The 71,394-nt window shown below is 33.5% G+C and overlaps 8 protein-coding genes, 1 non-coding gene and 2 pseudogenes across 9 annotated transcripts in view; 7 read left to right on the top strand and 4 right to left on the bottom strand.

Moving 5' to 3' along the window:
* The window catches only part of LOC145632351 (uncharacterized), a 5,784-nt gene extending 3,732 nt beyond the window's left edge, over positions 1 to 2,052 (top strand). The window contains exons 4-5 of the mRNA XM_081684705.1: positions 1 to 672; positions 1,371 to 2,052. The exon at positions 1 to 672 is cut by the window's left edge and continues 127 nt beyond it. Coding sequence (XP_081540831.1) covers positions 1 to 672; positions 1,371 to 1,447 — 749 coding nt within the window. The 3' untranslated portion in view covers positions 1,448 to 2,052. The remainder of the gene's footprint in view (positions 673 to 1,370) is intronic.
* Positions 2,053 to 5,006: 2,954 nt separating this feature from the next.
* LOC145632350 (4-alpha-glucanotransferase DPE2-like) lies at positions 5,007 to 14,491 on the top strand. The gene is made up of 23 exons (XM_081684704.1): positions 5,007 to 5,210; positions 5,959 to 6,353; positions 7,113 to 7,230; positions 7,326 to 7,381; positions 7,516 to 7,646; positions 7,798 to 7,921; positions 8,008 to 8,204; positions 8,465 to 8,543; positions 8,662 to 8,700; positions 9,317 to 9,436; positions 9,526 to 9,627; positions 9,806 to 9,889; positions 9,975 to 10,217; positions 10,319 to 10,444; positions 10,557 to 10,631; positions 10,735 to 10,806; positions 11,763 to 11,882; positions 11,966 to 12,063; positions 12,742 to 12,901; positions 12,986 to 13,084; positions 13,581 to 13,778; positions 13,869 to 13,962; positions 14,124 to 14,491. Exons 2-23 carry the CDS (start codon positions 6,000 to 6,002, stop codon positions 14,330 to 14,332), a joined length of 2,898 nt encoding a protein of 965 aa, XP_081540830.1. The 5' UTR covers positions 5,007 to 5,210; positions 5,959 to 5,999; the 3' UTR covers positions 14,333 to 14,491.
* A 2,551-nt stretch (positions 14,492 to 17,042) lies between these two features.
* LOC145631150 (phosphatidylinositol 4-kinase gamma 8 pseudogene) lies at positions 17,043 to 18,807 on the top strand (annotated as a pseudogene).
* A 4,755-nt stretch (positions 18,808 to 23,562) lies between these two features.
* On the top strand, positions 23,563 to 27,211 carry LOC145631149 (uncharacterized). The gene is made up of 5 exons (XM_081683242.1): positions 23,563 to 23,792; positions 24,840 to 25,145; positions 25,724 to 25,962; positions 26,435 to 26,583; positions 26,768 to 27,211. Exons 2-5 carry the CDS (start codon positions 24,967 to 24,969, stop codon positions 27,002 to 27,004), a joined length of 804 nt encoding a protein of 267 aa, XP_081539368.1. The 5' UTR covers positions 23,563 to 23,792; positions 24,840 to 24,966; the 3' UTR covers positions 27,005 to 27,211.
* An 885-nt stretch (positions 27,212 to 28,096) lies between these two features.
* Positions 28,097 to 28,735, bottom strand: LOC145633208 (3'-5' exonuclease-like). Its single transcript, XM_081685480.1, has one exon. It carries the CDS (start codon positions 28,733 to 28,735, stop codon positions 28,097 to 28,099), a length of 639 nt encoding a protein of 212 aa, XP_081541606.1.
* Positions 28,736 to 31,536: 2,801 nt separating this feature from the next.
* On the top strand, positions 31,537 to 31,616 carry TRNAL-UAG (transfer RNA leucine (anticodon UAG)). Its single transcript has one exon. It is a non-coding gene; the product is annotated as a tRNA-Leu (tRNA).
* A 7,321-nt stretch (positions 31,617 to 38,937) lies between these two features.
* LOC145633206 (acetylajmalan esterase 2-like) lies at positions 38,938 to 41,395 on the bottom strand. The gene is made up of 5 exons (XM_081685479.1): positions 41,134 to 41,395; positions 40,355 to 40,567; positions 40,081 to 40,226; positions 39,386 to 39,659; positions 38,938 to 39,204 (listed from the first exon to the last, which is right to left on the bottom strand). Exons 1-5 carry the CDS (start codon positions 41,393 to 41,395, stop codon positions 38,987 to 38,989), a joined length of 1,113 nt encoding a protein of 370 aa, XP_081541605.1. The 3' UTR covers positions 38,938 to 38,986.
* A 1,548-nt stretch (positions 41,396 to 42,943) lies between these two features.
* On the bottom strand, positions 42,944 to 44,030 carry LOC145632349 (3'-5' exonuclease-like). The gene has a single exon (XM_081684703.1). The coding sequence runs from the start codon at positions 43,831 to 43,833 to the stop codon at positions 43,108 to 43,110; it is 726 nt and encodes a 241-aa protein (XP_081540829.1). The 5' UTR covers positions 43,834 to 44,030; the 3' UTR covers positions 42,944 to 43,107.
* A 15,514-nt stretch (positions 44,031 to 59,544) lies between these two features.
* LOC145631148 (uncharacterized) lies at positions 59,545 to 62,789 on the bottom strand. The gene is made up of 8 exons (XM_081683241.1): positions 62,740 to 62,789; positions 61,773 to 62,061; positions 61,503 to 61,595; positions 61,179 to 61,323; positions 60,964 to 61,074; positions 60,598 to 60,680; positions 60,455 to 60,512; positions 59,545 to 59,821 (listed from the first exon to the last, which is right to left on the bottom strand). Exons 2-8 carry the CDS (start codon positions 62,058 to 62,060, stop codon positions 59,742 to 59,744), a joined length of 858 nt encoding a protein of 285 aa, XP_081539367.1. The 5' UTR covers position 62,061; positions 62,740 to 62,789; the 3' UTR covers positions 59,545 to 59,741.
* Positions 62,790 to 64,042: 1,253 nt separating this feature from the next.
* Positions 64,043 to 65,503, top strand: LOC145633205 (3'-5' exonuclease-like). The gene is made up of 2 exons (XM_081685478.1): positions 64,043 to 64,434; positions 65,302 to 65,503. Exons 1-2 carry the CDS (start codon positions 64,043 to 64,045, stop codon positions 65,501 to 65,503), a joined length of 594 nt encoding a protein of 197 aa, XP_081541604.1.
* A 2,095-nt stretch (positions 65,504 to 67,598) lies between these two features.
* On the top strand, positions 67,599 to 69,034 carry LOC145633204 (zinc transporter 7 pseudogene; annotated as a pseudogene).
* The last annotated feature ends 2,360 nt before the right edge of the window (positions 69,035 to 71,394 follow it).

Below are 71,394 nucleotides of genomic sequence, written 5' to 3'. Positions count from 1 at the left end.
TAAGAGATTCTCCTGCTAGAAATCTCGGTCTTAATAACACTGTCTTTGGTAAAGTCAAACAAGTTAGCCTTTCTTCAGTACTTCAACATTCTTTAAGCGGTGATGCTCCTAGCCCAACACCTGCTCCTACTCCTGCTCCTCTTCCTCACCATCACCACCACCATCACCACCACCATCACTATCACCACCACCATCATAATGACCATGATTATTTACCTCCTACTAGTGCGCCCTCCTATTCACCTGTGGAAGCTCCTCAACCTGTAAAGAGTGCTCCTCCACCACATAGAAGTGCTCCCTCACCCGTGAGACATCGCCGTGCTTTTCCATCTTTTGCCCCTGCACCTGCTAGAAGCTATCAGGCAAGCCCTCCAGGTGCCCATCCACCTTTCAGAAGCTATCCAGCAGACCCCCCAGGCTGCAGGTTTAGATTCAGGAGTAGGCATTTCCCAAAAAGCCCTCAACAATCTCCTAGGGCACCTAGAATGCCTCCTCGCAGTTATGTTGCTTCCACACCTCATCCACAAGCTAAGCCACCAACTCCCGTTGCGCATCAGATTTCACCATCTAGTCCTTTGCCAAATGTTATATATGCTCGTGTTCATCCCCCATCAGCAAGTGAAATGGACCCAGGGCCTCCAGACAAGATGCCATCAGTCGCACCTTCTCCATGTAAGTAATACAATTTGAAGTTTTGTTCTTTGCTTCATCTTTACAATTTCACCTTCATGGTGCAGTGAAGATAAATTTTGATATAATGCTTCAGTACTGAAAAGTAATTTGGCTTCTGTTCTGCTTACTATGATCTTGATGCAAATTTTAACTATCAGTGGAACTTTTCAATATAGGCAGGATGTCTAAATTTATATATATGAAAAAATCATCAATTTCATGGAAAGAAGTCACCTGGAATTCCATTGTTTTAGGGTTATTCTTCAAGAACTGTCCAGGGCTCTGTTCTGACTTAGCTTATTTTTGCTGAAACTTTGCTCAACCGAACTTTGCTTGTTTTACAATTGACTTATACTTATTTTTCAACTGACTTTTAGCTTATTTTTGCTGAACCTGACTGTTTTACTACAGAGTACAACTTATTTATATAGGCTGGGGTGAGCACTCTGAGCAGAGCCTAAGCTGTTTACTAATTATGTGACACCCAATTGGGATTAGTGATAACTTGTTGCGTGCTCCAATTTAGAGTTGGGCATTGCCCATTAGTTTCATCTTCTGTGAACAGGCAACAGAGACCTATTTGATATCTTTTGCATACAAGCGGAGTCTATTTTTTGTTATTGTCTCTATCTATTTCACATGTAAAGTTTTCCTGTCCGATTAACTGGTTGATTTTGGTGATCCTGGTGTATTTGCAGCTTCTGGAGATCATATTACAGCTATTTCTTGGGTAATCTCACTGTTAGTAGCTCTTTTACTGCATAACTGTTGGTAGAATGTGCTATCCTCTCGTCTAGGTGAGTTCCACTCCATGGCATCTAATGGACTTGTTTGTATCATCCAAAATTGAAGAAAGAAAACATCCTAAGCTGGCGGAAACTTGTAAAGTGGGAGCAATGCAAAAGATGGCATTCTCCACGGTTGCTTGAGTGAATATACGGTGTTGTTTTTGTACATGTAAATATACAATTGAAACAAAATTCGAGTGGCGGGATGCATTCTCAGGTCAAAGTCCACAAAAGTGGCAGGCCACCTTAATGAGAATGCCATAGCCACTTGTTTGTGTAATGAACTCTCTTCTGCAGAAGTGTAAGGCCAAAGTCAAGAATTTATCATCCAATACATTTTTGCCCTTAAAGTCTCAGGCATCAAAGGCATGCCATGAGTCTTTTTTATTATATCCGTTGCATTAGGAAATAGGAAGCAATACATTACGCGTTACTATGTTATTACCATATTCGACATCTCAACAACTTTGATCTTCCAGAATTCTACTGGACCCTTAATGGTAGGCTGTCTACTGTCTAGATTTGGTATGTGAAGTTGATTAGTACATTTCCCGAAAGCGACACGATATAATTGCCTTATTATTGTATATTATGTATTGAAAATCTAGATTTGCTCTGGATTATGATGTATGTTTGTAATAGTTTCGCCGTGTTGATGGGAAGTAGCTGTTTGCTTGTTGATTGAGTTTTAGGTTGAGCAGGAATGACTCGTCCAATTTGAGCATCTTTCAGCTTTCACATGTTGGTGACCAACTGGCTTTGCGTATACTTGGAAACCTTAAATAAATAAATTGGTTGTTCTGACAATCTGACACTACCAATATTATATTTTTTACAATTTATCAAAAAAATATATTTATATATATATATATATTCTATTTTTGCAAACAATAATAATAATAATAATAGTATTATAAAGATTTCTATATTTACAAGTTTCCATCTTTTTCTAACGGTAAAACAATGCTTTTTATCTTTCAATGTGAAATGAGGATAGATTATTTTTAGAAGCGCTTTTGAACATTTGGAGAGAGTTTGTTTCCTTAATTGTAATTGCCAATATTAGTTAGTCAAAATATGTTTTGTTTTTAGTAACTTTGTAAAAATTTATTCCACGTGTCTTAATCAACCATTTTTTAGATAAATTTATTGTACTTAGACTTGACTACTTGTATTAGACACATATCATCATGTTTAAGTATTCAACTTGACTATTTTGTAAATAATTTGGGTGATTTTGGTCCAAAATAAAGTGTAAGAAGTGTATGTTAACCGTGTAATAATAAGCTTCAGGTCTAATAAGGTTAAGGACTTAAGGTGTACATATATCATAGAAATCATGTCTATTTAGGTCTAATCGGGCCAAATGTATTAAGTTGAATAAAATTTAGGTGAAGAGAACGCATTCTTATGTCCATACTCATACCGAGAATATGACATGAGTACTTGAGGTGAAATGAATAGTTTGGTTGATATAGCTTTTGAGACATTGGTTTGTTATGTTAATAGTATTTATGAGATGGCGATTGTATTAAGGGAATCAAATATTAGAAGAAAAAAAATTACTTCAGCATATTAAAACTAGGGTAGCAATTTCAGCTATATGTTCTCAAATAGATCATACTCAATTAAATAACTAGCACAAGAATATTGATAATTTCAATATAATTCATGTTACAAATTTATAAAGTATTGCATCTAGGTAATTAGGATTACTTTTCATAGTTTCTTATTTTTTAATACATGCAACAAGTTGAATTTAATAATACATTAAAAGTCAACTTGTTACATGCAATGTATCGAGAAATTATAAATATCTAAGAGAAAAAAAGTCTATGTCGTATGCCTCAAATATTTGAGACCAGCTAATGAAAAAATAGATTATTGTAAAAAATTAAAAAAAAAATAATATTGTTCACGTGTAATTTGGATTTGATTAAGATCACACATTAATCATAATATCTTGTGGGTTGACCGTAATTTAGTGAAATTTGGATCATACAATTGGACTAAAAGTATACGTCAATCTGTTATATCACGGGCCTTGGCCTTATTTTGCAAATTGGCTTCTTCTTCATCACATGAAATGCTTGACCTAATATAGTAATATGGGCCTAACACCCCTCTAAAAGGAAAAAAGTCATAGAAATAGGCTTGTGGAGGGGTGGCACTGTGGCGGTGGAGGTGCCGATATGCCGTGGTGGTCATGGAGGTGGTGGATGCGGCGAGGGTTAGGCATTTGGGCTAAGGCATGAGGGGTCTAAGGAAGATAGTTCTTATAGATTGAAGTAAGTTGATTACCTTGTCTCTTCAACTAATGAGAAATTTCTTACGATTAATTTAACAAATAATGACATTTTCTAGTTGTTAGACTATAAAATGTCATGGACATTGTAAATTTTATAACCTTTACGATAGTAAATATAGTAATACTCTCTACGTATAATATAATAATCACAAAAGGTCATATGCAATGTGTCCGTAGGTTGAATAAATGTGGTGATTGAGGCCAAGTATGATAGATGATCCAATTTCTTGTATCTATGGTTGATTGATTAGTCATATTGATGAGCTAAATGCTACTCTTTGGATCTAGTCTTTGCACCAAAACATAGCATTGTACCATGTACCCTTATAAGTCTATGAATGTTATAAGTCTATAAGTCTATGAATGTTATAAAGCCCAATGTAATTATGGAGTTTACAAAGTGTACTGAAAGTCAAAATGTTGTAAGAAGCAACCGCTTAAGATCTCTAGAGGAAGGGGCTCAAAACTTAATGTCCTGCTATTATATTTAGAAGTAAACATACAAATAATGCTATTGTATGTTTTTTCTTTGCCTTCTTGACTTGATTAACTTGTTTTGTGGGTGAAATTATTATTAATTGGTAGAACATTTTAATAATTTCAAAAAATATTTAATTTTTTCTTTCTAGTTTAGTGTTTTATTTTAATTTTTTTTTTTACGGTGTCTATTAATAAATCTCTACTTGAACACTATTTTCTCTTCACCTGAATGTTGCTAAACTCAAATCACTTTTACAATATTTAAAACTTATTTTTATGGACCCTTGTATAAAGTTTGCCACGAACTTATAATTTAATAGTTTATCAGGAACAATCTTGTTTAATACGTAGTACTCGGTATTGAGTACTGAGTAGCTTCTAATGAAGAGCTATTTGGCCTATTTCTTAATTAATTTAAAGCCATATCATATTAATACATCATGGTTTAATAGCTTTCGTGTAGATCTTCCCCCTAATTAAATTAATGCCATATTAATACATCAGCTAATTACAGTTTAATAGTTGACTAAAGTGACGAATTCAAGATTAAGACTCCATAATCAGAGGAACAAAGAATTATCTCACTCACTCTCACACTCCCACTACACTACACCTGTCACCTTCATTTCACGTTTTTTTCATCAAAAAAATCACTTTCTTTTTATTTTTCGTTTGTTTTTGCTTTCAACCGTTCATTTATTCAATTATTTTAATTAATTAATTAATTAATTAATTTTTCTGAATTCGAGATTCTGAAATTTTGGAGTCATTCTCTCTTTCTCTCTCCTCCCCATTCGCTAATTATTGATAGCCCCAACGTACGAGATATTTCAATAATTTTCATAACTTTTTATTTTATTTTTAATTTGCAAGAACACAATTTTAATTTATGATACCCTCAAAATATTGGAATTTTAGCTCAGAAAAGATATAATAACTTCAGTCATTGTACCACAATAAAGGTAACATCTTGTTGAATTCCCAGATTTTCTTTATTTTGCATTTTATTTATAATTATATGATAATTTGTTATGAATCCTGCATTTTTTCACACCCTCAAAAGTTGAGAACTTTACTGGGTTCAGTTCTAAAGAAAGGTGATTAAGTAAGCATCACTTTTTTTTCTTTTTTTTTTATTTTTATTTTTTATATGTATAATTTTTTCCTGCATTATTTGGTTTTTATTTTATTAGATTAGATTTTAATCTTGTTCATCACTTTTTTGTGCTCAATTTTAGTGAATATTCAGCAATCATTATGAGAATCTGATCCTCTTTTTCTGGGTTTTATTGGGTTTTGTCTAGGCTACTACAATATGGGTAAAAATCAATTCATTTTTCTCATAATGTAGTTTGTCAATTACTTGTATAATGGAATTTTAATATTTTTTTTAAATTTTATTTTACTGGTGATTTTGGTGGGAAATGATCAATTCTTTATTCATTTCTCCAATGTATATGTTCCAACATTTTTCTAATGTATATGTTCCAATTTCCAATTATTGCCAAAAATTGTGAAATTATTGCTATTTATATTCAATTTGGGCTTCTTTTAGACTTTTCCCATGTCATCTTTTGTGTGATTTCAGGTGATTAAGTGTGCGTTGTATATAATACACCAGTTTTTTCTTTTCTGAATGCCACTTTGAAATCTGAATTCGGAGTTAGTTCAAAAATTATTTATTGACAATCTTCATTTGGTTCATGCTAGATTATTGGTGGTAAAGCTGAAGATTTCTGGTTTTAGGAGAAATGGTGAATTTAGGAATATTATCCAGTGAAAATGCAATCAAATCAGTGAGTGTCAGTTTCAGAATACCATATTTTACTCACTGGGGTCAGAGCTTACTTGTTTGTGGGTCAGTTCCATCACTTGGTTCATGGAATGTGAGAAGGGGTCTGTTGTTGAGTCCTATAAGTCAAGGTAGTGAGCTCATATGGGGTGGGAGCATTGAAGTTCCGAGTGGGTTCGAGTGCGAATACTCTTACTATGTAGTGGATGATGATAAGAATGTTCTGAGGTGGGAAATGGGGAAGAAGAGGAAGCTTTTGTTGCCATCAAGCATACAGGATGGAGAAATTGTTGAGTTTCATGATCTTTGGCAGGTATATATAGTTTCTATATACTTGGTTCTACCCTCTCAATATTTACTTGTATGCAAATACCACTTAATATTATTATATGAGCTTGGCCTTTAAACTTTTAAAGGCCAAAAGATTTATTTTTATTTTTTTTAATCATTATTGTTTTTGTGAATATATATGTCTTATTGTTTTTTTTCCCTAGTGCAAGATGTTAATATGTTATCCTAAGTAGTTGTGCTTTACTGATTAATATTATGCTTAGTTTATTATAATAAAGGAATATAAGTATATTACTGGAGTTCAAAACTGATATACCGAGCAATAACCCTCTTATGTACTTATAGATTATTTTACTGTCAATATCATTATTGAATGACGGTTAATTAATCTTCATGATAATGCTATTTGGCCCCTTTTCAAGGTTGAAGTCTTTCATATCAAAAAGGAAAAAAAAAGAAAAGAAAAGAAAAGAGTATACTAGAGAATTTGGACTCTAGGACATGAAGGATTCTTTCACTAAAGTAATCGAGGGAAATTCACAGATATATCTAAAAAAAGTTTCTTGGTTCATTACTTAAAAATATAATTACTGGTAATTTCATTCATATACCGTAACTTTAGTAACTATTCTTACCATCAGCTCTGAGTTCACCTGCCTTGCTATTTGGTCAATCTTGTCAGCTGACTAATGCTGTATCTAGAAGGTGATTTGGCATTTTCTTAAATATTTTTTATCCCCCCTAAAGTGTTTGCTAATTATATTTGGTATTGGACATCCAGACTGGTTCAGATACTCTACCTTTCAGTAGTGCATTCAAGGATGTCATCTTTCATAATAGCTTAAGCTTGACCATTGAGAGGCCCCTTGGTGTCCTACAGAATGAATTAAGTCTTGAAGGTATTTTTCTTGCTTCTGAACTTTTTCTCTGTCTATTGTCTGCATTAATTTTGCCCCCGTTTCTGATCAATTGGTTGTTCGATTGTCTTGAACAGATTCAGTCCTCGTACATTTCAAAATTTGCTGTCCTAACATAGATGAAGGGACATCTGTAAGTCCTATTTCCCCCCTTTTGCAGTTGGTTATTGCTTTTTGTCTGCACATTGTAATCTAGACTTTTTTTTTTCTTTCTGTTTGAGTCGCAAGATGTATCAAAACTTGATTGTCTTTTGGTTATATTTGCAGGTTTATGTGATAGGCAGTCCTCAAAAGCTGGGGCAGTGGAAGACCGAGGGTGCTCTTAAGCTCAGTTATGCTGGTGAATCTATTTGGCAGGCAGACTGTTTGATGGGAAAAGAGGATTTTCCTATAAAATATCCTTTTGAAGGTTTTTAGAACGGCCTCCTTAGGGTTTTGTCAATAAGGGTCTGGCTACCGCATTCTTACATAGTGTTTTCTGTTATAAAGATTGGTTGCTACTAACCCAATTTTCTATCCTCTTCAATTCCTTAGCTATTATCTCACATACAGATATGGAAAATATGATAAGGCTGGAAAGTTTGCGATTGAGATAGGGTCAAATAGAGAGCTTTCAGTGGAAGCATTGAGTAATAAAGCAAGATATATCTTCCTCTCAGATGGGATGATAAGGGTAAGCTCTTAATTAGTACACTGGAATCTTTTAGATGTCATATCAGTCTAGAGAATTTATACAGCATTTGTGGCTTGTAATGTCAGGAGATGCCATGGCGAGGATCTGGCATGGCAATCCCTATGTTCTCAATTCGATCAGAAGATGATCTTGGAGTTGGGGAGTTTCTTGACCTGAAGTTACTTGTTGACTGGGCTGTTGCCTCAGGCTTCCATTTAGTTCAACTTTTGCCGATCAATGACACCTCTGTACATGGAATGTGGTGGGATTCATATCCTTACAGGTTAGGCTTGATTCTTGATGGTTCAACTACTTATCCAGGTCTTTATTTTTGTGCCTGCGCGTGAAATGTTTGATTTTGCAACATCATGTTTTCGTTTGGCATTATGATATTTCTGCTATTCTGTGTATTAGCCATGCTGGCCAATAAGCTTCCTGGGACTGGTTTCTTTGTTTCTTTTTTACCTGCATTCATTAGTTTTAAGGAAGCACCTGGTTTTCTTAGTAATATAAAAATGTTTCTTTTCTCTCTATGTTTTGCAGCTCTCTGTCTGTATTTGCATTGCATCCCTTGTATCTGAGAGTTCAAGAACTTTCTAAGAAAATTCCTGAAGAAATTAAGGTGCTTCAAATCTGTAAACTATATAATTCACTACAACTTCTACCTTGAATCCAGGCATCCAGCGATTATTTTGTCATTCTGTTCTGTTAACAAAAAGCGATTGTTCTTATTCTTGCAGCTTGAGATTGAGAAGGAAAAAGAAAGACTGGATTTAAAGGTACTCTCTTAATTAGACTGATGGGAAGTAGCTGAAAAATTTAAGTGTTCCCTGATTAGAACTTCAGAAGTACATAGTATATGATTATAATTTTTTAGACTTTATTTTAGTGGATTCGTCAAAAGCCCTGAAACTACATTTCAATGTTAGCTTCACTTGCTGGATTTATCTGTCAAACTTAATATTTGGACTGGCCTGGCAACCATGTTTCACAACTCTTTGGCACATAATTAGTGTTTTTTTCTTGATAATAACCCTGTTTATGCTGTGGCATATGCTTTCTGAAGTTAATCCATCCGCTCCTTTTTGTTTGTCCCAATTGGCTTTTGCAATGCACACAAAGTTATGCTTAATTAAGAAACAAATGTCCTAAATTTCAATTAATTTGGGTCAGGCTTTTATCCCTAAAACCCAAAGCTGTGCAATGTAGTATCTTGTTGGGACATTATGTATGCTCTTTTTCTCTCATATGTTCCCTATGATATTTGAGTATATGGTGTTAGATTGGTGTGAACTTTTCACATGTTGCAACTGGATACATTTGTGCGGTAATATTGTCAGTTACTAATCTCAAAGAAAATGAGTGCATAATGGTTGGTCTCTTCAATGACTGCAGCAAGTTGATTATGATGCTACAATGGCTACCAAGCTTTCCATTGCTAAGAAGATTTTCACCCTGGAAAAGGACCTGATACTCAAGTCTAGTTCTTTTCAGAAGTTCTTTTCTGAGAACGAGGTTTATATTTATCAATCTGAGAATTTCTTATCCGTTGTTTATTTCATTTCCTGCTATCAACGGCCTAACCCCTTATTTTTGATGAACAGGAGTGGCTGAAACCTTATGCAGCCTTCTGTTTTTTGCGGGATTTCTTTGAAACCTCAGATCATAGTCAGTGGGGCCGTTTTTCCGAATTTTCGAAAGAGAAGGTAACCCTACTTTTGCTTAGTAATTGGTTGTTTCCATTTGCTTATAAATTAGAAGGTGCTTTTTCGGGCTAGTATGAAGTGTGATGGAAATTTGAGAGGCTTAGTTGATGTATTTTGTCCATAAAAGCTACTATCTGATTGTTACCAAAAAATTAACAGAGGTTTTCTGATTCTGCAGCTTGAGAAACTTGTCTCAGAAGACAGTCCCCACTACAACATTATTTGTTTTCACTATTACATACAATTTCATTTGCACTTACAGGCGAGTAATAAATTTTTGTTCCCAAATTATGCTATATTAACAAGAAATCTGAATCTGGCTTTCTCATGAGATAATGTTATTGCAGCTGTCAGAATCTGCTCAATATGCAAGGAAAAAAGGAGTAGTGCTGAAAGGAGATCTTCCAATTGGTGTGGACAGAAATAGTGTCGACACCTGGGTCTACCCAAATTTGTTTAGGATGAACACATCAACTGGTGCACCACCTGATTATTTTGATAAAAATGGGCAGAATTGGGGTTTTCCAACTTATAATTGGGAAGAGATGTCAAAAGACAACTATGGATGGTGGCGTGCTCGTTTGACTCAGGTTTTAAGGCTTAAGTGTACTACTTTACTGACTAGCACTTTCCAACTCCGCGTGGGTTTTTAATGATGTTAACTTTCTCTTTTTTCTGTCCTTTATCTTAGATGGCGAAGTACTTTACAGCTTATAGAATTGATCATATATTGGGTTTCTTTAGAATTTGGGAAATGCCAGACCATGCTATGACTGGACTAGTTGGAAAGTTCAGACCATCAATTCCCTTGAGCCAGGTAACAGAAAACTTTCTCCATAGATATCTTCTAATATACCATCAACATGCCTTATTTAGCATATTGCAGCATTCTTGTGGCTGTCCAATGAGTGAATATTGTCTGTTTACAGGAAGAGCTTGAAAAAGAGGGGATATGGGACTTTGACCGGTTGAGTCGTCCATACATTCGACAAGAGTTTTTGGAGGTTAGAATTTCTGGTTACTTATCTCTTGCCTTCTTCATGTAGTTCTTATCCATGCATTATTATATATGTAGTTCCTAATATTATTATCAATTTCTTCTTTCAGGAGAAATTTGGTTCTTCTTGGTCAGTTGTTGCAGCTCTTTTCCTAAACGAATGTCATAAGGGGCATTTTGAGGTATTCCATAGTTAGAATCTTTTCAGTTCTAGCTTTCCTTATCCCTCTGGCCGTCCAGGTGACAGTTGTAATTGATCAAACATTTCAAAATTACTTGGGCATGCTCTGTTGCAAATTTGCAATTGAGTAAACACAATAGTAAATAAAAAATTGGACAAAGCATCAAAAGACTTGTCGTGCTGATTAAAAAGAGACACCCGTATCATTGAAAAAGTTTGTCTTCCTGCAGTAGCTGAAGTTATTACGTAGTTTCTCTTGTCTTCCATATATGCTTTTGGAGGTGGCACTGGGTGACTAAGAGCTATATTCAATTGGCTGGGTAGCAAATTGCTTACTGGCAAGCTGAATAGGATGTTATTTCAAATCTGTTGTGGCTTGTAGTTTGATATAGCAGAACCTGGAAAAAAAGTTATCAATTTTGTTCAGCAAAATTTTGATGACCCTAATTGCAGATACTGTCCACTTTCCTGATGTTGCCTTCTCTAATTCAAGGCACCCATCTTCTATTGGCTTATTGCTTCCAAGTACAGTAGCTCTGACATTATTCCAGTAATACAGAATTTCATTTCCGCCATTCTTTCTTCTGTCTCTCTTTTGTCATCCATTCTAATGCATTTCAAGACTACTGATGACCTGATTAAAGTGTGAACTGCAAAGTAGGAGATTAATAGTTTTTATTTACAAGAATTATCATTCTTCAAAATTCCAAACATAGAATGGTGTTGACTTACTATATCACATAGATTAATTTTGGAGGTTTAGTGAAGAGGATACTTTAGGGGAGGATCTGGAGTATGTTATGATAGAGAAGCATAAGCAGAAAAATTATCTAATGAACAGTTTTTATTATCTGTGGTGATGCTAGTATTTCCCCTTTCTGTTGTTGTACTGTCTCAACTCTAGTCCAAGTATAAACGGTTCAATGCTTTCTGTGCCTGACAGTAATTATTTTCTAGTTTAAGGAAGATTGCAACACTGAGAAGAAGATAGCTTCCAAGCTCAAGGAATGCGCAGGAAAATCGTTGTTGCTTGGAACTGAAGCCGAGCTAAGGCACAATCTGTTTGATCTTTTACGGGTAAAGCATGATGGCAAACTAAATATTTTTTTCTGTGTGCTTTGCTTCGGAGTAATTTCTCATATTTAAATTTAATCTTACAGAATATAGTTCTGATCAGAGATCCAGAAGATGCTAGCAAATTCTATCCTCGTTTCAATCTTGAGGACACTACAAGTTTTAAAGATCTAGATGATCACAGGTATCTAATCCCTGCCTTCAGATATATTGTTCTTTACTAAGCCTGTAACTTGCAGTTTTTCTATGCAGCTGAAATTTGTTGAAATTGTTATAAGACACAACCCAGTGTGGTTCACCTTTATCATTATTATTTTTAATGGTCCAATGTCCAACTTATTTGAAAGTTGAAAAGCTCCAATACAAGCACTTTGTTATAATATATTGGTTCAGTGAAAAAGTATTGCCCCCACAACCTGATACATCACACATTCACTCATCATAGTCGGAGCAATTCTTTATAGATGGGTGGCATGGTTTTTGAGGATTTTGAGAGGAAATATACCTTTTGTGTTCCATTCCTTAAAAAAGGCAATGGTAATTGTGGCATATTATATGGGGACAAAGGTGTACTATTTAGAGAGCTAAACAAGACCAGTTGAGGAGATAATGTAAGAAGAGATGGCCTTATAGGAAGGGACTTCTGAACTAAAAATTGAATGCTTGAAAGAAGATAAAATTAGGATAGATGACCTTTGTTCCTTTCTTGATTTCTATCTTGTTTAAAATAGTGGGTACCTTTCAATTGTATTCAGCCTGATACATAATTCAGCAAAGAGTACATCTTCTTTACCCAAAATTAATACATGTGACATGATGAGGATTGCTTTTAAATATTCTGACTCAAGTCTTGTTGACACAGTAAAAATGTTATGAGAAGATTGTATTATGATTATTATTTCCAACGGCAAGAAAACCTTTGGCGCCAAAATGCTCTGAAAACCCTGCCAGCCCTCTTGAATTCATCAGATATGTTGGCTTGTGGTGAAGATTTGGGGATGATTCCTTCTTGTGTTCATCCTGTAAGTGGACTCCTAAATTTCTTGGCTAATTTCATCTCTGTGTACTAGAGTAGTCACCTTTGTTACTAATTATAATTCATGCAGGTCATGCAAGAGCTCGGATTAATTGGCTTAAGGATTCAGCGTATGCCAAATGAGCCTGATTTGGAGTTCGGCATTCCTTCCCAATATGGGTATATGACAGTAAGTCGTCTATGACCTCCTCTTCTATGAAAAGTTGTGCACACCATTATAGCTGGTATGGAATTGACTTACTATAAGATTAAGGTAGTTGAAGAAACAGTTTTGTGATCTTGGGAGTATATATTACAATAAAGGAACCAAACAAAGTTGAAAATTGGGATAATTACCAAATACAATACGCATGTTTACTCTGTATAACATTTAGGGTATATCACTCATTTGTCGCCATCACTAATTTTATGCAAGTAAATGTCGTTGGAGAATTTTTATTACCGATATGGGAAATACCCTTTATATAACAATCTAGCCACATTTATCTTTTCTTCAATCCCTTACCATCCTTTTTTTGTTTGTTTATTTAAGCAAACGATTTAAATTTATTTACCATTCACTGTTATATTTATGTGATCCAACCTAAAGAAACGGAAGTAACACTTTTGAAAGGTTTGTTACTGTGTTGTAAACTTGTAACTGAAACATGCTTTGCTTGTTTCAGGTATGTGCTCCATCATGTCACGACTGCTCTACTATGCGTGCTTGGTGGGAAGAAGATGAAGAGAGAAGACGTCGGTTTTTCAAGACTGTAGTGGGATCAAATAAGCTACCACCCAGCAAATGCACACCAGAAATCTCTTATTTTATCATACGCCAGCATGTTGAAGCCCCTTCAATGTGGGCTATTTTCCCTCTCCAGGTACAAATAGACCTCTTTTCATGCTTGTCATTATAGCCAGGCGATGGATTATCAATTCACGTCAAGAACTTGTCAACCTTTTGTTTTCAGGATCTACTGGCCTTGAAAACAGATTACACAACACGCCCTGCAACTGAGGAGACAATCAATGATCCCACTAATCCGAAACATTACTGGAGATTCCGTATGTTTAAGCTCCTATTTGTTGATTTCCTCTGTTTTTAAGCTCCTATTTGTAATTTAGCAGACTACTTTGTTTCGTGCTTTGGAAAGACTGCTATAAGCTGCATTTTTTATCTGTTAATTATGTGTCGAATAATCTTGATTCCAAATTTCAACTTGTAGGTTCCCATGTTACCTTAGAAACATTGCTGAAGGACCAGGAACTGAAGACTGCAATTAAAGACCTTGTACGTAGCAGTGGGAGATCATATCCTCATGATGATGACGAAACACTAGCTGCTTCAAGCAAAGGAAACCAGCCGAATGCATTAGCATCGAACATAGTCCAGCCGAATGGTGTCTCACAAAAGGAGGCAGTGGCAGTTCTGTAAAGATTTTCTTGTAAGAACAACTAGGGCAGTTTGCCCAAAAACAAACTGAAAAATCAACAATCATCATGTAGTAATAATTTGTAATTCTGTAGACAATCTGGTACACCCAATCTTTCTTTTGGATGAAATTGAATAAAATTCTTTGATATTAGTCTAATATTTACCAGATTTCACTGTCTTGATCGAGTTATGAGATTGATTTATCAGGAATTCAGGAAGGCATTGATGTTATATTTTTTTTTTTTGGGTGACATCTTAATGTAAGAAAGGGTTAAATATAATAAACACGCAATTTTGGTTTAAAAAAAATAAAAACACGCAATTTTATCCTGAAAAAAAAACTTCATATATAGAGGAAAAACCCTCGAAAATTCACTATACGAAGCATAAGAGAGTACAACAAACTCACAAACGAGTTTTCAAACAGAATATAGTGATAATAGTGAACTAAATCACTAATAGCAAGATAATATTAGTGATAATAGTGTATATATTCAAGTAAGAGTTGTGTGAATGCTTGTGATTTGTGGAAGTTTTGATGGCCTTTTTGCTGTTTTGTATTTGAATTCTATAGAATTCTAGGAGCTTGACAATAAATAATCCAAGCAAAGGGTTAAAAACGTAAAAATAATATTAATAAAAGTTAAGAAATGGATGAAGAGAATTTTGAGTTACCTAAAAAAATAATAATATGGTGTATGATGTAATTGAGTACATTATCTTATATTAGTAATTATTCCTTTTTCCTTCAACAAAAAAAGTAATTATTTTGTAAAAAAAAAATATATATATAAAAAAAAAAACTTTTTCTTTATTTGTTACTTGTATGTTGTCAGTGGCGGACCTTTGTTGAGATGGGTCGGGGTCCGGCCCCCCTTAATTTTTCTAAGCTATTGGTTTTAAGTAATATAATGTCTAATAATTATACTTAAAAAGTTATGACATAGTGGTTAAGTATTGTTATTTTTGAGCAAAAGGTTGGAGGATCAAACCTTGGCCTCCCAAACTTTTTGGCCCAAGATCCGCCATTGTATGTTGTATCATATACTCGTAATCATATACTCCGTATAATAGAGTATTAGTTTTATGAATTAAATATATATATATAAAGATAATTATAATGTTTTTGGATGGTTTGGAATTAACTTATGAAAATGAAACATGTAAGATAGGAAAATGTTAATTACAAAGTATATATGGAGTACAATACAAGCATCTACTTTGAGACAATGTCACATTATTTAAACTTGTTACCTATAAAAGTTTATTATTCTATATATTTGATTATTACTTCATTTTTTTTTTTTGGACAAATAGTTATTACTTTTTTAACTTATGAATTGTGATTAATGATAAAGACTAGGAGCTAAATTAAGGATTTGCACAAGATGGGTAAACAAACACTTTTCTTGTAACAAAATTCCATTTCCTTTTCTTTCTAAAAAGACAACTCTTATTGCTAAATATGCAAAACACAATTTACTTATTACAAAAACTAATGTTAACAAATCTTTGCTGTGTGAGAGTGAAATGGAAAAACAATGCTTACCAAAAAAGAAAAAATAATCCCTTAAAATAGAAAGACAGTTAGCGATGACAACGCTTGGAAATTGGGTTGAGGACAAACACTTGGGGTGAAAAATGAAGAAGAGAGAATTTGTTCTTAAAAAAGTAAACTTTTCTTTCAAAAAAAAAAAGAGAAGTGGAAAATAAATGAAAGGTAGTTTTTTGAATTTATTATTTGAGAAAGGGGAAGGAGAAAGGAAAGAAAGGAGCACCTTAATTGTGTATGTTTTCAAGGAGGAGTATTATTCCTCTGAGAAGACTACTCTATATCTATTCTTCTTCATCATTTTGATTGTCTCACGCTCTCTTTGGCTTGTTTTCGTCGTGCCTGAATGCCTTTCTCAGTGTTCAGGGTTCGTTTTAATCTCTGTCTTTCCTTTATTGATAAAAACTTTACATTTAATAAATTTTAGTGTAAGTATGAAATATAATTGATGATTTTTTTTTAAAGATAATGCAATAATTGTTATGCTCTTAACAAAGTCATATATATATATATATTTTTATTTAAGTAAATTTTAGTGTAAGGATGAAATTAATGTTCTTGTTATAATGTTTGATGTTTTTTGAGTAAATAATATTATTGATAATGAAATTGTTATGTTCTTTACAAATTGATAATATATGAATGTATAAAAAAGCATAAAATTTAGTGTTGTAAATATTACTTTTTCATGAACTTTACTTCATGTATGTATCAAAAAAAAAAAAAAAAAAAAAAGTCATGTTTTCACCTTTTTCATGTAGCAAGAGACTGATAATTAAATGATGAGATATTCATTCCCTTTTGTGTTTTTTTTTTATCATGTTGAAATTGGACTATTGAGTTTTTATTCTTTGATCATTTTTTCATTATTTGAATGATAAATCTTGCAGAATTCTGACGAGATATGTACAGAGGAGCGAGGGACAAATACATAGGTAAGTTAATTAAATATAAAATATTTATAGTGTCGATTTTTTTTTTTTTTTTTTTTAATTTTTTTTTTATATAAATAAAATTGGTTATGATTTTGTCAAAAAAAAAAAAAAAAAAAATTAGTTATGATTTTTGCCTAGTTTAATTATTCGTCTTAATTATTTTTTGTAATACTTGATTGTATGTAGGAAAATATATATATCCAATGGCTACAATTCATTCTTGGGATAGCTAAATGTTGAAAGGAATTTTTAATTTCTTCCTCTTTGATAATCAACCTCAATTTCAAAAGTCTACTAAACAGAATTGTGAAGTGCTTGTTCTTCAATCACCCTCGTTTAAACTCGATTCCGAAATGGCTGTAGTTGTCGATCAACATCATGGAATAACACCTCCTTCTCGATCACAAAGATGTAGGCTTCTGTCTTTCACTAATCTTGATTTTGTCGCGGTCGAGCCGAGCCCAACTGATGTGGCTCATTCCTTAGGGCAAGCGGATCTTAGTAGGAGCTTCCAACGGCGAAGTTTCTCTACTCCTTGCTTGACTTTAAATAACAAGGTGGATGCTTCGGTTTATGGTGAAACTCGAAAGGTTGAACTCATTGGTGGTAAGGGTGCCTCTAAAGCTCGAGCACTTGTTGTTGAGGTTGCTATAGCTTTAGCCTCTGGTGTGGAACCGGTGCCGGTTTCAAATGGTTTAGGAGGGGCTTACTTTATAAATAATAGGAACACAGAAATTGTCGCGGTCACAAAGCCAATGGACGAGGAGCCTTTAGCATTCAACAACCCAAAGGGGTTTACAGGGAGAATGCTTGGGCAACCTGGAATAAAACGCTCAATTCGAGTTGGCGAAACTGGCATAAGAGAGTTGGCTGCTTATCTCCTTGATCATGATGGTTTTGCTGGAGTTCCTCCTACAGCACTTGTCAAATTCTCTCATGTCAATTTTCATGTAAACGACCTAGCTCCTATATCATCATCACGGTACAAAATCGCGTCTCTTCAACGCTTTGTAGAGCATGATTCAGATGCAGGGGATGTTAGTCCTTCTGGGTTTTCAGTCTCTTCGGTTCATCGTATTGGGATCCTTGATATAAGGCTTCTAAATATCGATCGACACTCTGGAAATATACTAGTTAAGAAGTATGAACTAGACAAGCACTCTCTAGGTGCCGCCGAGCTCATTCCTATTGATCATGGCCTTTGTTTACCCGAGTGGTTAGATGACCCTTATTTCGAGTGGCTCCATTGGCCTCAAGCATCGATACCCTTTTCAGATGTCGAGATAGATTATATATCAAATCTTAATCCATTTGAAGATGCTAGGCTTTTACGTACTCAACTCCCTCGCCTCAACGAGTCTTCCATCCGTGTTCTTGTTGTTTGCACCATCTTCTTAAAGAGAGCAACTGCGGCGGGTTTATGCCTTGGTGACATAGGTGAGATGATGACTCGAGATTGCCATGGCGGCCAGGAAACAATGAGCGTGTTGGAAAGAATTTGTGGTAGAGCAAAGGATGCTGTTTCTTTGCTTACAAAAGATGTTGAAAAGATAGTAGAAAATGAGTCTTCTATGTTTTTGTTTGATGAGGAATGTGAAGAAGAAATCCCAAAAAGTATGCCTAAACATTATAACAAGGCATTACAAACACAATTTTCTACAATAGGAAAGCCACCACTTGCACCACTACAACCTCATTTTGTAAAGGAATTTTCATCTGATAATGATAAGAAGTTATGCTCACTAATAGAGCATGGACATTGTCAAAGTGTTGGCATGGATGTTAATGAAACTCGCAAGGCGGGACACTTGGTTAAGAGCATCAGTTTCGCGGTACCAAGCAGAAAGAGTGAAATTGAGGGCATCTCTTTTAAAAAATTAGACCAAGAAGAATGGGAATTATTTCTCGAAATTTTTGAAAGGCTTTTACCTGAGGTGTTTGAGGAACGGAAGAGTACTGGTATAACCCAAAGAGTGGGTTCAGCTTGAAAAAAGTTTCGATAAATTTTAAATATAGGTCTGGACCACACCCGCGAACTAAGAGAGAGTGTCCACTTCACAAGTCCAAAGGAGGTTTCATTCCAAAGCTAAGCCATATGGCAATAGGAAGAGTAGCCCTCTAGTCTTATAAAGCGATAAACTCTCTCTTCTTCAACCAACGTGGAACACTTACATATGGTGATACGTGAAAGGTCTATTCTTCAACAGATAATAAGCTCCCTTGCTACAAAGTTTTTTAATTTTATTCTAGAGAAAGCTAGTAAGTATTCCATATTATCAACGCCAAAAGTATGATTAGCAATGTTGCCCTAATTACTTGTTTGTATGATTAGTTGTATACTAGCTATTACTAGAATAATGTAGATATAGTTAATTAGGTTTTGAGGGGGAAAAGAGATCGGCCACAAGTTGAGATCCTTTCCCCTATGATGCCTTCTTCCCCATCTATTTTTTTGTTAACTATTTTTTTATGATTCCTTGACAATCTTGTATACAATGTCAAGAGATAAAAAAAAACAAAAGATGTGAAATTGTACAGGTATACATCTTGTAATATAATGGAAAAGCAGCTTGGTGTTTAATTATATCACTACCTTTTCAAAAGTATGAGAAACAATTATTAATAGTGTGAGGACAATTATATCTTTAAAAATGTTTGTTTACCTACATGCCCATATTAATATGATGTTAATTGTCTTTAAGCATTTTCTTGTGTGATTTATTGATTTAAGCCTTATGAATAGTGTTTGGACAATTATATACCCTCTAAAATGTCCGTTACTATTATTTGTCTTAACTTTTTATTTAACTTTCAAGAATAATGTACGAATATTTATAATTTAAAAAAAAAATTGTTTACATATTTTTATGTTGCCAACTACTAAAAGAGCTATTTGAAAATAACTAGAAATGGCACGCACATAACATCGTGTGCGTTAGCCATCTTATTACATACATAATTGCAAGCTTCTAGTTTAGAAAGAAAACAAAGCAAGTTGACAATCTATCCATGTTCAAGAATATACTATGAAGTAAAAGAACAATATGGAAGACAAGGATAAGGATAAGGATACAGACCATATTTGGTAAATGACTTTTTGGTTAGCTTTTGGCTTTTGACTTTTTTATGTGGCCATCAAACGGCAAAAAAAAAAAAAGTATTTGGTAATTGGCTTTTCATTTAGCGAAAAAGCTGAGTTTTAAGCCAAAATGAAAAAGATGCTATGAGAAGCTTTTTATTGTTGGCTTTTAGCTTGTTGACCCAAAAATTATCTAATAAACAACCAACTGCCAACAACTAAATTTACCAAATAGTTTTATTAATAGCCAACTTAAACAACTAATTTCAAAAGCCAGTATAAACAACCAAATATTCCACCTAGACAAACAAGCCAAGTGAACCAGCAAACCGTACCGCTAACAACTATTTGGCAAACAAGGCCAAAGTCTTCCTCATCATAGTGAATTGATAACTAGGGCGCTAGCAGAAGGGGAGAACCAAGACTCGTGAGATGTATCGGTAAAATAAGAATTTCTTTTTTAAAAAATAAAATAAAATAAACATGCATTAGAAATACTGTAATAGTACAATTTATTTTGATATCAATGAAATGAAAGGAGAGACCATTAATAAGAGTAATTTAATACACTTTGCCATTCATTCCTAATTTTATCTCAACTTATAATAATCTTTATCCCATATCATGGGCTCCTTTTTTTTTTTTTTTTTTTTAGAAAGATATCATTAGCTCCTTATCAAATATTTAAATGTTTAAGTTTTTAAAAGTAAAATAATACTCCCTCCATTACATATTACTCGCAACAAAGGAATATTTTATGTCTCACAAATAATACAGAAGAAGTATTTATGTGAGTTTTATGTATTTATGACACATTTTTATTTTAAGCCCTCATGCTAAAGTTTCTTCTATAGGTACCACGTATCAATTATTTGTTACTCGGATTTTTATTTTACACAATTTTATAAGAAATAAAATAAAATAAAATAACAACAAAATTTTGAATTTATGAATCTTTTAAAGAAAGATCTATAATTTATATGGTAAATTGTTTTTATCAACCCATCTCCCTAAATTTGAATTAAATTGTTTTATTAACTCATCTGTCTAAATTTGATTAAACTTTTACATTTCTTAGCCATAAGTTATATAAAAAAAATTAAAAATTTTGACTCTTGGTACCTCGAAAATGGCATCTGCTGACTTTTGTTACCAATCCAAAATTTTATTTTATTTTGATACCTATCAAAAGTTACAAAATATAGATTTTAGTATCACTTAACATAATCCGTTAGTTAAGAGGTTGTTAAGTGGGGTCCATTATGTAATTAATTAATAATTCAATTTATTAAAGAAAAACTTTTAAACAAAACCCAGCCACTGCTACTCTTCCCCTCTCCCCGTCAGCAACCTTTCACCTTCCCCGTGCCGGTGACAATGCCCAAAAGTTCCCCCCGTGATCCTACCCCTCTATTTCCTTCCTCTTAGCCTCAACAGCAGCAAAATTGCAGCAATCTCCCCTTTTAAATTGCTGCTCCCTCACGCAGCTTCACCACCAGCGTTAATAGCGGACTGCCGTTCTTTCCTCCCCAACCCTCCGCACCTCCTCAGCTCGACATCGCCGTTTTTCCACTTCCCCAAAACCCCTTTCACACTCCCCCGCAACCACCACAGAAACCCCTCAGGCCCTCATGCACTCCCATAATTTCGAATCGATCCTTCCCCTACCCCGAAACCCTAGTGGCTAGGGTTTTTGATGTTGGGGATGAGTGTTTGGGCTTTTTCGAGAGTGGGGGAGGTGAATTAAGGGAGTTTTGAGTGGTGGTGGTGGCGGCGGTTGGAGTGTGCAAGAATTGTTGGCCTAGTTTTTCGGGAGTGGGGGAGGTGAATTAAGGTAGTTTCGCTGGCTGTGGTGACTGGGTTGCGTGCTTGGCCGCAGCGACTGGGCTTCTGTGGCAGGCTACTATGGTGACTTGGTTGCGCGCTTGGTTGCTATAACGGAAGACCAGCAGTGACCGTGTAGGTGGCTGAGAAGGAAGGGGTGGCTGGACGATGGTTGGGCGCCACTAACGGAAACTGTAATAGAAGTTAGACGGAGGTATAAAAACTATACTTTTAGAATTTAATAGGTTCCAAAATAAAATAAAGTATTAGATGGGTATAAAAATCACCAGAAGCTTTTTTCAAGGTACCAAAAGTAACTCATCAATATATTAATTAATTTGTTTTATAGAGCCACAAGGTCGAGACCATGGGGGGTGAGAATCGATCGAGGATCTCTTGGAATCAGAGAAAAACTCTAACCACTTTTAAAGAATCTTATTTTTATTCATTTTTTAAGATCATTATAATTAGGCAAATGTTAAACATAGCCCTTAGGGCTATGTATAACTATTAATACATGTCTAGATTCTCTTATATTTTCAATAAAAATAATAGTGTACATGTTTAATATTTATGGGGAATAATAAAAAAACAACAAGTCAATAAATAGCACATACCCACACAAATATGTTAATTCCCCATGAAACTAATACTTGGCGCCTAAATTGGAATCAGATTTTTCATCTTACTTATATCATAAAAATATATGAAAAAAAAACCCTGAAGTCTCCATCAAATCAACTTACAACATTTCCTCTTCGTCATTTTACATCTTTTCTATCTACACTAGTGGGGAAAATTAAAAAAAAAAAAAAAAAAAAAGGTTAGCAAGAGTCTTATGAATTATTTTTTATGCTAAAAGGTATGTCTTTTTGTCTTTTATGAGATGAATATTTTGTTTTAATGAGTAATTGATCATCAATTCATCACCATCAGTATTGTGAAAATATTTTGCATTGTGATAATCTTATTGCCCACAACCTGTTTGATAAATTGTCTTTTTTTTTTTTTCCCTGTTAATGAAGTAATGTATACCAGTTTGATGAGTTGTCTATTTTTTTTTTAATAAAGTAAATTACGATCATGCTAGTTGTTTTAATACTTGTGATTCTACCCTAACATTATAACCCACTCTTATATTTGGAGTAAAAAAGAAGGATACAAATCCTAATTGACTTGCTGATATTGTCTACTAACTTCTTGAAATATATTTTACTGTTTTAATTGTAAAATTTCTTAAATCATGTAGTTAATCTTTTTACTTTTGAAAATTTTAGATTGATATTGCTGTACAAGAAATTGTTCAAGGACGAATTTGTAATATTATGACTGCCATACTTAGACCAATTCCAGTGAAATCAAAGTCGTTAAAATAATTGTGTGCTCTTTTTTTTATTTTTCCCTTTATAAAAAAAAAAAATTGCTTTCAAGATGATTTACAGAATTGCAGTACAATGAACATATTTTATTTCCTAAAATAATGTGTATAACTAATAAGTGGGTAGGAAATAATATTTTAAAGGGTAATGCAAGGGCTGCATATAAGCATTTAATATACTTCCTTTTTTAGTATTAAGTTGGGAATTTATCAACAATTCACGAGTAAATCGGTGTAATAAATATTAATTTTATGTTTATTCTTTGCACTTTGGGCTGCATATATCTTTTTCCTATTTTAAATACAATTTAATGAGAATTGAATGATGGTCTAATTATTAGTATTAAATTTGTCATAGATTCCATTGAAATAAGATATATACCATTAATTGGAGGAATTTGCTAGTTTTTATGCATAGCCCTTAGGCTATATAATTCATAATATTCATAATGACATGTAATTTAAAATTGCGTGAAATGTTGGAAAAATGTTTTACGGAGTAGTCAATCATTTGTGATCGTTTATTGAAAATCAAGCTCTATTTTTTCTTTTCTTTCTCCTCCTTTTTCTAGCAAAATTTTTCTTACTGTTGTGCGCTGCGACTTGTCGGAAACCACCGCATCCGACGATCTTCCGGCGAGGTGGCCGTCAAATTTCTTTGGATTCTAGCTTTCGGCGGCAGAGCTTTGAAGGTAAATTAATTTAATTTTACAATTTTATGTCAAATATGTGGTTCAAGCTGGCTTCATCATACCCTTTTGTTCTTCACGCCTGTGCTGTAATTGGGGATTTGAGATTTGGGACATAGATTCATGGGTCGATGTTAAAAATAGGGTTTGAAGGATACTTAAATGTATGGTTGTTGGGAGAGAGGAACTGTTGGTGCACGTAAGGTGTTCGATGAAATGCCTAAGAGAAAAACTTCTATATACTAATATACTATCACTAGAACAGTAATTAATGTGGAGAGCGTGATTAAGGGTTTTGAAATTCTGGTGCAAAATAATTAAATTACTTATTAGAAAGATGTAATTAGAAAAAAAAATAAAAAAAATAAATGAAATTTGAGTAGTGCATTACAAATTGAAGATTGTAATCTGGGAATTATTTATTTTTGTTGGAAGTTCCAGTCTTTTGAAAATAACTTTGTTTGATTATCATAGGCTTTTATTCAAATTTTTGTGTTTTTAAAAATCAGCTTCACTGAATGTTGTTCTTGGTCCAAAAAAGATTATCATTTTAAAATGTTGCTGGGAAGGAGCAGGTAACCATTACAAAGATATGAGGCAAGCTGTATAGTGAGAGGTTGTGATTTATGAATTGATGGGGCGATTCGATGGATAAAGTAGTAGTTGTTGATTTTAAGAGAGTTTTGGTAACTGTGAAGGAGAGTTTGATGGAGGGATTTGAATCTAAAATTTGAACAATGTTGAGATGATAGGGTAATTTGCGATCTACCAAATGTTGAGAAGGGTCTGTTCTATTACTTTCTAGTTAAGTAGTCAATATTGTTGTGTTTCTGCCAATGTTTTATTTGTGCTCATTAGGGAATGATTGCATTTTGCTTCCTCATAGTTGTAATTACTTTGTATGCCTTGACTGATAACTAATAAGCTGTAGTAATGAGGTTGGTCAGTTAGAATATCATAGATTAGTTCAAGGATAGATGTAAATTCTGGCTCCAGGCAGATTAGGATATCTGTATTTAGCTTGTCTTGAATCTCTTATGTCCTTTGTAGGGTCATTCTTTTTTTTGTTGGAGCATCTCAAAATCAGAGTAGCAGCACGGCATCATAATTTATGAAAGCATTTTATGACCTAGTGTCCAAAAAGTTGGAACCAAGGTAATTGTAGGTTACATCTGTAATGGTTATATCCCAACTGAGAAACTCTAGTCTTCCATTGATGAATCTAGTAAGAATGAATAGAGTACCTATACTACAGCAGCTACATCTTGAAGAAAAGCTGCTTCGTACTTCATCAGACAATTGGTGTGTCATTAATGATGGAACACCTGATCCTACAGTTGTCATGGGAATATCGGGGTAAGTAGTTCTTTTCCCTGGTGCCAGAATTCTCTAAGCATAAGAAGTAGCTTTGCATTTTAGCTTTATTACAGTTCATGTGAGTGCATTAGGATTACCCAAGGCATGGTAAGCTGAATATTATTGCATTCTCTTGTCTTAATAAGTGGCATGCATTTTAGTTCATAAATTATGTCAATCTACATACTTGTACCTCTCTACTTTGTTTGGCAATGAGACGCAAGAGAAATGAGCCTGTTTGATTTTAATACCATTCCAAGATTGACCAAGAAAATATTGACCAGCTTTGGCATTGGAGTAGCTCTGAGCTTTAGTTATTGCTTCCTGAATTTACAAATGAATCATCTAGGTGTTATATATACTCTGCTGCTATATCTGTAGCGCCGTAGTTGAGTTTGATGGCAGGGAACTTCACATATACTGTAATACCTAATAAACTTTGGCAAGTAATTTACTCTAGGTTTGCAAGGTTCCTGGAAGATGTGATCTGCATGTGCTTCAAAAATTAGCATGATTTCTGGAGTTATCCTACCTGACATCGTAATTTGATGAGGTCTTTGTTTTTGTCATGCTATCAGCAAGCCTGCGGAACTTCTTGATGTTAAATCCGTGCTGCGAGATAAGATTTCTGTCATCAAGCGATTCACTGGGGGAGGTACTGTTATTGTTGATCATGGGACAATCTTTGTTTCATTCATATGCAATAAAGAGGCTGTTCCTGGTTTGCAAGCATATCCTCAGCCAATAATGGCGTGGAGTAGTCTATTGTATGATGAAGTTTTTCAGGGAGCTGAGGACTATAAGCTACGTGAAAATGGTAATTGATTACATATTTTTTAGATCTTCTATTGTTTTGCATAAGATGCCTCCCTAAATGTTTTCTTGGTGACTAACATTTCTGAATCCTTCAAATGATTCAATTATGGAGTTCTCCCTCTGGTTTCTGATGTAAGACACCCACTTTTTTGTAGTTTTTTTTCCCCTCAAATTTGTAAAATGTTTTTACTATGAAAGTTTTTTTAGACATCATTCCAAGGGCATAAATTTTATTAATACATTTAGCAAAATTTGCAGTAGAAGGATTATATTTAAAAGTCTGATGATGTGTATTTAGAAACACAACGAGCTTTATGTATGTTTAAATATACATTCTCTTGTTTTTTTGGTGCATGACTTTTACATGAGTCTTTTCTTCACCTTGGCTTCTGTTCCGTGATGAATGGATTTTAGGACTTTTGCTGCATGCTGAGCTGATTTTATGACATCAATTAGTTTTGCTTCTTCCACAGATTACGTGTTTGGAAGCCGAAAATTTGGAGGCAATGCTCAATCCATCACTAAAAATAGGTGGATCCATCACACATCATTTTTGTGGGACTATGAAGATGCAAATATGACGTACTTGAAAATACCTCAGCGAGCACCAAAGTATAGGCAGGTTTGTAACTTGTGTTGCTTATTTTCTAATTAAATTTTTATGCAATAAGGGCCTTGGAGCTTGATGAACCTTCACAGTTTTTAGTACCTATAGAATAGAACCACCATAGAGTTATAGATACTATACAAGTATAAAGTATCAGGCAGCTGCTTGCGCTCTATAATAACATCTCTCTCATGTTCAGGCAAGGGACCATTCAGAATTTATATGCCGCATGAAGGATGTTTTACCGAGATCAGAATTTATCCATCGTACAATCAAGGCAGCTGAAACCCATTTTTCGTTGACATCCATTCCATTGGATCAAATTGAATCGCTTGATAATACAAAGTTTAGTCCGTCTTCCAAGATTCTAACAACAGAGGAACTGGAGGCTACAATCCAAAAGGAAGATGACAGTTTATTGTCCCAGTCATTGTGAGGATTTGTTCTTTTGATGAGCAAGCCAAGAATACTTTTTTCTTTATGGAATTATTATGTTCATTACATCATAATTCATCAATTTAATTGTATAGAAACTTTTATACTTTGAACTAACCAATTTTTGATTCACCACGAAAAAGCACAGCTAAAAAGTGGTTATTGTTGAATTAATAAATTTTGGTAATAATTGACGCTATGATCTCTATTATTCTCTATACTAGTTGAACATGACTTCTGAAGAACAAGTTATTTTTGAATTTTATTTGTTTTATGGCCGACGAAGTATATTTGACGTTCTATTGTCGAAGCACTACGAGGTCAAACAATAACTACACCGAGTAATATCTTAATTCAATTTTTAATGTTCTAATAAGTTTACATCATTTCCACGAATTGAACACATTCCACAAAATAATTAGTATGATATCCTTTAATAAACTGAAAAACAATTACAAATAAAAACAATTACAGTAGTATGATGTTGTAGTTGTATGTTTCATTTGCATAAAAATTCCTTAAAACTTACACATGCTAAAAATTACACTTATTATATACAGAAGTTTTAAAATCTCAACTAAAAAGCATAATTACACTTATTTGGAAGCACATGCTCAAAATAAGTTTACTCATTGAAAAAAAGCCGCCGTCCATGGCTCTATTCAATTGTAAATTTTTATTTTTATTCTTTGACCATCAATTTCCAATATAATAAAAGAGAGATCAAATACAAAATCAAACACATTAAAATAGACTAATCAAACACGATATGATATCAAGACTAATCAAACACGATCTAATATCAAGACTAATCAAACACACAAAAGATATGATATGATATCGAATCACATTATATATATACTTTTTATACTACCTCCGTTACATATTATCATATTATGTACAACTTTTACGGATTATTTATGAATTATGATGGATTGATGGAGGTAGTATTAACAAAATTAACTCTTTAATTTCAGGAATCATGCGAACTTTTGAAAAATAAAACCCTAATCAATTTGATAACCCTTCAAATTAAAACTTGTGTATACATCAAACATATCAAAAATTAAATTTTTGACATTAAATCTTTAACCTATTTTCGAGCTCGAGTATACAAATCATCAACGCAATTATTTTTACTTTTGCCAACAAGTTCTTTACCAATATGATAACTAACAAAGGCATCAATACAAGCATACATAACTTGACTTTGATCAAGCACTTCTTTATTCCACTTACTCATTGTAATCTCCTTAACCTTGACCATCTCCCACCCCAACACCGCGTTCGCCACCTCTTTAAGCCCCGCATTCACTCTCACCTTCCCCGCCTCGGCCGCAACCTTGCTAACATCCACCGTACTCGACAACCGCAGATCATAATCCTTTAACAGACTTTGAGAGTCACCTGAGATTCCGACACCTGAGAACCTGCATTGTGGATCTCCTAGGAAATCCTCGAGGGACGAAGGGATCGAAGGCGAGTGGAGGAGCTGGTAGATGAGGCAGTTTGGACCTACACATAGTTGTAGGGTTGCTATTGGGTTTAGCCACTCGGTGTCTAGGCCGATTATGGTTGGATGATGGTTGGATCGGATGTGGCTGATCCATGACGTTACTACGTCTGGACAACGTGTCACGATGGTTCGAACCCGATGGTTGAAACACGTCACGTCGTAGGCTGTGTAGGTGTTTGTTTGATGGTGGCTAACTATTGTTGGTGAGGCTGCCATAGATTAAGGTTTTTTTTTTTTTGAATTTTTTTTTTAGAATTTTTTTTTTTTTTTTTTTTTTAAAGGGGAGAAAAAAGAGAATATATATAGTAGGTTTATATTAAGAGATCAATGCATGTTTTGCTAGGTGTTTGATGGCATGTATCCTGCCAAGCTAGAGAATGATAGAATAATGGCATTTTATTTTGTGGAGGACTCAGCATAGCATGACTAAAGTTTGGGAGCTATCGATTTCGATGATAATAAATACCATTTAAATAGGAAGAACTTTAAATAACACAGAAAGTATGTATTATGTTAAATTTATATTAATTCTTAGCATATTTGGGCACGTGGAATAGTTTCCTAATCAAATACAATGACTTTTTTTCTAAAATATAATCACTTGAAATATAGAATAAAAAAATATATCATATTAATTACGATATTATCTTAACAAATATCGGATATTATCTTTCTTCATTATGTTGATTATAGTTGATTCGATAACTTAATCACACAATTGATTTATTATGTAAGAGTATTATTATACATTCGAGTGTATCTACCGTCTATTTTGCTTTAGGTACATCAAACCCACGAATGAGCAATAACAATGCTAACCCACTCATTATAAAAAAACAAGGTTCTTAAAATGTTAAAAATGGAGCATGACTAGGTGTAGCTAAAAGTTTGCATTAATCTTTGTCTTTTCTTATGTGTTTAAATAACAAATATCTTATTCTTTCGGTGCACTGAATTAAAACAATTCACAAATAAACATCACTGGTTTGTCAGTTGATATATTCTCTACCTTAATATTAGTATAAATAGTGAATGTCTAGGACAATGGAGTTGTTAGTCTTATTGTAATGTTCTCTAATGTTTGTTTAGCAGGATAAATAGATGTGATTACATTAAATTTTATGTTGTTAAAAAGTTTAAAATTGAAAACTAACTAAAGTAATTTATTTTTAAATTTGACCTTGTATTATCTTAATATCTGTATATGTTACCATGAGTGATGAGTCCTGAGTAGGGGTGTACATAAACAGGACCGGACCTGAAAACCGACCTGATCCGGACCTGTTGGGACCGGACCTGACCCGGACCTGTAGATTCAGGTCCGGTCCCGGTCCTTAAAATTCAAGGTTCCCGGTCCCGGTCCGGATCAGGTCCAAACCCGGGGTTTTCAGGTCTGGACCTGAAACCCGGTAAAAATGTATTTTTTTAAAAAAAACTTTTTTTTCCCAAATATCAAAACAAGAAGTCAGTTCATTTCTAACCCTAACTTAATCACTCACTCCCTAACCCACTCAGCCGACACAAGTCACACAACACACTTACAAACCCACTCCCTCACGCTGCACACTCCTCTAGCGACCACTGGATCGCGCGACTCTAGCAACCCCAACCACTAGAACGTGCGACTCTAGCAACCGCAACCACCACATTGCGCGACTCCAGCAACCACAGCCACCAAAACACGCGACTCTAGCGACCGCAGCCACCAAATCGCGCGACTCCAGCGACTGCAGCCACCAGAACGCGCGACACTAGAGGCCGCAACACCAGATCGCGCGATTCCAGCGAACGCAGCCACCAGAACGCGCGACTTCGGCGACCGCATCCACCAGATCGCGCGACTCCAGCGACTGCAGCCACCCAATCATACACCAATCGCCCTCTTACTCGCTTCACGATCTACCCCGACCTTCCTTTGCGACCATCTACTTTGAAGGTGGTAGATCTGGTGGTTGCTGTTGTCTAGTATTTTTGGTGTTTGGGAATTGGGACTTTAGTCAATTTATACAATTTATGTAGTATTCATGATTGATAATATCAGATTTTATGTTATTATTTATTTTATTTTTTAAATAAAAACTCAAAAAATAAATAAAAAAACAGGTCTATTCATGTCCGAACCCGGACCGGACCTGATTTTTCAGGTCTAACCCGGAACCGGACCTGTTGAATCAGGTCCGGTCTCCGGTCCTCAAAATTCCCTGATTCAGGTCCCGGTCCCAACAGGTCCGGTCCGGTTTTGGACCGGTGTACAGCCCTAGTCCTGAGTCCATGATTGCAAGATAATGATACCCAAATAAAAAAAAAATAAAAAATAAATAAATAAAATGTTATAGTTAGGCCCTGTTCCATGATTATTATTAATCATATAATCAATTACCTATAATAACCTAATAAGGTAAGTTTATGTGAATAGAACATACACTAAGTTTAGGAAAAAAGTAGTTAAAATAAGAATATACATATATACCTTAATATAGTACAAGGAGATTGAAAAGAATATACATATTATAAAATACAGTAATACATAAGTAAAGTAGGACTTTATATCAAAAAATAAAATAATATTAAGATAGAATAACTAAGCTGAATTAAACTGAACTGTTTATGAAAGAAGAAAATTAGAAAATAAACTGAACTGAACTTAAGCTGAAGAGTACAGGTCCTAACAGTTGATTAAAAATTGAGCAGGTATATAAAACATAAATCAAATCATTTATAAATATAATTAAATGAATGCCATTCTATATGAATTCCATGAGTGAATAAATGAATAATTATTTGAAAGAAAAACAGAACAACTGAACAAGTAATAGAAAATGTTCAAAAAGGTGGTCCAATAAAAAGATTTAATTATTTAAATCGTTACAATCATCACGTATTCGATCATGCACGTAATTTTTTATTTTTATTTGCATCTAAGGAAATTAGGTCTTTGTCTAAAAAAGGAAATTAGGTCACTTTTGCATTATTTAAGTAAGAAATCATAATTATCATTACTAAACTATTAACATGAAGACGGTTTGGCCGAGTGGTCTAAGGCGCCAGATTTAGGCTCTGGTCCGAAAGGGCGTGGGTTCAAATCCCACAGCCGTCACATTTTTAATAAATCAATATGTTCAATTACATTAATTTAATCTTGTGTAATTTTAAAATCAAATTTTAAATAATGATGTTATAATTCTTATTAGATGATAATTTTTTTGGTGTTTAGAGAGCCACAAGGATGGAGTGAGAATCGATTCTAACCTACTAGAATAAGGAAGGAAGCTCTAACCATTTGAGCTATCCCTCACTCTCAGATAATAATATACTACCTCCGTTACAAGTTATGTGCAACGATTAGACATTTTCCCTCTTTGCTTTATGTCAAATCGTTGCACATAACCTGTAACGGAGGTAGTATGTTGGTAGGACCGTAGGAGTATCAATGCTTTAATGAAGTAGTTCTCTCCCACTAATCTATATAATTTGGGAAGCACGTTACATAACAATATGAACAATTATAATTAATTATGGACATCTTCTGTTGGAAATAGGTAATGCAAACGGATGCTCGCGCCCGATCGGGCCCTCGCCCGATCGGGCGGAGGTGACCAAGGAAAATAGGAGAACTCTCGCGCCCGATCGGGCGGCCCTCGCCCGACCGGGCGGCGGACTCAAGTTTTTGACGAGCCCGATCGGGTGGCTTCGCCTGATGGCTTGCCCGGGATGGGGTTTCTAGATCGCCCGACCGGGCGGTGTTTTCCCGACCGGGCGCCCGACCGGGCGCCCGACCGGGCGGTGTTCGCCCGATCGGGCGCGACACCAGGTCTGGAGAAACTTAATCTCGCGCCCGATCGGGCCCGCTTTTTTTCGTAGGTCGGTTTGCTTTGCGTGTTTCAATTCCTTTTCCGGGACTCATATAAATACGAGTCTTGCCTTTTCATGATTTTCATTTTTCACTTTCTAGCCGAAAACACAAACCTACCTTTGAGATCTGAACAGTTCTTGAGCAATTCCACTCTTCGGGTTCGGGTGCACGAATTACGGGGAGAGTTGCGTTAAACTTGGGGGGCGTGCGTCATCAGGAAACCTGTACCGGTGGTGGCGTATTTTGCTTCTAAGGTAGTGGATTATTGTTCCACGGCGCGACTGTGAGTTTGAGATCTTCAATCAAGTATTTTCCTTTCATCTTCTCTATTTTTTGTTATTGGAATCGACAGGTATTTTTACCAACAATTTAGAAGCAAAATAATATTAATTTATTATACTGTTGATTCCTGGATTATTCAATTATATAAATCGTTTGATCGGGATGGAAATTAAAATTTGGTTCAGGATCGTCGTATGAAATTCATCCTATTATTTGCGGTTCAAGAACCCTAATTTTTGGGGGAATTTTTTATCCGTCAGTGTGCAATATCTGTGTACATTGTTGGAAGGATGAACTGAGTAAAGTGTGTTTGATCATTACTTAACTGCAGCCTTCTTTATTTAATTTGTGGCTCCTAGTGGACATCATGTCAGCAAGGTTAAGGAAAGTTAATTCCTAACCTTTTTGTTTGTCAAATATGGTTTCATATTGAACCATGTTATTTAAAGAATTTAGAGAAAAGAAAATCTGAAATTTCCATTGAAGAATGTCGGTGGAAGCAGTGCAATTCAGAAGTCTTTAATTTGAAATATTAATTAAAGTGGTAGATTATCAAAAGGTTGCTCCTTCTCTAGTGAAGACTCCAACAGGATTTGCAAGTAATGCAATCGGTTATGGAGTGCGAGGATCGATGGGCAGCAATGGTGTCAACTGTCGAGTTATAACTCAATAAAATCTGTCTAGCTAGTGAGCCGAGATATGCAATAATAGTTGGTCAGACCATTGCTCGTAATCAGATAAGTTATCCTTCTCAATTTATTTAAGTAATTTCTAACTCTACATAATATTTGTGTCTATTATTATGTGCCCCTGTTATATATGCATAATTTAATTATTATGAGTTATTGTTTAGCAATGTGGGGGTGTTTTGAGATAGATTTTTGTGACTAACTAGTAAGTTAGTTTGTACTCTTGTTGATGAGTGGTATTGAGGAGGAAAGTCTCCGAAAGTGACGTTTATCTATAGCTTTTGGCTTGTTGTTTGCAAGTAATTTATTTCTGCTAATGTATGTTTCATCCAATGGTAATTTATTTATGTTCATGGACTTTAATGTGTTTTGTCCTAGTAGATTAGGGATGACATGTGTTCTATCTTATGATAGTGTTTTTATCGTTATTTTTCCTAATCATGGACAATGTTTTGTTGAGCACGGAGTATGTGATAAGCTTGTAAGTGTCTCGTTTTTGAGATAAAAAAGGGATTTAGAATTATTGTTTCTTTTAATTCTTGTGATCTTAATCAGCTTTGTTCACGAACTTGAAATGTATTTAATTGGCTAGAGGTGTAGCAATTATTTTTCTTGTTGATGGTCTAGATGAGACCGGGTTGATTTCCGTGCTTATTAGCAGAATAAAAAGGCTTGACTTAACAAAGCTAGAATGGTCGTGCAAGTTTGAAGTGTAAGTGCCCCACATGAGGTAAGGATGAGAATTAACATTCTATATGTCTTTAAACACTATTAATATTCTGTGAATATTAGTATTGTGGGGGTACGGTTGCAGATATGTATCAGTTGTTTATTTGTTTAGTAAGTATTTCACCTAAGAATTTGGTTTATACTCCCTAATTTGTTACCTGATTCATGATTATTTTCATGTGGTATCTGTGATGTGGGGGTTTCCAATAATAAAGAATTGACTTCTAGATATGTTTCACATAAAGCATGAGGGCTTGTGGGAATGTGGGTGATATATATGCTGAATATCTGCTACGTTTATCATGTACGAGCTTGATATGTTAAATCCTTGAATTTTCTCAAGTTTATGTTTTCCTATGACATGACGTGTTAGTTTTTCTCGTACATAGGATTTGTTCTTGCTTCCTAAGCTTTATCCTGCCAGTAAAGTTGATGAGTTCATCATCTAAGGTGTATTAGATTAAAGCTTAAACTAGTTATGTATCATCTTGGGTTTTACTTTCTTGATCGAAAGTTGTATGTAGATGGTTTGTTGTGTGGTATATATATTCATGTAGTGGTAGATGAAACTTCCTGAACCATATGAATACACCTTGATTAACTAGTTGTTGAAAGAAGCATGTTAATACTAGTGTTCGCTCCTTTGAGTCTTATATGCTTGAGAATAGTATATCTTGCCTTTCTATTAGAAATCCATCTGTTGTAAGTATCTTTCAAGGTGAGTTGAAAGGTGGTTTATTGGAAATGGGCTAAAGGTAAGATACTATGTTGTTAGGATTTATTCTGTAAGTTTGGTGCTGACCATCTCTTATGACTCACCTGGTTTGTTCTAAGCTTGTCTGATTTGCAGTAAGGTTGCTTAAGCTTCCTAGCATGATTGATTGTAAATCAAGGGTGTGTATTTTAAAACGCATGCACAGGTGACAACTTAGAAGATGAGGTATTTTTTTCTCATGATCTTATATCCTTTGTGATATGTATGGTGAGTGGGGGTTAGATTTGAGTACTCTAACTTGTTATGTTAAATTTTTCTTGGCATGTGAGTTGAACTTCTTGATGCATGTGTGATGTTACTATGGTTCGCATTGATGGAGTTCATTTGCTATAATGATCCTAAGTTGTTAACTTCACATGCATGTTGTTAATTGAGATAAAGATGTATATGTGTCTCTAAGCCAAGAAACAAGTACAAGATAATGTGATAAGCAGAATGGTTCTAGGCAGTATGCCAATGAACTAATAAAGGTACGCATCAATCTCATTATTGTGATGTAGAGAAAGTGGTTTGGTAAATTATATTTATCATGTCTAAGCCAGAGTTATTTTTCATGATTTGGCCTTGATGTTTGATTCAAATGTGCTAATGTTTTGCAATCTAAATGATGAACAAACTAACAAACTATTCTTGACGTGTAGTGGTTTTGTTGTGAACTATATTGTTCATTCTGTTTGTCAAGAGAATATTACTCAATTATTGTTTGAGTTTTAGATATTACAGGGATGGAGGTTAAAGTGAGAAAGTTTCTCAAGTACCTATCCAGTAAATTCTAAGAGACAATGATTGAATGAACAACGATGATTAGTTGAACCTATTCAGTGTATGGTTTTTACATGATGAAGGGTGATGCTCTATTTCGAGTGCGCTGCAAAACAAATTGTTGTACACTATCCATTATGAAGAAAAGGTTCATTAGATTGGATGACGTGGTCAAGAAGATGATTGTTGCAAAAATTAATCTCTGGAAGTTTGTCCATTGTGGGGGTAAGTTGATCCTCATGTTCTCTACATTATTTTTCACAAGTGTCTATGTATGTTGTCAGGAACTACAGATGTAGTGACAAAGTTAGACAGATCTTGTGGAGATGATACTCATGTTAGAGTACGTGAAAGCAAAGAAAAATCAAGCAGGTCCTTATACTAGGATGTAGCACAGGTAAGTGCTTGATTGTCTAAGAGAATATATTTAAGATCCTGTGGGGTATTTTAAATTATTCTAGTGACGAAGTTTAAAAATTGAGTCTACGTCCTGAAGTGATCTGGCTTGATAACCCTCTAATCTATATGGTTATGAGATGCTTTGGTAGACTTGTTGCTTGATGTTTGCAGGTTGAGCTTTAAGTGCTCTTAATATGTCCTTAACCCAGATTGGGTGGTCAATTGAGACAGCTTACATGGACACACCGAAGTGTTTTAATTTGTTGAACTTTTGTTCTGAATGGGTCTAGAGCCTTGTTTTGGTTGACTCATTGTTGGATTTACACCATTTATGTTTATTGAATCTATAACCTTTTTCAGTGGTTTGTTGATCAGGTGGATTCAGTAAGGTTGAGCGTGGCTCTTAATGTTATTTGTCCAGTTATTCTTTGAGAAGGGATTGATAATGGTTCAGTGGATTTAAGACCGTAAGCCCAGTGGCTCTTAGAGTAGGATTGATAATGACACCGAAGGTGGAAGGTTGAGCATTGCTTGCTCTTTATACTACTAGACCAGTTGCTTGAGAGTAGGGAATGATAGTGATCCTTAAATGAATTAGAATCACTAGCCCAGTTACTACTCGAGTATGAAACGATAGTGGTACCGAATGACTGAGGTTGGGAGTATCCCTTAATGCATCTAGCCTAAGAGCTCATTGAGCAGTGGATTGATAGATGCACCGTCGAGTTGATAGGGTTGAACGTTTCGTTCTTAATGTTCTTATTCTATTGTACAGAAAAATCTTGGGTTTGCAAGGTGCTTGAATGTGTTTTAAGCCTACAAGGAAAGACCCTAGATGTGCTGGGAATGTGTATTTTATACACAGACGGAACACCTACATGAGTACGAGGGGTGGCATCCTTCAAGGGAAAATTGTGGTGTAGTTTTCCTGAAGTACTCATGAGAGCCCAAGGTGTAAGCCAAGATTGGCGGAGTTGCTTAAGCTCTAAAGTCAAGGTATGTGTATTCAAGGTCCCTTCCTCGCTCCTAGGAGTTCAAATCTTAGGATACTCACTAGGGAAGTGTTGAAAACCTTGTGCACTAATGTGTTAGTTCAAACCTTTGGATACTAGCATTTAAGTACTAAGACTTTCATTTACTGTTCAGATTTCATGTTGAAGATCCGCTTGCATTAGTGGGGGATTGTTGGAAATAGGTAATGCAAACGGATGCTCGCGCCCGATCGGGCGGAGGTGACCAAGGAAAATAGGAGAACTCTCGCGCCCGATCGGGCGGCCCTTGCCCGACCGGGCGGCGGACTCAAGTTTTTGACGAGCCCGATTGGGCGGCTTCGCCCGATGGCTCGCCCGGGATGGGGTTTCTAGATCGCCCGACCGGGCGGTGTTTGCCCGACCGGGCGGTGTTCGCCCGATCGGGCGCGACACCAGGTCTGGAGAAACTTAATCTCGCGCCCGATCGGGCGGCAGCTCGCCCGATCGGGCCCGCTTTTTTTCCTAGGTCGGTTTTCTTTGCGTGTTTCCTTTTCCGGGACTTATATAAATACGAGTCTTGCCTTTTCATGATTTTCATTTTTCACTTTCTAGCTGAAAACACAAACCTACCTTTGAGATCTGAACAGTTCTTGAGCAATTCCACTCTTCGGGTTCGGGTGCACGAATTACGGGGAGAGTTGCGTTAAACTTTCGGGGCGTGCGTCATCAGGAAACCTGTACCGGTAGTGGCGTATTTTGTTTCTAAGGCAGTGGATTATTGTTCCATGGCGCGACTGTGAGTTTGAGATCTTCAATCAAGTATTTTCCCTTTCATCTTCTCTATTTTTTGTTATTGGAATCGACAGGTATTTTTACCAACATCTTCAACCATAAATATGTTACGAGTTCTAGTTCCCTAATTGCACTACATAAATCACACTACATTTTCTCCTAACATTACATTTTTATGAAGTAAATTATCACGTTATCTTTTGAATAAAAAGATGAGCAATAGTTATGATAAGCAGGCATTGGTGATGTTTATGGTGGTGGTTCTTGTGCACGTAGCACACGCCGTGGAACAACATCAAACGATCGCAGACTTTTCTTTGGAGATCGAAGCAGAGGTGCAGGAATGCCTTCGTCGCGTCGACGCTGTGGAGGAGAAGCTCAACAAGGACTTGTCCGAGAATTCACCGGAAACTGTCAAAATTGCTGCCGCTACGAGGTTTATAGGGTTGGAAGAAGAACGCAAGGCATGCTTTCCTATTAGTAAGTTGATTTTTAATTAATTTTAACATTATAAAATAATTTTAAAATTATTAAATCACAGCCGTTCAATTTTCAAAATTATGGTTGTCAATTTTCTCTAGTATTTTCGGTTAATTAGTTGATAACTTTGCTTAATTCTTGTTTGTGTAGTATCATTAATTTGCGTGCGTAAGTGTGATGCATGCCTATATATGCTTGCTTATATGTAGTATATGCCATTTTTTTATTTAACATGTCATCAAATAAAATTATTGTGTGTGACATTTTCTTAAGTTTAATAATGTTGTATTACACCATGGTTTGAGGTTTTTTTTTTATTTATTTTTATTTTTTTTTTACGTACGTAATACTACGTATATTGTCATCGATTGCTTTATTAATGACTTTTAATTTCAATTGTTATAACGTTGATAGTTTTGATTAAATCTAATCACATCAATAATAATGTTATGCGAAATCATAATAATTCACATTAAAGTAACTCTTGCTAATCACCGTAATCTCATATTACTTAATTAATTGTCTTCTATGTGATTATTAGGTAAAGTGGTCACACGGGCCCACACCATGTGACTAGCCACGTATAAAACTTTATATTCTAGCATAAACAAAAATTATACGACGAGTAACACAAATATGGAGTAATAAAATCAAGGAAAATACGAAGTATTCTATCTTGTATATTCACAACTCCGTTTTTTTGTTTTGTTGAAAACAATTCCTCTATGAAACAAATCAAGCTGCTTTGGAGATGGCAGGAAGAATGTTATGTTGCAATAACCAGTCTGCCATGATTTTGTAAGCACGTTCAGTCATATGAATTCCATCCCAACTTACACTCTTGTCAGGATTTGGACACACCGGAACCCCTTTAAAGCCACAAATTTTTGTTATACCGAAATTGGCACTATTATCACCCATTCCACAACACGTCCTTAGTGTTTCGTCGAATCCTGCATATATTAACGATTACTTAATAGTTGTAACCCTTTGACTTTTTTCGAATTAACTAATTAAGTAACATGTTATTTGCTTAACGTATCAAAAGTGAAAATATTAATAGTTAATTTAAAATTTTGCATTGACATGCGCAAAAGTGAAAAGGTGTATGTTACTGTGAAAAGTTAAACTAACCAAGAGCAGTTGCGTTTTGAAGGAGTCCTTTCATGGCATTAAAGTAGTCAGCATAGACGATTTTAACCGACGGGTGTTCCGCTTGAAGTTCTTTAAGAGTTTTTTGTAGGAAATTGTTTTGGAACGTGCTTAACTCAATCAATTGTTCAACACAGTGTAGCTCATCATACAATGTTGCGTTGTTAGGTGGAAACATATAGAGATAAATTGGCATACAACCGAATAAAAAATTTCCAGGAACGACAACACGAGTTGCACCAAAGTTAATTACTTCCTACATGAGCGATATACAATAGTTTAATTAGAATATACTTCATCCGATATTTTGTTAAGAAGTTCATGTAAAGGAAATCGTTGCAATATTAAAAAAACGGAATAAGTATTGTTAAACGACCAACACAATCAAAAGCTTAAGCTGTTGTTGAAGTCGGTGATAGGTTTATATATCCTATCATGCCCCTCCAAATGAGAGCCTATTATTGGGCTTGAAGTGTGGATATAGCATGAGCCCTACCATACTCACCGTTTAATATTTCAATTTAAAAGAAGGGGTGGATGAGATTTGAACCCGTGACCTTTGTGTCTCTTAATACCAGACCAACTTAACCATCAGATTAACAACTTAAGCTAATGGTTGAAGCCCAGATCAAGTATGATATTAGCATAAACAACAAATACTAGTACAACTAACTTACCTCAATGGCGGCTTTAACAGCCCCAATAACCTCGGGTACCATACCATATATGCCTTGAATATTTTTCCTTTCCATTACAGCATAGTTGATGTCATTGCCACCGGATTCAATAATAAAAAGCGCGTTGGCAAGCTTATTTTTGCAATCTACGTACATACAAATACAATTAATCGTTATTAATTTTAAATTTCATCTGTATATGTCATATGATTTTTTATTAATGAATTGATTTAGTTATAAAAAAAAATAATAATAAAAAAAAAAAGTATATTACCATTTAGATCGGGACAAATGGAAGTAAGATAAGACTGGAACCAGTTAAGCTGTACTGATAAAGAACTCCAGGTGAGAGGTGAAATAATTCCTTTAAGTGCTAAGGTACCAGTGGTAAGAGCCGTTGACCCAGCAACCGCGAAGTTGACTCCATGACTAAAGTTACCAGCCTTGTTTAGGTATGCATCAAGGTATGGGAACTTGAAGTATTCGGCTGCATCATTGCAAAAGAATAAACATATTTGTATTAGAAACTTTGTTATAAGACTTCGCTACTTCATAAATACTTCCTCTGTTCTATTAATTATTCGGAAGATACGTATGTATTATAAACCCACTCTATATATGTACAGATTTACTACATATACAACATCAAATGCATAGTAAGCATGAAGATGGTGCAAAAAAATATTAAGAAACTTTCCTCAAAAAACTTATTAAGAAACAAAGTAAATTATTTTTGGGCTTCAAAGTCTACCGTTACAAAAAGGTGATGAAGTGTGCATTGTTTAAAATTTTAAAGTTTAAATGAGGACCTTAATGATTATATATGTACACTTAGGTTGTTTTTAGCCATTTATTTAAAGTTAGAAATGTTTATTTTGAGGTAAATTTAGGTTATTCTTTTTTAACTAATTACAAGTTATCTAATAGATAAGTATTACAATCATATAGTTAATCTTGGATAATATCGATTACACGGAAGTATTATTAAAATATGATGATGTGATGCATGAGAATTTGCCTAAGAAAGCTTAGGAAACAAAAGCACGTACATACCAAAGAAATCAATCATAAGACGACCATTGGAGCAACGTCCAGTTGCTTCATGGAAGAAGTCTTGTCCATATGGAAGTGAGGCAAAGGGTGAATGTTCACCAATGAAATTATCGCGTATTAAATTACCAGTATCTGAAATCGAGTCTCCAAATTGATAGATAGCATCGATTGGAGGTTGAACTTGACCTTGGATAACATGGAGCGATAAGGCAATAGCTAAAAGAAATACAAGATTAACATAAGTTTTTGCATTATTAGCCATAGCTATAGATATAAGTAATTAGTCGAAATAAACTAATTAATCTAAGAGTTTTCAAATGGTGATTTCAATTATTCTTTCCCACTTAACAAAAAAAATTAGAATGGGGTTTTTAATTTAATGGGATAACAATGCTATTCTTAGTTATAACCAATTTATTAGTACAGGTAATCAAATATTCTAAAATCATAATTAGGATTAGTCGTGTATTACAACATTATCCAACAAGAAGTTGATAAATCATAAAGAACGAAAACAGACGTAACAAAGACAACAATACCCACAAAACAGAACAAGAAATCTTATTGTGTTAAGATTTTTACAAATTATGCAAGTTTGAAAGTGTAACTGAACTATATTCCTATTGTATCATTCAATAGTAGTAGAGCTTATAAAAATGAATAAAAAAAAATAAAAAAAATTGGCCCAAAAAAGTATCAAGTTCGGGCAAGAACTCTGGGTTTGATTTTGGAGCCAGTATTGGGCCTGCTTGATAATTATAATGTAGGCATTAGAGGAAGAAAAAAAAAAAAAAAAAAAAAAAAAAAAAAAAAAAAAAAAAAAAACTCCCTTTTTTTTTTAGAGGATATATTCGGTAGCCATGTAGCAAGATGGGAGTTTGCCTCAAAATTGAAAATTTATCTTGATTTAGGAGACCATTTGCAATACAAATAAGCAACTATTGTTGCCAACTAGAAAGAAAACAACCAATGCAAAGGAAAACAAAGAAAGAAAAAGCTAAAGGCTAAAAGCTAAACAGCTAAACAAGGTCATAATGGTTGGAGGATAATCACACCACTTAAATCCTCCAAGGCCCCAATAATATGGCCTAAAGATCTACCAAGGTTGACTCAAAACACCCTATAATTAGCAAGTCCATCCACTACTTGATTAGCTTGAAAATAATACGGAGTAAAGATCTTTTTCTTTCCACACCGTGCCATCATAAAATAAAATATTAAGTAGAATTAGATTTGAATTATCCCTAATTTATCTTATTTGAATAGCAAAATATGATCTAAACCAACAAATACTTGTATGACATTGTGTTTTTTACATTTCTTCCATCCATTAAACAAGAACAAAAAATTCCAAATTTTGCTTTAGTTGGTTACAATAATTCCAAATGAGAATATTTTAATCCAAACTCCACAAGATTATCACCATGATTGTAAATCAATTCCAAATAATTTAACCAATCATATTTTTTTTTTAAAAAAAACACACAAAAATATCCAATCAAACCATAAATTACATCAGCAAACTAAACATTACTCGTGTTACATTAAGATACCACAAAAAAAAAAAAAAAAAAAAAAAAAAAAAAAAAAAAAAAAAACTCAAATCATCATCATATTAACCTAACAATTACTTAATCGAACACCAGTACACCACAATTCCAATTGGATTAACATCTTTAATCCAAACCCCGAAAGTTCACAACATTAAGTAAGATTATCACCATAATCATAAACCAATCAATTCCATAAATAAAATCATCAAAATAACAAAAAAAAAAAAAAAAAAATCCCAATTTATCCAATCCAATCATACTAAAAACGCAAAAAATTAAACCATAAATTAAACATTACTCAAGTTACATTACATTAGAATTCCAATAAACCAACTGAAACCCATCTTAATAACCTAAGAATTACTTATTAAACAATAAACACCACAAATTAGTTAGAAAATTTCACTAATTAGAAATATAATTAGTGTTGGTGGTGATGTTGAATAGCCAACAATTTCCTAGCAATTTCAAAAGACAAGAAAGCATCAATACAAGCATATTGAATCTGAGGATAACTCAACCATTCAGTATCCCACCTACTCAGAGTCACCCTCTTTGGTTTCTGAACATCAACCTCCATTAAAATCCTTGCTAGTTCTTTCAACCCCATTCCTTTTCTGACACCTGGCACCCTCTCCACCGCTAGATGCCCCAGATCGACGGTGTTCTTCACTACTAGATCGTAGTCTATCAGAAGCTGCTCAACATCGGATCGAATCCCGACCCCAGCAAAGAGATTGTGCTCGTTTGCGAGGAAATCGTAGAGGGTTTTTGGGATTGGTTTTGGGCAGTGGAGAATTTGGAAGATCAGACACGTGTAGGTGTTTGATTGGTTGCCGGCGCCGCCGTGTGCGGTGGTTGTTGTGGTGGTGGTGGTGCAGAGTTGGATGGTGGAGACGGGGTTGTCGTAGCCGCGGCCGAAGTTGGGGCGCCATTCGATGTCGAGACCGACGATGAGAGGTGCGGCGGCGGAGGTGGCGGTGGGGAGGGCGGCGAGCCAGGAGGTCACCACGGAAGGGTCGGAGGTGACGGTGGTTTTGATGAGGTGGTTGCCGTTGAAATTGACGTCGTAGCGGTCGTTGTTTGGGTTCGGGTTCGCATCAGCGATGGTGATTGTTGCTGGTGGTGCTGCTGTTGCTGCCGCCATGGTTAGGTTGTGGGGGGGGGGTTTGGAGGAGAGAGAAAGTGAGGGAACGACTGAATGAAGGGAGTTTTATATAGTTGGGGGTGCCGCGAATCACGGGGTTTTGGTGGGGGACGACTAATAAGCTTAAATATAAGCGAGGTTGCAAAAGAACGGGTACTGACACGAGTACGAGTAAAATATAAGAGGGGATGGGAAGTTGGGAATGAAGGTTATATGGGCAATGTGGCTATATATACTCAACGGGTGAAGGGGTCATTTGTGAGAGTGAAAGTGAACGCGGAATAAGACGATGGGCCAAGAGTGAAAGTGAAAAAGTAAGGGCTTGAAATTGATGTTGGTATTACCGCGTAGCTTTACTCTTCCTTTGCATAATTTTGAGTTTTAACTTTTAAGCAAGGAATCAAATTGAAGATAGAAGCAAATCGGGAATAAAGCTCCGGCAAGGTGGCCCTACGATGAAATTCTAGTCGGTGTTGCGTGTTCTACTATTCTATTAAGCAATTATAATAAGTGTATCGGGATGATGTGACAAATAAGAGATTGAAGAATATCGTTTAGTGAAAAGGGGAACAATATTGTAAAAATGATTTCACACCATCCGATATAGTAATATCATCGTAATTTCCTTCTACAATTAGGCAATTAGCACGACTCTTGCACTCACGTACAATCAACAAATGGAGATCATAATTCTTGTCTAAAACTATTTTGAGAGAAAAACGAATGTGTTTGTATGTTGTTTTATGTATAGAGGACTAAGAAGATAAATAAGCTAGCACTAAGGATCATAAACAACGGAAAAGTATTAAGGGTAGAAATCAACTCAAATATGGAAGTAAAACATGGGATAATCTAAGGCAACTATATATTATAACGTCTTAATGATCCCGCAAATAATCATATGCCAAATATTTTGCAATTATTGAGATACGTATAGAAATAATAAATAGATTGTTTCTAAAAAGGAGCACAACTGGTTGCAATTTCTTTTATTTTTAACAAAGAAACAGAGTAATATCTAACTAAGAGGGTCATCAAAAACTCGTTAAAACTCTATTAGATATTACTATACATGTTAGCCACTAAACTATTACCATACTACTTGTCATTCTATTAAAATTAAGTACTAGTATTACTAATAAGGGTTTTTAACTTTCTTTTTATAGAAATATAGAAATAATACATTAACTCGGAGCATCACATAAACCTAAAAACTAACTAATGTTTATATCTATGTATAAAAAGCGAGAAATTCTACAATATCTATAATGGAGGAAATGGACATTTAGACAAGTACTTAGTTGACATTCCACAATACTTTAAATACGCGATATTATATTGCTCATGATTTTGCCAACTTGATTTTAAGAAGAAATTGATGAGAAGGTGAGTCGAGACAGAACGAACATTATAAGAATAATAAGCACCATTAAACGAACATTATAAGAGTAATAAGCACCATTAACCCGTGCTACAGAATCCACATTAAAAAATTACTACGTAGATGATGATGCCATATAATGGTTTCGATACATGCTAATGATGTACACTGGTGACTCGTACAAGAATATGGAATGAAGTACTACCATTACTTTAAAGAATCGAATATAAGCCGCCTCAATGGACATAAGCTGTGTAGAATTTTGATTGTAAAATCTAAGAACTCGTTCACTTCAACTTGTTTTTGTCGAATAATTTAATTTAGTTTATCAAATTATATTTGTTGAACTTAAATTATTATTGCTGAACACGAATTATTTTTACCGAATTGACTTGTTTTTTTTTTTTTTTAACTGATTCTCTATTATATTTCTTCTTTAGAGTTACTAATCTTTGCTATATTAAAATTATTTTACTGAACTAAAATTAATTTTACTTAACTGAATTTATTTTTGCTGGCCTGATATTAATTTTTACTGACCTGAAATTATTTATACTTTTTTTTTTTTTTTTGTTGTTAAGGTGAACGAATAAGGCCTAAGTTTATATTATTGGGTCCTTGTAACAATTGTATGTTAGTTACTTGTATAAAAAAATTTAACACTTACTGGTATTATCAGTAAATGTTTAAGGAAAATTTGCAAATTGCAACCATTTAAAGTTCGTATTTTGCAAATTGCAGCCATTTAAATTTTTTTTTTTTGCAAATTGCAGCCCAAAAGTTCATATAAATTGTAAATTGCAGCCCGATTCAACTTTTTCATCGGTTTACAAGTTGAAAAATGACTCCTAAAACCTTTACCGAAGATTTTTCAACATGTAAACCGATGAAAAAATTGAATCGGGCTGCAATTTACAATTTATACGAACTTTTGGGCTGCAATTTGCAAAAAAAAATTTAAATGGCTGCAATTTGCAAAATACGAACTTTAAATGGCTGCAATTTGCAAATTTTCCTATGTTTAATTATAATTTATGAAACATACGATTTATAAACTAAAAATTCGAAATTGAGCAAGTTATGAATTAGATCGTATTGTATGAGATGAGATACCAGGTAACCAGGTTAGAATGTTAGATTCACAATTTCACACTCTTTCTATCTACTCAGTCTTGTACACGGTGCAACGATCTTTGCTCTCAGGTGAAATCAAATATACAAGTAGCTAAAATTGATTTGCTTCTCAAAGTAAAGCTAATATTCAATGAACTTGACTCAAATACCCAATTGAGTATATGAAGAGAAAATCCCTAATTATTGATTTATTTACAACCAGATATGACCCTGGAAAATATAAGTTTATCTTCATGATAAACTAAAAAGTATTTATCTAATAACATTTCTGTAAATTAATCAACAACTTTTATTAAATGGAGGTCCCATAACTATTGATTCCACTAAATATTTGTTGATTTATTTACAAAAATGTCATTAAATAAATGATTTTTGGCTTTTTGCTTATCTTGAAGATTATTTGGGCTCCCTCAATATAATTATACTTTGTATAATTATAATATTTCACCAAAAATATGACCCATAATAGAATGGACTTGGAGTTGTGACCTTAATTTGACAGATTTGGATAGCTGGCCTGAACCATAGCTCGAATGACCCATTTGGACATGACCAATTGATAGGAGCTAAGGCCCAATGGCTTACCTAGCCTATCAATAATCATCATGTGAATTTTGGCCTAAAATCAACAATTGAATAAGGAGTTAAGGACCCACCTTGAGGAACTTCCAAAAGAAATCATAAAAGCTACTTTGTTTTCCTAGTATACTAATCAATTAATTATCCAAGTTACTTAAAGAACTTGATCTCATTTTAACATAATCCAAACTACTTTTATAGGGTCATAAATTAATCAATTAAGCACTTTAAACTGTAGTATTAACATTATTAGTACTTCGTGGCTAAATCCAAATTGACACTCCCATCAAGGAGATAAAATAAAAGGACCAAAGCTAAGGGATCAATGAGAAAATCAAGTAATGAGAGATTATTTTGCTAACATTTTGTAATTTTTTATTTTAATTTACAGTATTATGTAACAACTTATACGAGTTCATCTCTCTCTATGACACTCTCTATTTTCATCAATTTCAATCCCTTCTTAAATTTAATAAACCAATATATGAAGTAGATTATTTTATTATTTTTAATATCATCTTAATTATTTCTCTATAATTATGCAGACACGTCCAAAACAAGTTTAATGACTTGTAACTCAATCAACACTATCAAAGCAAGAATAATGAGAATGACATCCAAATAAACCAATTAAGCAATGTGTTCAATAACCCCTAAAAAGTATAAACACATGTGTTTACACAATCTATAATTAATTAATTAATCACATATATATAAAAATAACATGACACTTCATAAAAGTAGAATTATTGGCACATAAATAGTACTACTTGACTACTTGTACAAGTATAATGGTCTAGCTAAAAATGAGTTGCCTAATCTCTTTCCACCATTCATTTTACTCACTCTCACTCTTAATTAATTTCATCAACTTCTTCTTGTCAAAAAATTTAATAAATTTCATCAACAAAACACAATAATTATTACTAAATATATATATTTTTTTTTTTATAAATGGCAGAGCATAAAAACCCATCAAATTCCGGCAAATCCACATCAATTCCGGCAACCGTAGACGGCGGATCATCCGAAGAAACCACCGTGGAAATCCGCCAATCAAAACGAAGAAAAAACTGCCCAACTTTCTCTCTCCTCCAATTAAACAAAAACCAATCAAATTCAAGCTTCAACTTCAGTTTTCCCATTGATGAACTTAGTACTACAACTCCAGAAGTAACTCCCAAATTCGGATCCTTTAATTCGGGTAAAGAATCGGGTCATGGGTCGTCGGAAAATGGTCATTCTTGTCAAGTTCCGGGGAAGAACAAGGAGGGAATTACAGAGGTTGAAGAAACTGACAAGATTTGATGTTTACATTTTTTTAAGAAAAAAATATTGTTATTATTTAGAATGATTTTTTTTTTTTTTTTTTTTTTTTTTTTTTTTTTTGTATTTTAATATTTATAGAATATTAGTCATGTCACCTAATCTTGGTTAGGAAATCAAGGTCTTTTGTAATGGAATAAGCATAAGCCACAAAGTAATACACTTGAATTTTTTTTGGATTTTATTTGCTATCTTCTTTAATTTAAGATGTGTTTATTTTAGTTCAAAAAAAAAAAGTGTTTTATTTAGCAATTGGAGCTAAGTTTGTTTAATTAGATGAGATAATGAGAATCGATATTAGCTTTAGGGTTTTATTATTGTGATACTTTACGTAACTAAGCACTTAGCTTGTATATGTGTGCGAGCATATAACACAAACTAGCTTAATTGGTTAAAGTTTTGACGTATATGACATGACATCGAATCTCAATTACATTACTGTATTACTCTTGATAAGACTCTCTTTACATCCAAAAAAATACTCGTAAAATAATAAATATACTCTCTAAGCTTAACTTATCAACTAAACACTTTATTCATTAGGTTGAATGGTTGATTGTTACAAATTAATAGGATAAGAGAGTTTTTAATTCCATTGAGATTATGTTTATCCTATATATTATTAATATAAGATATAAATTTTATTTTTTATTTTTTATTTTGTTGGAGAGGAAATAATGTGATTTCATATTATATAAAAATCAATAATGTTCACTTGTTTTCAATTTATTATGAAAATTTATATACTCCATAGGAATTAGGGGCGTTATAATTATTTAATTAAATCTTTACTGCTCCCAACCATCTAGATGAGAGTTGAATAATTGATTGTAGTATAACAAATGTAAATCAAATAGCCTTTTTTAAAAAAATATAAAAGTAGTGTAATTTTTGTAATTCATATTAAGACAATTCCATATTTTAAAAAATATGTTTGTAGCTACAAGTAATAAATACAAACTCCTTGAAATAAATAAATACGAGTAAATAAGTAAATAATTATTTAAAAAAAAAAACTAAGGTGGTGTTTTTTTTTTTTTTTTTTTTTTTTTTTTTAAAGAACTAAGGTGTTGTTTGGTTCACTTGGAAATTAGAACTTCCCATGAATTGTAAATTTATGAGAATTAAATTCCTACAATCAAATTCATGGAAATTTTGTAAAATTATTTGGTTAACAATGAGGGAAGTAACTTCCATGGGAATTTCCACTTACCTAGGGGGGTTAGGTAACCCCTAGGTAAGTAAGTTCCTACATTTTGTGGGAACTCAAAATTCCTAGGAAGTTCTACTTCCCCCATTTCACCAAATTATTGTCAACTAAACAACACACTAAAATTGCAATTCCTAGGAAGTCTCACTTTCCATGTTTTTTTTATGTCAAACAAACTAACCCCTAAAAGTATTTGTCAATAAATATTCGGATTTTTCATTGATTTTATCACCTTTTTTTTCATTGATTTTATCAACTAAAGTCGTGTAATTCTACCTACGTTCAATGGTTGCACGTGCACTTGGCTCCCATCATTGTACTATGACTCTACGAGTCTTTGATAACGACTCAGTGATATAGACTAGTGAGCTCATTTTTATTACAGTATTTTATATTTATATTATTTTTGGTAAAGTTGACTAGTAAACTAATTAAAGAGTTTAGGTATTGAAAATTAAGTTACGTAAATAGCTCATGGCTTTTTATATGCGTTGGAAATTACTCCATAGGTATCTATTAGTATTGCATCTTATCAAGAGCTCAAGAAGTATTTGATATAGTTGGTGACGATTTCACCTTATGACTAAAAAGTTTGTAAACTTATTAGTTATTACCCTTGTGGATTTAGCCTATATTAGTCTTTGATTCAAAAGACCTAATCAACTTTCCGCTAGAATTTGTATTTTTATGCAAGAAACAAAGTAAAACTTCTTTTTCTAAGACTTTGGGTTAAGAATACATATAAACAACAAACTTGCTCTTAAGACTTTGGCTTAAGAATACATATAAATACTTGGTTGTTTTAGTAATTCGTTTATTCACTATATATTCATGAAAATTTTCCAATTATTCATCATATGATTATGAGTATAACAAAAATGTCACCACTACTCCACTAACCTTTAATGACTAAGGACAAAACGTAAAGAGACACATTGAATTAGAAAATAGGCAAACTTAAAAAGACGAAGGAAATATATACATGACTATCCAAGTAAAATCTCACACCGACCTTTACAAGAAGTAGAGGTTAAAAACATGGAAAAAGGGGGAAGTTAAGGAACAAATTTATTTGATTGAATTGGCTTTGTAGCTAGAATACTCCGGAGTACATATTTATCAACATTCAACACGCATCATTATAAATTTATTACAACCCAAGCTCAAGTCGAATAAATATCGAATTGAAAAAAAAAACGGTTATTCAAGAGAGGAATCAATCTTGTTAACAGAACGAGAAAAGGCAAGAACATTAGCGGGATCTTGAGTCATATTCTTGACCTTGTTATCACTAACAATCGTGTCGCGAATAAGCACCTTAATCGTTGGATCAACGACTCCATGGCTACCTTTGACACCATCTTCAACCTTCATCTCCTCTTTTCTTTCCTTTTGTGCTTCCATTTTTTTGTTTACAAGTTTTGGTACTTTACTAACTTTAGGTTGTTTGCTAGAGTGATGACTGATGAGTGATTAGTTGATTACTTGATAAATAGTGGTAGGCGGCAGTGTGTCACGTTAGTTTATCATACGTGTGCAAATGCTACATTATTGATTAATAGTACGTGTCAAGTTTGTGCTATGACATGAAATTAAAATGCATTGTTAATTTTATAGCACTTGTATTTATAATTCATTACTAAAATTATTGTTTATTAAGTACGTCTATAGAGTGTAGTTTGTCAATTACTGATAACAGTGAAGTTTTCTGAACTTTGGTATTAATATAAGCATATAAGCACGAGTGCCAACGTTTGTCAATTGTTATTGATGTACATTCACACAAGAAATTCAATGGAAAGAAATTTTATTATACACAAACAGGTAAAGGCCTTGTTTTTAGCGGTTGGCTGGTTCACTTGGCTTGTTTGACTAGCTGGAATGTTTGGCTTTTTATAATGGCCTTTAAAATTGACTGTTTAAGCTGGCTGTTTATAAAAGTATTTGGTAAATTAATTGTTGGTTGTTGGCTGTTTATTAGATAATTTGTGGGCCAACAAGCCAAAAGCCAACAAAAAAACTACTCAAAGCAGCTTTTTCATTTTGGCTTAAAAGCCAGCTTTTTCGCTGACTAAAAAGCCAATTACCAAACACATTTTTTGGCTGTTTGACCACCTAAAAAAGCCAAAAGCCAAAAGCTAACCAAAAAGCCATTAAAAAGTCAATTACCAAACATGGCCAAAATCCAAATATAATACTAAGAGGTTAGAATTTTGTAGCCACTTCTGTTTTTGAGACGTGGACCCTTGTTTTAATTTAATACTCTTTGTTACATCATGGCTCATGACTGACTATTCATTCCCGTTACACATTATTTGCAACGTTAGAGCAATATTCATTCCCTAGATTAGCCCTGAGTCTTAAAACTCAGAATGACATCATCATTTTTAAAGTTTTAAGTTTTAAGACATGACTTTGTTTTTTTAATGCATTTTAGAAGCTGAATCTAAACAAAATCTGAAGTGGAGTCTTGAAAACTTAAGACTCAACTCTACACATTGTACACCGTGTTTTACTTATATATACATCAAAACACAGTGTTTTGATAATAAAAAATAAAAAAAACTTTATTTCTCAAATACATTAAAATATCTATGTACATTTCTTCCAAAAAAAAATGTACGTTGTTTTTAATTTTTTATATACAAAAATCATATTGTTTGTTTTATTTTATCTTAATTATGTACCTATCTTATTGCAAAAAAAAAAAAAAAAAAAAAAAAAAAAAAAAAAAAAAAAAAAAAAAAAAAAACGTAACAATCATGATTTAATAATAATTATCAATTTAATTTGTCTTGTATTTTAATTATCCTTTTTTTTTGGAAAACTAATTATCTGTTATGAAATTAAAGAGAAAAAGGGAAAAATAGAGGAGAGAATAAATCTATCTTCATCTTAGTGAATGATGTAGGAGTACATATATATACTTGTGATACAATTAGGGTTCCATTGTAGAATAATAATAAACCTGGTATATCTAGAATATCCTAGAATTATCATAAGGGTAAAATGGGCATCCACTAAATACATATATTATATAACACTCCCCCTTGGATGACCATTATCGAATAGTGTGCCTCGTTAAAACCTTACTAGTAAAAACCCGATGGGATAAAAACCTAGTGAAGGAAAAAAAGTATAACACTTTCGCAATACGCATTGACACTGCCTCGTTAAAAACCTTATCGGGAAAACCCAATGTGGGACAAAACCATGATTAAGGGAAAAAGAGTGCAGCGTGTATTTTCTCCCCCTGATGAATGCATAATTTGATATATTCCAATGTAATGATCCAATGCCTTAGTAACTTCACACTTGTAGCTGAATAATATTTTTTGAATGTTGATCATCCCTGACCAAACTTGAATCTTCAGTTCTTCAATGGGAGGCATCTTCATTCTTCATACTTGTAAGAACAATATCTACGTTACGTTTACCACTACCTTAAATGACATTTTTGTTTCAAGTTGCCTTACCATCAAAACTATGTCTGCTTCTGAAGGTCATAAAAGTAGCTATTGATAATCAAATATTGATAATAATTAATGACATTGAACTCGTAATATTTTGATATCATTATCTAAGCTTTTATGAATCAGTTTTAATATAACACAAGTAATTATTATATACTTTTACTCATGGTTCTTCTGGACTATAAAGAGATTATTCTTACAATAATATATCTCATTACTATTCTTCTTTAGGCAATTTGAATTTTATACAAGAGTTTTCCAATGAATACAAAATCAATTAATTCTCACATGGTTGAACTTCAGGTTGATATCTCAATAACTTAGTCACCAATACTCTCCATGAGTTTAACATCAACATTGTCATTTTTCTAAATGTAGAATTTAAAGGGCTAGATATTTGAATACATTGTATGTAAGTTCTTTGGGAACTTTTCATGCATGATACATAACATGCTATTGGACCGTCAACACATAAACTCTCATCACAATTATAAGCCCATCAGAGTATAAGTTTCTTCTTGTAAGTCTTCATCATAATTATAAACTCGTCATACCACAAACATTCACATATAACATAATTGTTGTTGTATAGAACTAGTACTAATGCATGCAATATGAGATGTAGAATTCATGATAACATATTAAACAAAAATATACAATGGATAGTGCATCTAACAACTTCTAATATATGCAATGAATAATCATCAACCTATGATTTACACATGCATATGAACATACATAGGACTCGAAATAATATAAAACACTGTACAATGTGAAAATTCATATTTCTTTGGACTTCTGGTCCATGATAAACATCTAATTTTTAGCATTTATATTTTATTGGACATCTTGTCCATGATAAGCATTTGATTCATTATTTTAATTTCATGTCGACATCAAAATGAACATATATTTCTGATCCCTTATTCACAAGTCCATTCCTTCTGCATAAGCATATTATATATCCGGTTCCATCATATACCGATATCATATAATTCCTCAAGATACAATTTTAATTTGCATGCTATTTGAACAATGATATCTGAATACATTTCTCATTGGTACCATCATAATTTTTCTTACATAATAGGCCATCTATTTTAGTAATTCAGATATCTATCCCACATATCAAGGGTATATCTCACACTATGGTATAATATACTATTATTATACTTTAAAAGTATCAACTGCACCATCTTGCCATATATCACATATTTATATTGGAACCGATCATACAATCTACACTTCAGGTGTAGTGATTAAAAGAAAATTGGCAAGATCTATCTTAATCTTTAGGCATAATATCATTATCATTATGATCAAAATATATCTCTCTATGCCTCCAGATGGGGCATAACGGTATATAAATCAAATCATAAATGTGCAACATAACTTGATACAAAAGTTGGCATGTAACTTTACAAAGTATCATTAGAGGGATCAATTAATTATAACTCTATAATTTTGCCAACTTACTTTAGTTCTTCTCCCCCTAAGTTGGTAAAATATCTCATATATTGGGGCAATTTTTCACCAACTTAGAATATAATTTTATGTGCAACAAATTTCATCTCGTAGGATAATTATATATATTTAACAAATTTATAGCTCTTCTGGAGAATAATGAAATTTTGTTCTCTTCTAGATATCAATATCAATAGGGGGGTTATGAATTGTGCAGTTATCTTATCTATTTTCTTATAATATTTCTTATATTATGTGCTGACATACAATAGCCCTAATCAAAACTTTCCTGTAATTCCACTAGGTGGTGATCTTCGGGTCACTGGAAACATAGATAGTATGATACTAGTTACTTAATTTTTTTTTTCCACATATAACTTGTACGTGATGAGCTTCTGGTCACCTACTATTCGTCATCGTATAAATTATTCAAGTGAACTACTAGTCACCAATTTTTCAAAAAATCAATACATTATCTCTTGAACTTTTCTTTTAACACAAACTATTAAAAATCACAATCCAAATATGGCTCAATCTCAATGTTATGTCTTGCCATTTAATTTATTTTATGTATTTAACATGAGAGAGCGTCAACACATTATTTCTTTCATTATCACATGAAACTTCAAGTTTCCATAACGGGATTTATATATTAAACCCGGATGGCCTAATTTTTTTTTATTTTTTTTATTTAATTATCACATCCAATCACTTTTCCTTTAGTATTTAAATTATGGTCAGTTTTATAATACTGGTGATCACCTTGTTAGAGATACTTTATGCATGGCCATGAGTATGATGTGATATAAGTAAACCAATGTGTTTCTTTCTACAACTGGCAAGACAATTAACTAATACTCATACTTTGCTGGTGCATTGATTGTAATATTGATACATGTTAATCTTGTTGGACAACATTTTATACTCTTCTGGAGTACTTTATATAATCATAACACATTTTAATGTACTAGAAATTATTTTTTAAGGAGATCTATCAAAATGTATCACTTTCTCAAATTTGTCATTGTTAATTATCTCTTTTCTTCTTCCAAGAATTCTTATCATTGTACCCTTTGGATTACCACTCTTTAGGTGTGCTAGTTTCAATAGCAATTGATCATGTCCTTCTAGGACATAAACTTATATGTACATTTATAGGTGGTATATAGGTAATGACATTTATTCATTATCCATCTTCAGGATGGTAACATTCTAAATATTTGATTATCATGTGGCCACCTCTATTAAGAAATAAATCATTGATATTTATGCTAGTGTATGTACCAAACTGACCATCACCATATTCAATTATTCATGATTAATTAAAAACAATGGAATGAACACTATCTCCCCCTAATCCTTGCATATGGGAGTATAAAAGTAGTCCAACATTTTTTAAATCTCTTGCTCCTTTTAAGCCATAAATTCTTTTAGCAATACATGTATCAAACAAATGAAAGTTATTCATTTCCTCTTGCCCAATTATATAAATTTTTATATTGAAAATTTTCAAAGGTATGGGCATAATGAATACATTGTTCAACTAATTAATTAATCCTTTCACAATGTCATGCTTAGATTTCAAATGTATATTATGTACTCATGTTTGTAATTATTATGAACTTTACATGAATGATAATCACCATGCAAACATATACCTTTTAATCATAAGAATTCTCATTCACTTCTGGGAATGAGTAAATTCAATTATTTATCAACATATATATATGTCTTAAATGTGTACCCAATGGACAATATTAGAACTAATCAAAATACTTTGTACATTTTTCTCTTAGCATGGTGTTTATAAAATCACTTTAGTCCTGTGACTGGTGGACATATTTAGGTCACGTATACGGTATATCTGACCCTTCAATTCATTAATTTAAGGAATTCAAGACGTTACGTATGAATACTTCACGTTCAATTTATTCATCATTCTATAATTCAACTTCATGTATATAGATATATAATCAAATTCAATCACACATCAAACAATACTTATACCATCGTGTTAGTATGTTTCACAATATAGTACCCACTTATAAGGTTACTAAGTTAATGTCAATTTTAATGCACGTACATGAGATACTTTAAATTATAGATTAAAAGAACAAAATTTGGAACTTCAAGTCCAAAATTGAAAAGGAGTATGCAGTTATAAAGTCACCATCTGACTAATCATTGTTTTTATAGTTTAAAATACAATTGTCCAGACATGTATTTGACTAGTATCAAATATCAAGTATCGAGCAATCCCTCGACAAAACGCATAAAGATAAATTAAAACTATAGATGAACACATAATAAATATAGACTTTTGGTTAATAACTTAATATTAAGGGTGCAAAATAGACTTGATATACGAATAAAATTGGTCTCTTGGTTAATAGAGCTACAAATAGATAAAGTCAATCTTATCTTTAATTAGTTTGTTAGAACTTGTAAAATACTAATTAAAAAAAAAAAAATCTCCATATACATAGATATCTTGATAAATAAAATATCTTAGAATTATAATTAAGATTAGATATAATATGAGGCAATGACCAAATATAAATACTCCATATGCAATCAAAAGAATATAATCAAACATCACACAGTAATTCTTATTCCATGGTTTATTATAATAAGGTAGCAATAATAATCATAATTCATTCCTTAAATAAACAAGATCAAAAAGCATAAATTTAAATCATTCGTAATACTTAGTGTTTGTGTCACAGTGCAATATAGTACCATTACTTATTCACATAAGGCAATTATGAAAACATATAACCAAAGTAATCATTTACTTTATGTCTATATAGTATATATGTATCAATGGCACTCCATACAAATGGACTTTTTCGCACAAGAAGTTAAATACCCAATTAAAAATAATTCAAAAAAAAGAAATAATAATTGATCAAGAAATATGTACTCTAGTCCACTTGATTGAACTTTATACTCGAAACCCTCGAATAACAAATTAATATAAACTATGAGTTACATTAGTATATGTAACATACTACATTAAATAATTAATGCCTTTTGCTATCCTTTAGCCCATTAAAAATCTTCTTAATTTTAGCAAAACCAAAACTTTGCTAAGGAACGCACGGAACTTGATTATTATTATTGCTCACATAATATAATCATACAAACTATCTCATAGCCCTTGCACAACAAATTGTCAGAGTTCAAATAGAATTACAAGGCTATCCTTAAAAATAAGATCCAATAATGAAATACAGAGTACATTTTTTTACCTAATTATTTCAGAATATATGGATCTGATCCTAATAACTTTCGAATTAAAAGTTTATTGTTTTGAAAAGAAATTTATAATGAAAGTTCAATGTCATGTTATTAAAGAATAAAAATTTAAATTGCAAATCAACGTAAAGAAGAAAACTACCTTTTTGAATCGGCAAGTCTTGATTTTAATCAGTTGGGTAGAGCTTTGGTGCTGATAACGTGTTATGAAATTAAAGAGAAAAAGGGAAAAATAGAGGAGAGAATAAATCTATCTTCATCTTACTGAATGATGTGGGAGTACATATATATACTTGTGATACAATTAGGGTTCGAATAATAATAAACCTGGTATATCTAGAATATCCTAGAATTATCATAAGGGTAAAATGGGCATCCACTAAATACATATATTATATAACATTATCCTATTTATTTGTTATTGTTTGTTGGTTTTTAATATTTATTACCTAGTCATAATACAATTACTCTATATATGTATTGTAAAAGCTAAATATCCCATTGATTTTTTTTTGCTTGATCTATTTTGCTATTATTTTTCAACTATGACATCTAAATTGGGTTAGAAATTTGTTACCCCAATATGAATATCCATATCATATTAAAATTATAAATGTATTTTAAAAAAAACATATATATATATATATATATATTTTACATATATATAAAATAATAATAATAAATATTTTAAGGAAATCTAAAATAAGTCTGAGGATTGAAGAGATAAATCTGATTGAGTCTTAAGGAGTCTTTAACATAATTGAAAATCAAAAAAACAATTAATTTTAATATAAAAGCTGATGTGGCAATGTGTTAAAATCTTTAGATCAGACAGAGCTAATCTTGCTTTAGACATTTTTCCTCTTTACTTTATGTCAAAACGTTGCAAATAATATGTAACGGAGGTAGTAATAATTAGGCCCCGTTCTCTTCACCTTATTTGCTGAACTGAAATTATTTTTACTGAAACAAAATTATATTTGCTGAACTTAAATTATTTTTACTGAACTTTAATTAATTTTACTGAACTTAAATTATTATTGCTGAGTTGAAATTATTTTTACTGATTTCTATTATAATTCTTCTTTAAAAAAAACTGAGTTTAACTGAACTGAACTTATTTTTATTAAAGTGAAATCATTTTTACTGAACTGAAATTAATTTTACTGAACTGAACTTATTTTTACTGAACTGAAATTATTTTTACTTAATATTATTTTTTTTAAGGTGAAGTGAACAGGGCCTTACTCCATATAATAATTCATGAGGGGTAAACTAGGCAACATTAGAATTGAAAATAAAAAAAAATAAAATAGTAATTACACAATTGAAGCGTTACTTTATATATGAAGCATAAAAAACTCATTTTGTACGATTATATATCTTCTTCAAAGCTTCTTTCCAGCGGTTTGTTTTTTGATAAAATGTTCAACTAGATAACTTAATGCAACCACAATGGCTAGCTACATCCATTGTAGGTTTAGCTTGCCATAATATTATTTCCTAATAACATCGATACAATATACAAGCTATAACTTCTACAAGGACAAGCAACAATCTTTTGTCATTTGCATTTCACAAAATATAAATAGATAATGCCACACTTCATATGTATGCAATATATTCCATCATGCTGGACAACGCATGCATTAGTTTTTGTGTAATTACACAACTTTGTAGAGCTATGTAGTTTAATCAAAGCGACACATTGACATTTGACAAGCTTTTGTGTGTTCGGAGGTGGGGAGATGATGAATTGTTCAATAATTTGATGGAAGAACCCAAAGACCATAATGTAATTACTCTGCTGTGTTAAATGGTATGAGAAAACTGTAAATAATGTTGAGTTTTGAAATATATAATGGAATTTCATTAGTACTAAAACTAGAAACTATAATATCACTTATTCATCAAACTGCAATTTTAATTAATCATGCAGAAACCAGTGCTGTATGTAATGAATTGGAGTACTTCTTACAAGTAGTATAGCACAGAATAAGATTGAATGCATGTTAGAGATGAGTTATTATTCTGACCACTTATATACGCCGTCTAAAAAACAGTTAGGATTGCACCTTCAACTTCAAAGTATGCTCCATCTCCTCTCCATTGCATTACATATTTTATGCAAACAGGTCCCAGAAGATAAGTGTTCAGGCGAAACTGCCAGCAACAAAGCGCAATTAGTATTATGTAAAGCTTTAGATATATAGCATTAGCTAAAGTGTCACTTGATATCAATCAGATCCTTAAACCACAGAAATGAAGCAAAAGGATGCATCAACTAGCACTTTGCATCAAGGAAATTATTTACACAGGCCAAGTTCCTGGTTCCTTAAAGTTCAGAATAAATCAAAATGTTGAACACAAAGTAAGAGTTTTCGCTAATTCAGCAGTAGGCTTCTTTGCATTAGCCTTGGTAGAAACAAGCTGGAACTTCAGGCGCAATGATAATCATTATATATGGCACATGATCTTAGTGTTGATAATGAGATTCATTTCGGAATTTGTAATCAAACTATAAAGCAAAAGGAAGATAAATAGGATAATTAATCCAACTCTACCACTTATTATTTGTGGTTTTCACTCCTAATCAATACATTCACTCTGCAGCTAGCACACTCAATGATCAGCAAAGCAAGAGCGCAACAGAGAAGATGTGAGTGCTCAGGGCTCATGGAGACAGACATACTGCTATGATCACTCCGGAACAATGGACACCCCGAAAACATACATTTAGGAATCAGAAACTTAATAGTCAATACTCAATAGGCAGGAAACTGAAATAAGCAATACCTGATACAAGGTCCTCAATGTAATCACATTCAATTTTACCACGCGCCATCACACCAACCTGGAAGTTTCAAGGGGGGTGATCAGAAGCAAAGATAAAGCACATACTGACTAATGAGTATATCAAATCAAATAATTGAACCTACCACAAACACAACGTCTTCATTGCTATTGATTCCACTAACATACTCTCGTAGTTCAACAGCCTTCTCTGAGCTGAATGAAAGGCCTAAAGCAGCAGAACATATTGCATAAACAAATTGCCAAAGTAAACAAAATTTCACCAGCATTATATTGTCAATGAGGATACCCCAGTTTCTCATGGTGAGAAACAAATCTTGTTTCTCACAAGGCATTTTCGTAAATAAACCAACAACTTTATTCAACTTTACTCAACTGTGGAGCCCACAATAATGAAAAAGTTGTTGATTTATTTACGAAAATGCCCCCATGAGAAACAAATTTCGTTTCTCACCATGAGAAACAGGGAATTTTCCATTGTCAATACATACCTATCTTATGTGACGTGGGAGATAAATACTTTGTTACAGGATTGGCCACCACACGCAGAACCTGTTTACGGCTACCCTTGGCTTTGATGCGGAGTGTTTGCAATAATTCAGCTGTAGCAGTTAAATGTTCATCAGAGAATAAACTTTTATATGAGAACACAATTTGCACAATGAACCCTGAAATCATCAATATCAGTCAGAGGGAAAGAACAAACCCATCATATCACAGAAACTTTCTAATTGCCTTGGTATCTGAACATTTGGTTCTACTTTTATCAGAACTCCATCTTCTGTCTGGATGTACACTGCTTTCAGCCTACCAACCTTACGAATTCGACTATCCATGATACTACAGAGTGCCTTAAAATATCAATTATGGAACAAAATTGAAGTTAAGAATAAATATGAAAGCGGAATCTGCTCTAGTGAAAAGACTACAAAGACGAGCAGATGTACATACACAACAAATGGAAAGTACATGTACACTAAGCTATATTATCAAGGATGAAATCATCAAATGAAGAATCCTAGCTACCAACCTGATGGACTATATCAGGCCTGTAAATGTAAGGATTCATTTTCTTCTTTCGTAAATAATCAGCATGATCATTTGAAGACAGTATTTGGTATCTCTATAAGAAGATATAAAATGATTAGCTCTTTAAGTTAAAAACAGAAATTTCGCAATACAAGATCTGATAGAGTATAAAACATATTCCTGGAACTCAACCATCAGCTTAAGCTTTTGGTTGAGTTCGTCCTCTAACAACATCAAACATAACATGAGTTTGAAAATTAAATGCACTTACTTTGCCAACATTAGCAAGGGTCAAAGAAGCTCTTTCAAGAACAAACGTTACGCTTGCTCCTCCTGCATCCTTACAAGTAGGAATAATCAAAGGAATGCCACATATATTTACCTCATCCTCATCACTCACTTCATCCATTGTCGTTGGTTGACTAAGCTGTTGTATGGAATTTGACTCTTTTTCGACACGTTCTTCCTCGTCTCCTATAGCAACTACCCCATCCCTATTTAACTTCTTCTTTGTAGAGCAGGGCAGCAAAGATTCCGCCTTTCGCTTTGTCTCACCCATCCTAATAACAACACAACAACATTGATTCAAAACAGGATTGCCAATTTGCAGTCAATGGCTTCTAGCTCAAATAACCTTCCTTAATATAGTGTAACCTCAATTCACGAAAGGGAAATTCCCTGTTTCTCATGGGGCATTTTCGTGAATAAATCAACAACTTTTTTATTATTGTGAGCTCTACAGTTGAATAAAGTTGTTGATTTATTTATGAAAATGCCACCATGAGAAAAAGGGGCATCCTCATTCACGAAATACTAAAAAGTCATAATATTCATTTCCATTCTAACATTAAGGCTTTGTTTGATTTGACGAAAATAATTTCATGGAAAATCACTCAACTTGACGAACCTCAAAACCCCAATTCGGCAATGCATATAAATTATAAAGACTAATGGAGTCAATCAGACACGAAATTTGACTGAATAACCAATTAACCATATTAGGGTAGAAAATTCACATACAATTTTCTTGCTTAAGAGTATTAACGCCAACGGGTAAAGTGTACATAGCAAAAAAAGCTCGCTATAATATCTAATTACTTGAATAATAGTAACCAATAATTCGATAATCAATCTTAGTAGAACCCTAATGAATTGGCTATCCTGATTTTCAAATAAAAGACAAACACTACTAAATTGTTAAATTGATATTCGATTATTAAAAAAAACATGTTAATTACCTCGACGCCGCTTAAATGGAGGATTCGGAGTAGGCTTCCAGCGAGAGGAGGGTGTGAGTGTGAAGAAGTTTAAAGGAAAACCACGTAAAAATAATGAGGAATTTTTTTTTAATAATTTTTTTTTTTATTTTAATAGTATAGGTACTCGTAGGAGTGTTCAAATTCGGGTATCCGAAAACCCACCCGAAAACTCGGGTACCCGGAATTTCGGGAAGTTGTGAATTTGTCCCATGTCCCGACCCCAATATCTCGTGTACCCAGGTTTCAGGTACCCGAATTATTCGAGTCGGGACATAGGGTACCCAGATTTCTTTCTTTTTTAAAAAAAAAGAACATAACATTATACTTGTATTAATTTTAGGTATTTATACTTGCTGTAATTTAATTTTTTTTGTTAGGTTAACACAAATTGTAACCATTGATTTCCCAATTCACAAGCATATCATCATAAAAAATAACAAAAACACAATGCTGAATATAAAACTAAACTTACAATTTCTGGGAAAAATGTAGAAAAAAGATCCATGGAATTAAATATGTTTATGAAATTTGAAGGTTTTGGTGAAGATTTTTGCAACAAAAATGTTAGTATTACACCTTCGTGAGAGTTGCCAAGAGAATCAAGGTTGGTTTACTGATTGAAGGTCTTCTTTCACTACCCATGTCAGAGGAGTTCGATAATCACCCTAATCAAACGGGATTTCTAATTGTACCAAATTTAAAAAAAAAAAAAAAAAATCAAGATTATTATTTTCGTTTTTTACAGAAAAATTAAGACCTAGTCACACGGACACATGATAGAGCAATCAATTTGAACTTTAATTTAAGTTCTAAAGATGACATCTTATAAAAATTTCTCTATCTTAGTCCGTTCTTTAGAAATTATGAGTTGTTATTCAACCCAAAACAAATTGACATTACTCGAGTTAATATGATCCAAAATGACCCGACCTAATTAATTCCGACTTAAAGTCAAATAATGATTCAAGTTGACAACTCAATCTACAAAGTTTGTAATTATTTACGGATAATAGTATCACAACCTACAACGGGCCACGGCTATCTTCCTAAATCTACTCCGTATTAAAACATTCCTAAACTAAGAAACTTCCTATTACTCAATATAAATACTTTATATTTTTTTTTCCATTTGTTTTTAAGAAACACAATACATATACTTTACATAATTACAACAACATTCCTAACATCAAATAACAACATAAAACAAAAATCCCTCCTCCAAAAAACCTTTGTTCTCTCTTCATTTTTTTTCTCTCTCAAAAAACCATAATAAACACAAAACATGTACATGAACGTTAACTTCGGCGACCATTCAATCGCAACAACAGTAACATCCTCAGCAGCATCCGTCGAAACATGGATCAATCGTGTCAAAAACATCCATCGTCGTCGTCTCTACAAACTCGTAGTTGGCCTCGACATCGAGTGGCGCCCTAACACGTCTAGGTACTTTCGTAACCCCGTGGCTGTACTCCAACTATGCGTAGGCCATCACTGCCTTGTGTTTCAACTTCAGTACGCTACTATGATTCCTCGAGCCCTCGTCGATTTCCTTACTAATGAAGATTACACGTTTGTTGGTGTTGGTATTGATGAAGATGTACAAAAACTTAATCAAGATTATGGGTTATACGTTGGTTACACTGTTGATCTTCGTACTTTGGTTTCTACCAGGTTAATTTTTTCTTCCTTTCTTTCAATTTTTCTACATTATTTATCTTCTTGATTTTTCTTTGTTCTTTGTTTTTGTTTTATAATATGAATCTTTTTTCAATCTTTAACGAATATTATTACAGTAGTGTTTTGGGGGTCTTATACTTGGTAGTTGGTATACAATAACGAACTTTGATAAAATATTCTTGCTATTCAAGAAAATAAGAAATTATATCATTGAATTTGTTTTTTTTTTTTTTAATTTTTTAATTAATTTGTCTGAAATGATATGTTTTGGAAGAAATTAGGTCAAAATTGAGCAATTTTGAATATTACGAGTATAGGGTACGTAATTTATGTGATGTTATGTTTTATTACTTTGTATACGCACGTTGTTTAATGTTTATTTATTTATTTGTTGTATAATATCAATTCTTCAAGAAGTTTTCAATCTTAAGACAGAATTTTCAAAAATAAACAGAAAATATCTTAAAATAAAAATAGGAATAATAATGTGCAAGTAAAAAAAAAATGGTATGGAACTATGACCACTGATTTACATCCGAGATATAAAAAGTCGGCCTAATTGTTCAAAGGGGTCTTAGGGTTATTAAATAATTATGTTTTAATTTTTAATACCGCAGTACAACTTTCTCATAATCTGTACGAGTACAAATTAGGGGTAATCATGAATCATTATTGTATTGGATGATTGAAAGTAAAACTTGAATTAGCGTATTGTGAATTAAAATAATTAATTGTGTGTGTCACGTATGATATTTCATCTATTAAAGAGCTAGGCATTATTTGCATCAAATAGTTTGCATTCAAGCTATGTAACGATAGATATCAATGTGACTAATTGCTCCAATATGTTTGTCGATGTAGGTGGAATGAGCCCGGTTTTCGCAACGCAGGGTTGGTGTCGTTGGCATATAATGTTCTAGACTTGGTGTATGTAAAGCAACGAAACATTACTTTGAGTGATTGGAGTCAGCCAAATTTGAGTATTGCACAGGTGCAATATGCTGCTATCGATGCCTTCCTTTCTTTCGAGATTGGCAAACAACTCGACGCTGCACACTTTTAGGTGCGTACGTGTGTTTCTATGGCTTGGATCATGTCGATCACACTTCACAGATTTGGGATTATAGTAGATGAAGAACATTTCTAGGTATCATAGTGTTTAATTGATGAACAAATTTAAGAAATAAATGAGTAATTATAACTCAATCAGACCAATTTAGAGTACTAGTTGATATGCTTTATTTTTTATATTGAGAAACTTTATGTTTTCATTGCGTTAACCATATGTAGTATGGAGACTTTGGACACTATATGTATGTTGTTTCGCGATTGATATATTAGAGGATATGGTTATGTAAATTGTGCACAAAATTGTGTTACATTTGGTAAGAAAAGATACAATAATTATGTGTTGGTCTAGTGGTAAGAAGATTTAATTTTGGAATGGGTGGTTTGATCTCTGACGCGGGTACTTTAAGAGTAGGGTCTCCTATTCTTTCTTCATTACTCTCAAGTGTCTAACCTAGGTTGGATTTATAAATCCTTGATTTGTACACACTTTTCGCCTTGCCACACTCCATGTACGGAGTATTACGTACCCATAATAATCTAGGAACATGAACTAAGGTTCTTGTTTGGCAGAGTAACATACTGTGTAGTTTTGAGATATCATGAACAACCTACATGAAATTATGTCACATTATTTAAATCACAACCTTATGAACATAAAGAATGTGTATAATGTGAGCAATACTAATGAAAACTCGTATTTAATTAACTAATGTGAAAGACCAACAAGAACAAACTTTAACTAGTACAAAGAAAGAAACCAATGGTCTATGAAATTAGGTGACAATGCACACAGCATATAAAAGGCATCAATTAATCTTTGTTAAGGCCTTCAATCATGGAAGGTGTGGAGGGAGTACTCATTTGGTGTGGCAACGGGTTCAAGTCCTACTAGTTTGAATTGGTTGCTTTAAGGGGTATTAGTGTTGTAGACTTGTAGTTAGTCCCTATTTTATTTATTTTCATTGCTTAAACTCCGAAGTTTATTTTGATTCAGATAACGAAAGAGTGAAGGATAACTCAAGTTGTTAACAGAGCTGCCCTATCGATTCAAGAGATCTTGGGATCGATTCTCATCACTTGTCCTTTTGGCTCTTTAAACACAAAAAACCAAACATATTGTCCCACATAGAGAAAATTCAAAGCTTTATCCATTTTAACAAAAAATTCCTACCAAGGTCTTTTTGTTTGGTAGAATACGGAGTAATATATTATATAGTTTTTAGATTTCATAAACATCCATATGTAAATGAAAGTATTGTCCCACATTGAAAAATGAAAAACAATTGAATCACTTTATAATCCTAAGAAAGGATCTACATCTCAAATAGTTACTATCATTTTTTGGGCTTGTATGTGGTCCAACATTCTCTCATGAGGTGTAGGCCTATAGCCCAAACCCAATTGATAATAGAAAGTTTTTTATTTTTTGATGCAAAATTTGGTAATAGTATTATTTTGATGCAAATTTGGTAATAGTATATTTATAGCGTTAATGACAATGAATTTATGAAATTCCAAATTTACATGTTGAATATCAACCTCAAACTTGTATTTTTACAAATGTGATGAAATTTTTTTTTAAGGAAATAATGATTATAAAGATGATAAACTAGCATAACCATCATTTTATCTCCACGTATAAAAACAGGTTGTTAGATGCACAAGTGATTAGAAGATTTCTAGATGGACTTTTGACTATGATTTTGTTTATTGTTCCTAATATTTCGAAGGTGATGAGTTTTTTTTTTTTTTTTTTTTTTTTTTGAGGCACGAAGGTGATGAGTTAGTTGTAAGTAACTAGGAATATGTTCATAACACAAATGCGTAAAGCATAACATGTAAAACATGCGACACATTTAATTTGTTGCGAATTTGACGCTTTTGTACACCATTTATGTTGAATGTGTCGATAAAGCATGTCTTTAACAACATTGCCTTAATTCACCACACTCTCGACACACTCTTCATCATGCTCCCACACTACGACACATTCTTGCATATGACACTCCTTTGTTCCTTCCCTATATATATTGTTACAATGAAACCCCGAAAAAAAACTCACATTTTAATTTATAACTAATTAAGTCATGGCCGTGTTTTATTATCAACTCAATAATCATGTATCTTTATTTCTCATTATGTTTTTACTTGTTGGCTCCCTCTCGACGGTCATAGCAAAATCCGAGGAGGAAGCCTCGAATTGTTTGACCGAGGTAGAGAGTCGATGCCACGATAGGGCTAAGGCACAAAGTCTTAATAACATTGCCATACTAGCCATACTAGCGGCTAGTATGGTTGGTGTATCCTTACCATTATTTTCGAGGTCCGTGCCTGCGTTACACCCCGATAAGGACTTGTTCCTCCTTGTTCGAGCCTTTGCCTCGGGGGTTATCGTTGCCACGGGGTTCATGCATGTGATGCCTGACTCGTGGAATGACTTAACCTCGCCGTGTTTGCCTGAAAAGCCTTGGAAGGTTTTCCCTTTCACGCCGTTTATTACATTGATCTCCGCGTATGGAACTATGATGATGGACTCATTTTCCATAGCGTATTATGAAAAAAAGGCCTTATCTAGGCGACAAAATGACAATGTTGATGGTAATAAAAATGGCGACGATGTTGATGATAAGGTTGAATTGGGGTTGGGTGACAATACTAATGTTGTTCATGGTCATCACCATGGTCAGATTGTACAAGTGATGATGGATTGTGAGAGCTCGAAATTGTTAAAAGACCGCGTTGTAGCTCAGGTACATTGTTTCATATTTTGCATCTCTTTATAATAAGCTTTATAATTTCGTTGAGATTGATAAATTTTATAGCTACTTATTTAGAGAGGTTTATGGTGCAGGTTTTGGAATTAGGAATTGTAGTTCACTCAGTTGTAATTGGTCTTTCAATGGGATCTTCAGATAATCCCTGCACAATAAGGCCACTTATAGCCGCGATTTGCTTCCATCAACTCTTTGAAGGGATGGGACTTGGTGGTTGCATTTTACAGGTGATGGTCGAATTTTCTCACTTAACCTTGTATTAAAGAGCTATATATAGACTTACATATATTAATTAATTTGTTGATCATTTGTTAAATGTATATAACAGGCCAAGTACAACTTGAAGGTTAAATCGATAATGGTGTTCTTCTTCTCGGTGACAACCCCATTAGGGATCGTCCTAGGGATCCTATTACAGAATGTGTACAAGGAGAATAGTCCAATAGCTTTGATCGTTGTTGGGATTCTCAACGCGGTGTCTGCAGGGCTGCTGATTTACATGGCTTTGGTAGACTTGTTGGCTTCTGATTTCAAAGGGCCAAAACTTCAAGGAAATCTTAAGCTTCAATTATTTTGTTATGTGGCCGCTTTGCTAGGTACCGGTCTTATGTCTTTGATGGCGATATGGGCATAGGTAGATGTTAGATTTGTAACTAGAGGATAGCATCTAGGTGTGTACAATTTACAAATACTTATTCGCCGAATTAAAACTCATAATGGCGTTTGCACTTGCACTTGCGTTTGCTAACACGAATTAAAACAACGATGGGTCAAACACAACTTATATGAAACCCTTGATTGCACTTATCACACGGTTACAACTTCCTTACTTCACCCGACCCGCATTCTTCACACTTGACAGAAAATAAATCTTTAACACAGCTCGAAACCCTTTATTGCACTTATCACAGGATTACGGCTCCCTTTCTTCGCCTGACCAGCATTCTTCACATTTGAAATAAATATAAGGTTACAACTCTCTTTCTTCGCCTAACCTGCATTTCTTGCATTTGACATTTTGACATAATAATAAGGTTACAACTCCCTTTCTTCACCTGACCCGCATTCTCACATTTGACATAAAAATAAGGTTACAACTCCCTTTCTTCGCCTGAACCACATTACTCGCATTTGACATAAAAATAACCTTTATTGCACTTATCACACGGTTGCAACTGCTTTTCTTCACCTGAGCCACATTCCTCGCATTTGATATGAAAATAGTCCTATCTTTTCACCATCGTCAATGCCTTTGCCAAAATCTTCGCAACCCCGTGAAAATATCCTTTTGAGCTGAACTGAAAGATGCTGAAAAGTGCTGCATCTTAGGTGACAAACTATTGCATTCCATGATTTAGTTTGTAACCCAAGAAATCAGCCGTAAACAACAGAATCCTCTTCAGTAGCACAGAAGGAAATCCTTAAAGCTTAATGTTCTGCAAAACATCCCCCAAAAAAGAACTGATAATTATCACCCATCAAAAGCAAAGTTGTGTGTATATTTATATATTAACATTAATCAAATCGATTTGTTTCGGTGAGGAAAACCAATAATATAATGCTGCTATGGCTATTTTCACAGCGGTCACTTATTCATTTCCACCATATTGTGTTCTGCATATGATTATCAGTTTTAAGTTCCTTCTAGATTAAAGCCCCTTGAAATGTTTTAACTATAATAAAGTGAAGACCAAACATAGAAATTGATATTCAAAAAGAGAATAGAGTTTAGCTACTGCCTCTATCTTCGAAGAGCAGAAAATTAGGCTTGCCCCAGATTGCATCCATATTTTGCATCACAACCCCAAAGAATGTTCACTTGAAAAGCATTTGATTCTATTATAAAAATGAGTTTTTCTAACTACCAAAAAAAAAAAAGGATCAAGATTCCACATCAAAGTAATCACTCTCTTCCTGCATACACTAACCAATAACCACTATACGTCTATACTATTATAATATGCAAAATGTAAAAAAAAGTAGATCACGATGTTTGTTTAATGCGAAAAATCATAATACATACAATACAAGTATATATGAATTGGGCACTAGTCAAGGCCACATATGCATGATAAGCCCTTCCCGCACAAATCTTCTTCTTCTCAAGTTCTCCAACAAATGAAAAAGCAATTGTAACAGCCAAGGATATTTTACCATACAAACGTTTTAGGAAACTCTTATAGGTAACCCTCAATTTTTCCTATAATCTGGAGGGAAAAAAAAAAAAAAAACTCTCTTCTCCATCTTGATTCTTTTCCTCCCTCATCTAGTCATCTCCAACACCTCCTCTTCCTCTAATGGAGGATAGGCAGCAAATCACTTCCTGGTTCTCCGACCATCAGCCACCTAATCACCTTCTCCACCATTAGACCTTAAAGTGTTAACAGGGAGGGTGACCCATGACAGGATTGTGGAAAGGGTGGTGATGGCATATGATCTGCTTGAGAAGTCCGATGAAGAGGGTGTACATCGGAGTGAAGTCTATCAAGAGAGGGTGAGATAAGGAACCAAAAACGTTTGGCGTCAACAATATTGCAAAGTTTAAGGGTGGCTCATAGGATTAACAATTGGAAGACTATGTATAGATTAAATTGGGAGAGTGGCACAAAGGTTGATCATGCAGCAACAGAAGAGAGATGGTGGTGTCAGCGCTGAATCATCATCATTACCAGTGGTCAGAGCACAGGAAGGCATTAGAGGAGGAGGATGTGATGGAGAGGACAGAGGAAAGTAAATTAAGATGGAGGAGAGAGATTGGCATTGATAAGGTGGTAATTTGATGTCTTATTTCGTCTAATTTGTAGGCCTAAGCTATTTTATGCCAGATCTATTTTTATTTTATTTTTCACTTATTTATTGTTTTAATATTATAATACTGTTTATTTTTGTTATTATATGAGCGACTTGAGAATGAATTTTATCATTATTTTATTAGTTGTAGGAAAGGATAGAGAATTGGATAGAGATGTAGCTCATAGGATCAAAGCGGGTTGGTTGAAGTGAAAGAGTGTGACGGGCTTTTTATGTGCTCCGGGCATACTCAATAGATTAAAGGGGAAATTCTACCAAACGGCAATAAGGCTTGCTTTGTTATATGGTACCGAATGTT

The sequence above is a fragment of the Chenopodium album genome, chromosome 5 (assembly GCF_948465745.1).
Source record: "Chenopodium album chromosome 5, dcCheAlbu1.1, whole genome shotgun sequence".
Lineage (NCBI taxonomy): Eukaryota > Viridiplantae > Streptophyta > Magnoliopsida > Caryophyllales > Amaranthaceae > Chenopodium > Chenopodium album.
The sequence above is the reverse complement of the archived record's forward strand: the minus strand, read 5'-3'. Positions and strand labels throughout refer to the sequence as shown.

Coding starts and splice junctions, on each gene's coding strand:
- LOC145632350 (XM_081684704.1), top strand. CDS start 6,000: ATGGTGAATTTAGGAATATTATCCAGTGAAAATGCAATCAAATCAGTG. Junction 10,807..11,762: donor GTCATAAGGGGCATTTTGAG/GTATTCCATAGT, acceptor ATTATTTTCTAG/TTTAAGGAAGATTGCAACAC. Junction 11,883..11,965: donor ATCTGTTTGATCTTTTACGG/GTAAAGCATGAT, acceptor TTAATCTTACAG/AATATAGTTCTGATCAGAGA.
- LOC145631149 (XM_081683242.1), top strand. CDS start 24,967: ATGGTTATATCCCAACTGAGAAACTCTAGTCTTCCATTGATGAATCTA. Junction 25,963..26,434: donor CTATAAGCTACGTGAAAATG/GTAATTGATTAC, acceptor CTTCTTCCACAG/ATTACGTGTTTGGAAGCCGA. Junction 26,584..26,767: donor GAGCACCAAAGTATAGGCAG/GTTTGTAACTTG, acceptor TCTCATGTTCAG/GCAAGGGACCATTCAGAATT.
- LOC145633208 (XM_081685480.1), bottom strand. CDS start 28,735: ATGGCAGCCTCACCAACAATAGTTAGCCACCATCAAACAAACACCTAC.
- LOC145633206 (XM_081685479.1), bottom strand. CDS start 41,395: ATGGCTAATAATGCAAAAACTTATGTTAATCTTGTATTTCTTTTAGCT. Junction 40,568..41,133: donor TCTTATGATTGATTTCTTTG/GTATGTACGTGC, acceptor GCAATGATGCAG/CCGAATACTTCAAGTTCCCA. Junction 39,660..40,080: donor CTGTTAAAGCCGCCATTGAG/GTAAGTTAGTTG, acceptor TCGCTCATGTAG/GAAGTAATTAACTTTGGTGC.
- LOC145632349 (XM_081684703.1), bottom strand. CDS start 43,833: ATGGCGGCAGCAACAGCAGCACCACCAGCAACAATCACCATCGCTGAT.
- LOC145631148 (XM_081683241.1), bottom strand. CDS start 62,060: ATGGGTGAGACAAAGCGAAAGGCGGAATCTTTGCTGCCCTGCTCTACA. Junction 61,596..61,772: donor CCCTTGCTAATGTTGGCAAA/GTAAGTGCATTT, acceptor ATCTTCTTATAG/AGATACCAAATACTGTCTTC. Junction 60,513..60,597: donor ATGAAGACGTTGTGTTTGTG/GTAGGTTCAATT, acceptor TGAAACTTCCAG/GTTGGTGTGATGGCGCGTGG.
- LOC145633205 (XM_081685478.1), top strand. CDS start 64,043: ATGTACATGAACGTTAACTTCGGCGACCATTCAATCGCAACAACAGTA. Junction 64,435..65,301: donor CGTACTTTGGTTTCTACCAG/GTTAATTTTTTC, acceptor TTGTCGATGTAG/GTGGAATGAGCCCGGTTTTC.